Below are 69,740 nucleotides of genomic sequence, written 5' to 3' on the forward strand. Positions count from 1 at the left end.
GTTTTTGATTTTCTCTACAATTGAGTTTTTAGTTAACATTTCTTTTATTATATTTTATTTTTCATAACATTTTTTCAACACTGACCTAATTTGTTATATTGTAGAATATGATCTGTGATAGTTGGAAAACTATGGGTATTATCAACGCAATCTCCAAAATACTTAATTAAAATTCAAGGTATATATCTTATCTTGCTTTTATATTTGATTGAATTTTAAAGATGGTAATGACATGGGACGTAGACCATATTACCATATTTTAGTCAATCTGCTTTGAATAATTTATCATGTGATTTTAATTTTAAGGATAAAGAGAAGAAATACTTCAATATTCATAATCATATTCATTGTTCTAAGGTTGTTATTTTTTATAATATAATTTCAATAAAAAATGATAAGTAGGATGGAAGCTATATTTTTGTACTTCAGAAGTTAGTGTTACTTCTTATCATTATATACTCGATTTTACATAATATTTTTAACATTTAAGATTTTTAATATGTTTCGTATTTAAGATTTTTTACATGTTTAATATTTGTTTGAAAGTTTTTTTTTACTAAAACACATCATATATATTTACACTTGATAGAAATTTCATGTTTATTTTTTTTTTCTATATATGTTTTTTTTCTTTTTCTGATTTACGTTTTAAATAATTTTTTTTTAAAATAATTTTATATTTTTATCGTTTAATATATATTTTTTGTTTCTTGCAGATGAATGATTTTGTGTAAGCCTATGTTGATTTGATCCCATCTTCCAAGCATTAAAAAATATTAACACTAAATTCTCAACAATAAGAAAATCCTTCTGAATTAATTTTATATTGTATGATTTTGTGATGAACGAGATTGATATGTCATTATCCTTTTATTTGATATGTAATTTAATGATGAAATATTTTTTTAATTTTTTTAACCATAGTGTTCATAAAACATAATATATAACGTTTATTAAATTATTTATCTATATATACTAAATTTACTATATTTTTCACTATTTTTCAGTCAAGATGGAACTGGATAAGATTTACCACCCGTAACAAAATTACGTTTAACATTTTCAACAAACAAGAGATGTGTTTGATTTTTGGTACAGTTATAGTATTCTTACAAAACACTGTAAAAGAGTGGCCAACTAATTTTTATGAAAAAATACTACTATTATACAATTAAAATTTTATGACCTAAAAGGGTTTAATATTTGATTGAATATAGGTTTTACCATTGTTTTTGAAATAATTTAATTTACCAATTAAGTACATATACTTTAAGAAACAATAATTAAAATTTTAGAAAAATCCAGTTTATTTATGGTATTAAGACGAGAAATAATATATGTAAACTGAAACGGGTAAATTTGAATAATGAAAAACAATATATTGAATGATTTTTTTTAAAAAGGACATAAATTTTAGATAAAAGTACGAAATAAAAAATATAGATAGATAAATTCAAGTGTTAAAGCTTTCACTAATTTGGATAAGGATTGACTATGCGACAGGTAGTTAACGACTTTAGAACGGGCACTTTGAAAATTTTGGTATTTTTGAAAAACAATTATATATTTTTTGAAAATTATAATTTTTTGGATAATTTCAAATAACTAAATAAAAAATATTCAACGGAGAAATATGGTATTCCGTCTAAATTTCTTAGCCAATGTCATTTAGTAAATATTATTTAACGAGTAATTATTTAAAACAAAACGAACATAAGACAAAAAAATTCTGATAGATACGGGATGAGATAAGACTGGATGAGACAGGATGAGTCGGGACGAGAGGAGATGGGTTAGGAACTGAGGGGATGGGACGGGGCTGGACGTGTTTCCCGTTCCAAAGTAAATACCTTTAGGGTTAAATTTTTTAAAATTTACATGAAAAAGAATGCACTTGTGCTATAGCACCCATGTTAATATAATTCTTAGTCATTTTACGAATTTAAAATTTGTATCAAAATATTTTGTCTCGTGCTGTAGTACGGGTTACTACCTTCAGACGGGTATTTTGAGAATTTTTGGTATTTTTGATAATATTTTGAGAGTTTTGAGAATTATAATTTCTACTAACTATAGAAATTAAACATACAAATGAAGAATACATGTATTTCGTCTAAATTCTTAACCAAAATTTATTAATAACATTATTATATTGATATTCAAAATAAAATGGTTATGGGACATAAAATTTCTAATGGGATGGATCAGAACGGGACAAAATTATTTATTACAGTTTACATTTATATGTTTTTATATTATTTATTTATTTTTTTTGAAAAAACAAAAATTGTAAACTGTAATATAAATTCTCATATTATATTAGATTATACCAAATTTTAAGCTGGATTTTTAACGTATATTATTTGATTGCATGTCCTATAATTATGGTGCTAATTGGTATAAGATTCTATCATATAATTATGAGATTTATCAAATAACAAACAAACTTGGTTACCAAGTATTAAAAAACTGTGATATTTTGACATATTTAAAATATATATTACGGGAGGAATAAATTTACTATATTATTGGAGGTATAAATTACTAAATTTTGTTCCCAAAAAAAAAAATACTTACTTACCTTTACTTACTAGATTGATATTTACTAAATTTTGATATATTTAAAATATATTATTTCTTAATTACTCACCCTACTAAATTTCAAAAATCATAATCTTGCAGTTTCCATAATTCTCCAAAATTTAAATTAAATTGGATTAATTTTTTAAAATTTGGTAACAAACTTTTTATAAAATCAAGGATATTTTAAAATTAATACTAATATATTCCTTTTTATCATCAATCTCACTTTTTAATCAAATTCAAATTTTTGAATTCGATTTTTGGTTTGTACTAATCTGATAATCAAAAATCTTTGAATATAGACTAATAATTAATATAGAAAGCTGATCTTTTTCAAATCCAAATTATTAACTTTAATAATATATAATTTATTATATTCAAAGATTTCTCCACAAGTTTAGCAATACATAAAATATAAATTAAATGTATTTGATTCAATAATAAATGTTACACCATCAGCGGTTATATTAACGAAAACATTCTTTAAAATTAGTTATCAAAATCTAAAATCTCTGCATAAAAAAATGAAGGAACAAAACAATTTCATCATAAATGTTGCGTATCTACAACGGCTATCAACTACCAAAATCGCATAACTAATTTGGAAAATACATAATTGATTCATTACATGGTCTAAATATTTAAAATAAGGCAAATAATCAAAATACATTACAATACTTCATAAACTTAAGTTTTATTCTATGGCATATTGTTTACTTATACCGTACCTAAAAATTTAAAATTAAAACATAAATTTCTACCAAGGACTGAAAATCTTTAATTATAAGATTTTTTAAATATACTCTAAATATAATCGGAATTATATTAATGTTTATGGACATAATTTCATATCAGAAAATGTAAATTAAATTCTGATTAAAAGTCCAATCTATTTATGATATTACGATGAGAAGTAGTGGACATGAGACATAAATAAGTTATTTGTATAATAGAAAACATTTTACATTAACGATTTTCGAAAAAAGTTTGACTATATGACATATAAAGAACTATCTTGAAAAAGGTATTTTGAGAATGTTGGGTATTTTTAAATATTTTGAGAGTTTTTGAGAATTATAATTTCTACTAACTATATAAATTAAACATTCAAATAGAGAATACATGTATTTTGTCTAAATTTCTTAGCCAAAATTTATTAATCACTTTATTATATTGGTAATTATTTAAAAGAGAATGGTTAAAGGACATAAAATTTCTAACCAGATGGATCGGGACGAGACGAGTTGGGATGGGAATAGACAAGATTTAACACCCGTAACAAAATTACTTTAACATTTTAAACAAACACAGCTGTGTTTGATTATTATTGGCAGATTACAAAAAAAAATTGTATATTTTCCAGTTAATGAAGATGATGATCATTTTTATTTTTGGTACAAGTTGTAGTATTCTACTTATACACTAAAATATTGACAAAACACCGTAAAATAGTGGCCAACTAATTTTTACGGAAACATACTACTATTATAAAGTTTATATTTTACGACCTAAAAGAGTTTATTATTTGATTGAATATATGTTTTACCAAAATATTTTTGAAGTAATTTAATTTACTAATTAAGTATATATACTTAAAAAACAATAATTAATTTGTGAGATTTATGGTACTAAGACGAAAAATAGTATATGTAAACTAAAACGGGTAAATTCGAATAATGAAAAACAATATATTAAATATATTTTTTTAAAAGGGACACAAATTTTAGATAAAAGTAAGAAATAAAAAAATATAGGTATATAAATTCAAGTGTCAAGCTTTCACTTACATGGAAAAGAATTGATTATGCGACATGCAATTAACTACTTTGGAACGGACACTTTGAAAATTTTGGTATTTTTGAAAAATAATTATATAATTTTTGAAAATTATAATTTTTGAATAATTTTAACTAACTAAAAAAAATATTCAACGGAAAAATCTGGTATCCCGACTAAATTTCTTAGCCAATCTCTTTTAGTAAATATTGTTTAACGAGTAGTTATTTAAAAGAGAATATATATAAAATAAAAAATTCTAATGGATACAGGATGAGACGGGACGAAAGGGAATGGGGTTAGGATGTGAGGGGGTATGACAGGACTGGACATATTTTTCTTTTCAAAGTAAATACGCCCTAGTTTAAATGTTTTAAAATTTACATAAAAAATAACACAACTATGTTTATCACCCGGGTTAATATAATTTTTAGTCATTTTACGAATTTAAATTTTGAATGAAATATTTTGTCCCGTCCTGTGGCACAGATTACTACCTTTAGACGGATATTTTGAGAATTTTGGACTTTTTTGAAACTATTTTGAGAGCTTTTGAGATTATAATTTCTACTAACTGTATAAATTAAACATACAAATGGAGAATACATGTATTTCATCTAAATTTCTTAACCAAAATTTATTAATAACATTATTATATTGATAATTATTTAAAATAAAATGGTTATGGGACATAAAATTTCTAATGGGATAGATCGGGACGGGACATGATGAGATGGGACTGAACGAAATTTAATATCGTGTAACAAAATTACTTTAACATTTTCAAAAAACGAAGACTGTCGTTGATTATTATGGATGGATTGCAAAATTGTATATTTTCTAGCTGATGAAGATGATGATCATGTTTATTTTCGGTATGGGTTGCGGTATTCTACATATACACCACAATATTGACAAAACACCGTAAAAGAGTTGCCAACTAATTTTTATGAAAAATACTACTATTATACAATTAAAATTTTCCAATCGAAAAGGGTTTATTATTTGACTGAATATATGTTTTACCAATATTTTTTAAGTAATTTAATTTACTAATTAAGTATATATACTTTAAAAAAAAGTAATTAAATTTTGAGAAAATTCCAGTATATGTAAACTAGAACATGTAAATTCGAATAATGAAAAATAATATATTGAATAGTTTTTTTAAAAAAAAAGGGACATAAATTTTAGATTAAAGTACAAAATAAAAAAAATATAGGTAGATAAATTTAAGTATTAAGCTTTGAAACGACCCGACCCTTTTTTTAATAATAAATAATAAATAAATATTCTACAACTAGTGGTCCCATACCCACTAGTCACCTAACCACAATCACACTAAACAACGGAAATAACAATACCAAAAAATATTCAATAATCCAATAACCAATAAATAATAACCAGTAATAATTCCAATCATAAACTAATGATCCAATCAACATAAACCAGAGAACCATCAATCCTAAACAACATTCTAGGACTCAACTCTAGCAACATAACATAAGCCAGACAACCAAGCGAGCCACTAGAACATCCTCCTCTTCATTGCCTTGATTCTACGATCACACTTTGCCTTTACCTGCACCACAAACACAAATTGCAATGAATGAGTATTTTATAAATACTCAGTCAGGAAATCCTCATATCTACTTGGCTATACACACAAGCAATAGAGACATCTCTAACCATCAACCAACAATCAACAATCAACAATAACAAACCAGGACTCTGCATCGACCGACACGAAGCATGCATCGACCGACACGCACACTGCATCGACTGACGCATGCTCGACATAGAACAAAAACCCTAGGTTTTATGCGCCGTCCTCGCACTTGCATTGACCAATGCACATGCCGAGCATCGTTTTTCCCCGAAGCTTCTCGCCGGATCTTCGTTCCTACAACCACAAAACTCGATCCCAAGCCACAAGAAACCTTCCTAACGTCCCAAATAACATTCTAACAAGCCAAACAACAAATAAACAAGCAGATCAGAGAAATCTCCAGCTTAGATAAGCCATGATCATGCACTTACCTTTGCCAAGACGATTCTGAACCTCAAACGAGAAAGAAAACACTTCCAGGAAGCTCCTACAACGATCCCAACTACAGATCTTGTGACAACCCGTCCCGCGGATCCCACTAGCCCACCGCTAGCCGTCCAAACGGACCCCAAGCTGGCCCTGCAGGGCATCGATCCTAACCCCTCACTGTGGATAGGAACTATTCATCCAAATCCACCAGTAGGTTATTGGTGCGCCAGGCGTTCCTCGAACCCTGGTCCCCACCCTTTAACAACCTTCCCACAGGACATGCTGTCACCAATTGACCAGAGGGGTTAGGATCGATGCCCTGCAGGGCCAGCTTGGGGTCTGTTAGGGCGGCTAGAGGCTAGTGGGGTCCGCAGGATGGGTTGTCATATAAAAATTACATCGACCGACGCACAAAGTGCATCGACCGATGCACATGCCGAGCATCAATTTTCCCCAAAGCTTCTCACCGGATCTTCGTTTCTACAACAAAAAACTCGATCCCAAGCCACAAGAAAGCTTCCTAACGTCCTAAATAACAATCTAACAAGCGAAACAACACATAACAAGCAGATCATAGAAATCTCCAGCTTAGATAAGCCATGGTCCTGCACTTACCTTTGCCAAGATGATTCTGAACCTTAAACAAACAAGAACACGCTCCTAGAAAGTTCCTACAACGATCTCAGCTACAGATCTCTACAGGAAACGCCACCAATCACCAGAAATCACCAAGAACACTCAGGAACACTTAAGGAACTTTTTCTCTCTTTTCTTTTCTCTCAAAAGCAGCTAAACACGACTAATTGAGACAAAACTCGAGTTAAGGGTTTTCCTAACCCAAAACGCAACGTTTAACTTAAAATCGTCCGCAGAAAACCAACCTTGCATCGACCGATGCAACCTCTAAACCGAGATTTTCGGTTTGCGAATCTTATAGATCTCTACAGGAACAGCTTCCAATCTCCAGAAATCCTCAAGAACACTCAAGAACACTTTTCTCTCTTCCTTTACTCTCAAAAACAGCTCAACACGACTAATGAGACAAACATTCGAGTTAAGGATTTTTTTCTATCCCCAAAACGCAGCGTTTTACTTAACTCGAACCGCACAAAACCGACCATGCATCGACCGTTGCATCACCAGCATCGACCGATGCACATCCCAAACCGGGATTCCGGTTCGTGGATGTTACAAGCTTTCACTAATTTGGATAAGGATTGACTATGCGACAGGTAATTAACCACTTTAGAACGGACACTTTGAGATTTTTGGTGTTTTTGAAAACAATTATATAATTTTCAAAATTATAATTTTTAGGATAATTTCAACTAACTAAATAAAAAACATTCAACATAGAACTCTGGTAACCTGTCTAAATTTCTTACCCAATCTCTTTTAGTAAAGATTGTCTAACAATTGATTCTTTAAAAGGAGACAAATATAAGATAAAAAATTCTGATGGATATGGGACGAGACGGGACGAGACGAGACGAGACCATAATGGATAAGACGATATAAGATGAGACAGAATAAGATATGGCAAGAGGAGATGGATTAGAACGTGAGGGGATGGGATGGGACAGTGACGTGTTTCACGTTCCAAAGTAAACACGTCTAGGTTTTTTTTAAAAAAATTTACATAAAAATAACGCACATATACTGTAGCACCCAGGTTAATATAATTTTTAGTCATTTTACGAATTTAAAATTTATATGAAAATATTTTGTAACGGATACTACCTAGTGGATTATTATCTAGGTTGTCTCTAGGTTAATCGTTAACAACACTCACTAAATTGCAGTGGGTTAATAACGTCGAAGTTATTATTCGGTCTTTGCATGATGAAAATTTTGCATATTTGATATATTTAGTTGTAGCAAAGTCCATTTATGGATTTCTCTATGGAGTGTGTTTGTTTTTAGGCTTCTAAAACTGGGTTTTGTTTGGAGGCTACAATGGGGCAAGATGTTTATTAAATATCTGGGATAATGACTTTGTTGATAGTCATTTATAGTGCAGTATTACAGTTGGTAGCTTCGTTAATAGTTCAATGACATTGTTGATCCATAAGTTCATATTTTTTTACTTTAAAAATACCATATAAATTTAATAAAATATTTCTCCGCACTTCAGAGTGCAGGATACTATCTAGTATAGTACAATAGTATTTTTTTAAGGACCACTATACTCTCAATTATTGTTATGATGAACGGCCATAAGTTGCAATATGTGTGTTTATGGCTAACATAGTGACTAATCTAATATTTTTTTGTTATTATTATTACTAGGTGAATACCCACACTTAAGCACGGGTTGTTGTTTGTAAATTTGTTTTAAAAAAATTACCTTGCTTTTTATTAAAAATTGTTTCAAAAAGAATTATGTTGTCTATTGCTGTTTTTAGTTTTTGTTATTTTGTGTGCTTTTATGTAGTTAATAAACTAAAATATATTTAGTTATAACATGTATGGTAAGATTCATCTTTGACTCAAAATATCAATTATATTTTTTTCATATGTACATCTGATTATTTCGATACCTACAAAAAACAATATAGGATTTACTGATACAATTCTATGCAATTATGTTACTTATATGGTTAATGTTTCAAACTTACTTAACTTGATTCTAAAGAAACAATTCTTATTCTATATATTCTCTCATGTTCTAGTACTCGAGCTACATGCATCATGGTTGGCTCTTGATTAAAACCTGGATTGACATAATTTAAACAACATATGTATAACTATCATTTACTTATTTGCTTCATGAGTTTTCATATGAAAGAGAAAAAGAAAGCTAAAACTAAAAAGTTATTTCAGTAAACACTTTTATGAAAGTGTGTCATGTCTTGAATTTATTGGTACATCTAACGTCTCCATGTCATGTTACTAACTTACCATAATGTATTAAATTGAATAGAGAGAAGGTCATATACATATGATAATTATTATGTAGATCCCAAAAAGAAATTAGTTATGAAAATCAGTTAAGTGTGAGATTAATGAAATTTTTTATTTTCCTTCACTTATATCATCTCCAATGGTTATCTATTTTTGCCTATATAATAGATGAACTCTATAATAAAGGTGAGTTTTACTCCAACTTACCTCTACTCTCACCTCTAAGATAGAGATTGCTATTTTCCTTCTATTTATAGAGGAACCCTATTTTTTTTTACAAAGGTTCTTTTATAAATAGAGGAAAAAATAGCAATTTCTATTTTAGAGGTGAGAACAGAGGTGGATTGGTGTAAAACTCACCTCTATTATAGAGTTTCTCTATTGTAGAGAAAAAATAGGAAAAACCATTGGAGATGGTCTTATTTTAGTTAAGTTCTTATAGAAAGTTTTTATTATTATAGAAAGTTCTTATTTTGTAGTCCTCTATTATTATTATTATTATTATTATTATTATTATTATTATTATTATTATTGAAAAAATATTATAGAATTATACGATTTTAATGAATGATTGAATAAATAATTCCAAAATTTAGATTACAAACTATAACTATATAAGCAAATTTTAATTGAACTTTACTAAATGGAAAAAATGTTTCAGGTTATCACATTTACACATTGTTGTATGTTTTTATTACAAATTATGGTACTACTTTTTTAAGAGTGCTTGAAGAAAAATTATTGTGCAAGTAAGTATTAGTACATACACGTCTTTTGCCTTTATTATTTAGTACATACTACCTACTAATCATTTGTCTCTCTCTTTCTTAGTTTACTTAAAACAGCTCTTGAAAAACAAATTTTATCATTTAGTGATCTAAATAAAGAAGAGAGAGAGAGAAGACGCCTTGAAGGGTGAAAGCTGTGCAGCAAGTTGTTGGATTATTCCTTCGTCTTGACTCTCTAGGGAAGCTACGCACATCACGTTCATGTGGCTTTCTGCTTTTTCCTATCAACCAAACTTGTTTTGAAGAGACTTTTAAAGTAAATGGATCGCTTGCATTAGTAAGAAAGAGAGAGAGACAAATGATTAGTCAGAAATAGAGACAAACGAATAACAAACTCATCAGGACTAAAGAGTCTAAGACTCTAAGGTAAGCTATCAAGCGACATACAATGGCAAGTAGCTTTGTTGATAAAAAAAAGTAAAAACAAAAAAGAAATGTATTAACACGCAAAACGTCGATTCATCAGACTCAGTGGTAAGATTTGAGCACAGCGCCGCAGAAATGACAGACGATAGCCTTCCAAGCTTTGCGGTAAAATGGAACCCCACAGAATCTTGTGGAGGTTCTCATGTCCGCAACCACTGCTCCACCTCCGCATCTCGAACACAACCCGGCCGCCGGCTTTCTCCCCCGGACTTGCTTCCTCTGGTTTACAAGGAAGCAGAAGATGGCCATTTCTTTTATTTCTTCTTCTTGAATGTTGTTGTGGTATTTTTTGTTAGCACTTCAGGTCTTGGGGACAGGGCTTAGTTAGTTAGTAGTAGTGTGTGTGTTAAATACAAGTTTGGGAGATATCCAACCGTTTGGATGGGGGCCGCGTGTCACACACAGATACAGCTGGCTCGCTGACCTCCATTGACTCTTTTTTTCTTTTCTTTTAAATATTCAAAATTGACATTGAATTATATCACCACTTGTGCAACATCTTCTCATCACTCTCAACTGCTTGACTATTTAATACCACAGAAGCCCATTTCCTCATTTACTACACCCATTGACTTTACAACAAAATAATACCTAACTGTAAGGTCACCACCCCATACGTACTTTAGTCGTCGTCACGTATGTATTGGGGGTCAAATTCAAAAGTCCTAGAGAAAGGCGTCTGTGAGTGGACATTGTTCACTTTTTAGGCACAGTGAGGATTTCACAATTTTAGAGCTTCTTTGAAAGATGAGTAATATGAAAGGTTTTAAGTACAATATGAAAAGATGGATAGTTAAATGAAATTCGAGGAAAACAAAGGAGAAGTGAGTGGCGGAGTAAGTAAATCCCCCTTGGAAGAGGAGAGGATCTGAAAAGTTAACTGTTTGTATGTTAAATTGGGGGAAAATGGGAGATGGGTTAAAGGTGTGAATGTGGTCACTGGTCAGAGAGCTGCCATCATTGCTCGTCTGGTAGCCTCTTGCTTCATCTCTGCTGCTTTCCCGCTCCCCCTGAAGTACATGTACACTTGCTGTTCCCACACAAACAGAACAACTTGTTAACCACTTCTTCCCTTTTTTACGTACGTCAAATCTAAAATGAATAAGTGATGCAGGAAGTGAGGGAAACCTGAATAACCCAGATGCTCACGAGTGACTCCAGACAGAAGAACCCAAACCCAATGAAGTAGAATATCTGCCATCCCACCAAAAGTTAGCCAACTCAAAGTACGTACTACAACAGTTTTAAGTTTTTTTATAATAATTTTCAACTTACCCCGACCAAGATATTCCCACTCAATACGTCGATAGCCGGCAATATTCCTCTGCATAACACAACAATATAATATCATTCCACCTCTTCCTTTTGTGTGATTTAAGGAACTATTTTGTAACTTACGTCAGAGATTTTCCCTTGAAGATAATTGGAGGAGCCACCGCCGCAAACACACAAAACCCTATGTGAAACTGCAGTCGTATTTTAAGCTTTTACTCACTTCCACTTTTTGATGTGTCAAAACCCATTTAAAAAAACCAAACGCAAAACTCACCAAATACGTGAAGAAAAACCACCCAAACTTCAGAGCACTATCAGTCCTGCACACAACCAAATCAACCCACATCTCATTCGCATCCAAATTTTGACACTTATTAAGATGCTATCTGGAACTTCACTCTTTTTTTTTTTTTTGTTGCACCCCTCTTAATAAAGGAACACACCACGCAGCAGCAGCAGATAGTGTGCAGTATTTTAAAAGAACAATCTTAAGTGGCATGAATACGCGCATATACCTCATGGCACGATAAAGAGGGCGATACCACATAACATAAGCTCCAGGAACCCCCGATATGAAATAGATAATAGCTAGAAACCATATTGTCGGACCTACACCCGAAGTACATAAGTCAGCAGATTGGCATCATACAGGCTCAGTATACATGGCAACTTTTAACTGGTTCCAAGACTAACCTTCTCCCTTAATCCACGCGGTGGTAACTGCAACAATGTTCCATAGCAGGCACACCACAAGACCTACGACCAAACAGTAGAGATTACTAATAACTCAAGAAATCCACCTCTGTTGCAACTGGAGATGGGTTGATCTCATTTAAAAGAGAAAGCACATACCCAGCATTGATGTGAAAGCAACATATTGGATTCTCTGCAGATGGATGGGTATCTCATTTGAAATGTCATGATGGATGAGAGGAAAAAACGGCGGCCAGTTTTTCTCTTCGATCACAATTCCGGCTACCAAAAGAAAGATGGCAGAATAAGCATTTCACATGGAACGAAATGTCAGGTTTCTTACAGAAGATAAAATTGACAAAGATACCCTGTGCTATAGCATCTTCTTTCCGCTTGAGTTCCTGGAAAATACCAACAACAGATTTCAGAAAAGGTTGTAGCTACAAACTACTGAGGCCAATCTTTACAGATTAGATGACACGAATAAATATGCTTTCACCTACATAACACTTCAAAACGATATGAAATCCGATGTAAACTAATTATTCTTAGTTCGGGAAAAATTATATAAACAAATAATTGTGGGAAAAATGACATCATGGTATGTGACATTAGTTGGTTTCAACCGGAATTACAGCTTACCTGCTCCCGCCGGTTCAATTCAGCCTCTTTTTCCCGGAGTTGCTTCTCTTTAGCTTTAAGATCCTAGAAGTTGGCAATCATACAAAAATAGTCTCAAGGGAATATTCTGAGATTATAACTTGGTACTTAAGGAAAATACCTTTCCAGAGTCTAGAGGAATATCAACTGTGGCACCGCGGTCATACGGCTCAGGGGGAAGAGGGGAAAGCTTTGGCGTTGCGGCTGGAACAGTTCTAGGATTCTGAAGGTTCAAATACAACAAAAGTGGGTGAAGAACTTAAAGCATATAGGAAGAGAATTTTAAAATAGTCTCTAAAGCGTAAGAGGGATTGTTCTGAAGAGGAAACCAAAGAAAAAAGCTAAACAATGGAGATCCACGAGAGCTTTAGAACATCAGAGAAAACAATTCAGTGGACAAGAAACTGATATGAATGTGCAAGTAAACAAACCATTACACCCATATCCAAGACAAGTAAGCACCAAACTGAAAATCGAAAAAAAGATGTAAGTGGGAGATCTAAATTAAAATCCGTGGACACGAAAGATCATAAAGCTCATTCGAAATAACAAACACTCTCTCAACAGGTGATGGGAAAAAGCAAGCGTTACATTGATCTATCAGCGTCTAACAACCCTATAATGAGCAAATTACATTCTGAAACATGAATATCAATCAATCGACCAAATTGAAACCCAAAATTCGATCCCAGGAATTGGAGTAGAGGAAAATACAATTAACATTACGAATCTGAGACAATCAGATCAGAAACAATGCAATTCAACAACAAAAGGAATTAGAAAAAAAAAAAAAAAAAAAAAGAGGAATCCCTAGATGATGACTGATGAGATTGGAATCAAGCTTACCGCAAAAGGATTAACCTCGCCGTCATCAAAGGAAGGAGACTGGTAGCGAGACATTGGCACGTAAGGTAACTCTGCAGATCCAATCTCTCTAGACTTGTATCACCCGAGCGAGCGAGCAACGAAGAAGAAGAGTAAATGTGTTGGCGCGTCTGGGTTCACACCCGGTTTTCTAAACCAGAAATTAATAACCAACCATCTATGTACTGGGTTTACTCCCGGTTTTCTAAACCCGAAATAAATAACCAAACCATCTACAGTATAACAACAACAACCCTTTTTAACACAAATCCGTTTTATCCTCTATGTCTCACTGATCACACCATTAAAAGTGGCAAGTGTTTATTGGTTGGCAAAAGAAGAAGAAGTCAAAAAAGTGTTGTTATTGTAATGTTTTCTCATTCTTTGTTTGATAATCCGAATCTTCTTCATCGGTACTCTTCAAACCTTAACCATTTTGAATATTCATGGGTCTATTACTCTATATACCAAATGATAAGTATAAGTATTGCTAGAAGAATTCTGATTAATGGGGAGGTCTATTATTCGTCGTTTACATGGTTTCTAGTTGGGAGGCATAGGCATTACGTACATAGAACAGTACCTTGCCAGCTCTGCCCACATGGGTTGTTCACCTCCAGATGCAACCCAGCCCGGTAGAAGATGCGACTCCAGTGGAAGAAAGAGGCTGTTAATGGACGCAACTGAAGCAAACAATCATCTGGGGTGCGATTAGCTAGACTGACATTGCCATTACATTACAGAAAGGGAAAAAAATAAAGAAGAAGATGGAATTGGGGCGGCGTCAGGATTGGTAAGAGCAAGTGTCAAGGAAGGAAGGGAGATAAGGTAAAAGACAAGAAAACGCAAGAGGCAGATGTTGTTGTCTCTTCCAGGTCCCATCGATTTCATTCCGAATCCAGTTAAAGAAAAAATCTAATAAGAGAAATGGGAAGTGAACAGAGCTGAGTCGTTGAAATTCAAAAGCAAAACTCAACAGCCAAAAGAATTGGAAGAGGAAAGTTGTGTTTCTCTTCTTTACGTTATAATGGGCTTGATTTTACCAGCAAAAGGCCCAAATAAGAGCTTCTTGCTGAACGAGAGGGTTCAATCGTCACCTTATACCATCTCTACTCATTGCCGTCACCGGTGAGACTTCCTCCTCCTAATCGACGTTTGAGATGCATTCTCGCTCCGCCCTACTCTCCCGATTCCTCCGTCCGGCGTCGAGATGCTTCTCCTCTTCCTCTCCGGTCACCGTAACGCAATCTCCCAAGAGCCTCGAGGCTCTTCGAGCTCGGCTGGCGAATGAGTCGCCTTCCCTTACCGATTTCATCCACGGCGATACCTATTCGGTGGAGGTCGGAACCAAGAAGAAGCCTCTCCCGAAACCTAAATGGATGAAGGAATCTATTCCCGGCGGCGAGAGGTATGTCCAGATCAAGAAGAAATTGAGAGACCTCAAGCTTCACACCGTCTGCGAGGAGGCTAAATGTCCCAACCTCGGCGAGTGTTGGTCTGGTGGCGAGACTGGAACCGCCACCGCCACGATCATGATCCTCGGGGACACATGTACACGCGGCTGCAGGTACCTCCTCTTAATCCCCATCATCCCAGAGAAATCTTTCCTCTCTGAAAAAGGGGCTAATTCTCTATATATATTTTTTTTTAGGTTTTGTAATGTTAAGACATCGCGTACGCCTCCACCGCCTGATCCAAATGAACCTAACAATGTGGCCGAAGCTATTGCATCCTGGGGAGTTGATTATGTTGTGATCACCAGTGTAGATCGAGATGATTTACCTGATCAGGGGAGTGGCCATTTTTCTGAAACAGTGAAGAGATTGAAAGTCTTGAAGCCGGAGATGCTGATTGAAGCACTAGGTAATAATCATCATGGGATTAACAGTTTGATCGTCATGAGTTTTTTCTCTTTTTTGTAATTTTCTTTTTTCTTTGGTGATGTAGTTCCTGATTTCCGTGGAGATGGTGGATGTGTTGAAAAGGTTTCCAAGTCAGGGCTTGACGTCTTTGCCCATAACATTGAGACAGTTGAAGAGCTTCAGAGTTTTGTGCGGGATCGTCGTGCTAACTTTAAGCAGTCGCTGGATGTGCTTAGGATGGCTAAGGACCATGCTCCTGCAGGTACCCTAACAAAGACTTCTGTAATGCTGGGATGTGGAGAGACCCCTGATCAAGTGGTCCAGACTATGGAGAAGGTGAGAGCAGCAGGGGTTGACGTTATGACATTTGGCCAATATATGCGACCGTCTAAGCGGCACATGCCTGTAGCTGAGTACGTGACACCAGAGGCCTTTGAGAGGTATCGTCTTCTTGGCATGGAAATGGTAATTGTCCCTTCCTTACTTAAAAAGTTTTATTAGCTGAGAAATACTTTGGGAAAGAAAGCTAAATGGAATGCGTTGATGGTAAACAGGGATTCAGGTACGTAGCATCTGGGCCGATGGTGAGGTCGTCGTACAAAGCAGGAGAGTACTACATCAAGTCGATGATAGACGCTGACCGAGTTGCTTCTCCTTCTACCACATCCCTTTAGATACCCACTCAAGATTACACTATCTGCATATGTGAATTCTTTCACTTTATTGCTTTGTATTTTTTTTTTCTGCGGGTTTCACTACACTTATCCGAAGCGTTCTGAATAATGATGAGAAAATGTAATACCATCGTTGTTCAGTCTCCTCCAGTTTGTGTCTAGTTTCTTTCTCATACTTCCATTGTACTCCTGGAATACTTCTCTGATATATACGACTCTGCTCTGTCAGAGCATTTTCGTCCAGCTGTATTGAACTTGAAAGTTGAAACAGCAGTGGTGGCCTGGTGGGGACTAACCATGAACTGAATAAACCATTTTTTTACTTAAGATTGTAGAGTGATGATACACAGAGAAAAATACTTTTCACGTCTTTCTTATACTTTTTCTAGATATTGCTGCTCGTAAAAGCTGGGATCACCAATCCACCGTTAAGACCTTGGTGCAGGCTGAGCAATGAACGTGGGGACATCCTCTCTCGGCATTATGAACCTCTATCTATCACTTTTTAGATTAACAAATGTTCAAGACATCGTAGACTTGATGAAGATCATCGGCATTATGAACCTCTATCTGTCCCTTTTTAGATTAACAAATGTTCAAATGTGTTCGTTGATACTTATATTTGAAACCATGTGTATATTTTGTTTCTCATTGCATCATCAATGATACCTTTCTATGGATGTTTTCACTGCTACTACTGAGATGACTTGTGTGAGAAATACATTATTTGATACACTAAGTCTGTTTGGTAGCCTTCTCTTGGTCACAGAGTGGCTTCCATTATCCCTTTTGCATCAGCGTATCATATAGTTATGATTGGTTTACAGGTTTGGTCATTAAATAATCACTCATCAGAGTCTAGGGAATTATAAAAAAAAGTTTGTTACATTCAATCTGATAAGTATATGCATCAAAACTTTAACACGATGGTTTTACCAATGAATTTAATTTGCATCAAAATCTGAATTTATATATGTCATTATATAGTAGAATTAGTATTAAGTATATAGTATCTACAGCTAATTGGAGAGTCTTCTTTAACATGTTACTGCATGAACATTTTGTTTATTTAATATATAATGGTATCTAAAAATGAATTCATCTGACGAACATGACACAATATTCTCTCTTTTTGTAGACAGATATAGAGAGATACAAAGAGACAAAGAGATGGCACACATATGACTAAACGAAACGGCTGGTAAAACAAAAGGTTACTTATCTAACCAAGACTCAGGACATCAAAGTAGACCCGTTTGCATCTGGGATATGCTTATTTGTTGACAAATTAATAATACTCAGGGTAGTGGCACCGGTGGAACTTGGCCGTTGCTTCCTGCTCCAGCTCCAATGGTTGGGGTTGGAGCTTCATAACCGGGGTTCGGGACAAGCGTATCATCGCCACCAGGGAGTTGGGTGCGAGGTCCGGCCCCTTGTCCACCATTATATGATGGGATTCCCCCACCTGTAAGGGGAGCTCCGGTGACAGGATTGTAAGGGTAGAACGGCTTCTTACATTTAGGAGGCAGCAAGAACCTTCCAACACCGGGGATGAGAATAGTTGGTTTGGGCTCAATGGTGACAAGAAAGTCAGGGTGTTTGACATCAGTTGTCTTAGGGGACTTGGGTACGTGACGTAGTCCACTCACCTTGTCTGCAGATCCAAGCAATAGGCTTAACAGCACGACAGTAACTGCACAAGTGAGAAGGGAAGAAGCCATTATTTGATCTTGTTGTAGAGAAGAAACTCGGGAAAGTTAAGACTTAGGATGAAGTCTCGTGTGTTTGTTTGGCCTTGAGGAAGGAAGGCGTGTGTGTATGTATGTATGTAGTAAAATACTGAGCTAATTGTGGGAACATTTAACGAAGGTGAGATGATATGGTTGAAAATAAAGGGTGTGTAACAAATGGGTAGTGTGGTTATTATTAGCGAGCCTCCAAAGTTTGGTGGTAACAACGTAGACACGTACTTTTGTTGTTGCCTTTTAATTATAATTCTGTCTACAGCTTTGTTGTTGCAGTCTTAAATGCGGCCTCATGGACCAAACTACAGTGGGCCTGTGGGATAGCCCAAATGTAGGTGAGTGGCTTTCATCTAATTTCCAAATATTTTCTTTAGTGGATCTGAAAATGGGATAAAAAAAGAGAAAAAAAATAAACTAAAGACGCATTTTATACGTACACATCTCATGTACCCGGAGAAGAAAAAAGGAAAACAAAACGGTTGAATGCGTAAAATAAGTGTAGGAGAGAGGCTGATCATGGGACAGGGTAGGACTTATTGTTGCACATGCACTTATAAGCCATTGGACATGTCTCAGCCTCTTCCAGCGTTGCACACACAAAGCTAACCATCACAAGACGGCATGGGGAGCATGAGCCACAAGCGTGTGAGCAGTCTGGCAACCTAGACCCAGCCACCTGCACGGTGTCCGGCCTCCTCCTCTGACGCTTCAATGTCCCTGTCATCCCCACATGATGATGACCTGCACATGAACAAACTTAGAGACTTGAATATAGTAAAAGAGGTGTGAGGTGAGAGAAAGAGAGAAAAGCACACATACTTGGATGGGAGGGTGTTGGTAAATGCCTAGCCAAGAGAGAGCCAAAGAAGAAAGAGAGGAATACAGCAAGGAGAAGAAGAGTCTTCATGATATATTGTAAGTCGTATAGTAGAAGTAAAATTTTTGAGATAAAGTGGTGTGTGGTACGTACGGCAAGAAACAAGGTATATATGATCGTTAACATAAGGTTAGGAAATTGAAGAGACTCACGGTAGAGAAGAGGAAAGTCACATGAAAACAAGATCGAACACATATGGAATGATATAAATTTTGAGGAGATGTAGTATGTGAAGCCTAATTAAAAACTCTTGAACTCCATTCGTGTTGCTTTGGTGAGTGTCATGAGCTTCCTCTGTGAAAAACTGAAAGTCATACTTTTGTTTGCAATCACCTTTAATTTATCTTTTATAACCCTTCTTTTGTGTGACCTGCATTAATGCCCCCAATTAATGTTCTTACTAAAATTTAAAAATAAAAATAAAAAGGTTGAGCATTTGCTGAGATAGAGGATGAAGGGACATTTTCTTGGGCCTGTGTTATAACATCTATATATATAGTAGAGTTATTGTATATATACATGAATTCATATATAATTACGTACAGATTATACAGAATTGCACAATTCTTCTGTTATCCATTTGAGTCATCTCAAAATTCTGACACTAGCTACTACACTTTCTTAGCAATCAAATTAAATGTTCACTTTAAAATGACATCTTAAGTGATAAAATATTTAGGTTTTGAATGATTGCTCCTTACACTCCATACTACATATTGCGTACTAACATTTTAATATGGAATAGAATGGACTATAGTATATATAAAGTAAATATTAGTATTCACAACACCATAAAATAGTATGTATAACACAATATCATTATGAATGGCAAAAATCAGATTATAGTATGGAGTGATGTGTACAAATTTTTTTAAAAAAAATTAATAATATTTTTTTTATTAATAATAAGAAGATGATTGTAAAATTACAAATCAAAATATATTATTAAGTTCAAATAAAGATATCTGTAATGCTAAATAAATTCAATAAATTCGATTGAAGAGCTTCAATGATTGAAGAGAAGAGAGTACTCTCATGCTCTAGTTTTTGTTTTTTGGGAATATGATTTTTTTGTTATAGATTTTAAAATTTATGAATGATCATATATACACATTTTTTAAAATACAAAAGAAACACTAGTTTTTTTTTATAAATGGAATAATGTCGAAGATCAGCATTTGAAGAGTGTCGAACAAGCAATAATGACTGACTAACGCTCATCTTGAAACTCAACCTTTTAAAAAGATGGAATGTGATACACCGAATTTTTTAAAAAATTGATATAATTGTTAGAATATCAAAAATTCGTTTGCACAAAAAAAAAGAAACAAAATAAAAAATTCAAGGAAATCTAGCTACTTGGACCCAAATTAAAAAAGATTTATTTTTCTAATTATTCAAAAAGATATTATAAACCTATATATATTCTTACAATTATAACAACTATATCTTATTTATAAACTTTATTATTCATGTGACGTAATTATTTACTTTTGAGGTTGAATGTTCCATGTTTTATTCACGCCCGCCTTACAATTCTTGGCAGACATACATAATAACATATTGATCCAATTCCAAACCAATTGGCATTAGAAAGTTATGTATCGTGTATGGTGGTGATAATGACATGGGTAGGGCAAAAGGAGATAATTTTTAATCGAGTTGGTTGATACGTTAAGTTGAATGAGATATAAGCTTTTTCTTATTCGTGTGTTACAAATTTGGTCGGTTTTGTTTATGTCTTTTGTAGGTGGATATATATATATATATATATATATATGAAGACCAAAAATAAAAAAATCAAAGCTGACTTTGACGACAAATTGCAAACCCTCGAGAGATGATATGAATAAGCCTAATTAAAATATACACGTTACGTCGTAATCACATTCTCATCTCATGTCATCCTTAGCCGCGGTTAGCCGACCATAATTACTATCAACAAAGTATAAACTGTATGCACATATTTGTAATAATTAAGAAGACCAATAAAGAATGTTTCACCTTCCAAAGAATAAACAGAAGAGGGTGTGGTACGTACTTGAGAGGGGCTAAGATATTTCGCTTAGTGATATCTGTCAACATCTTAGTTTTGCTCCGATATAAAAAAGGGGAATTTTTTTCCATTATTTCATAACCACACAACAAATTGAAAGAAACGAAGGAGAAATAGAAAGTTTTGTTCTTTTTTTATTTTCTCAATCTTAGATGTCTATTACACTTGTCATTCATATTTATAGAGATATAAAGAGTTAACCTAAACTCTAGAGTTTTTAGGAGTGTTCCAACTGTACTCTCACGAGGCATCTCTATCATCACACAATTGTAGGATCTTAAAACGATTATGCGTCGTCACCTCCGTACCATTTTCAGACTGTACTTGTTGTGTTAATCTCTTTTCTCTGTCTTTTGCAGAATGTCGTTGCACAGGATTGGAGTTGGACTTTGTTGGACTTAAGCTGGGCTTCGGCTTCAGACCTGTTCTTGAAACAGTGTCGTTTTGAGCTTCAGTCTTTATACTCCCCCTCAAACGTGGTGTAGGTGGAACAACAACACCAAGTTTGCGACAAAGGGATTCAATGGGTGCCTGCGGAAGCGACTTTGTAAATATGTCAGCAAGTTGATATTCAGCTGGAATATGATTGACAATGATATTCCCAAATGCTACTTGTTCTCGAACATAGTGATAATGAGTGGCAAAGTGCTTTGTGCGAGCATGGAAACTTGGATTAGATTATCACAGAAAAGCTCTGGCTTGTGAAACTGAGGAACTCCAAGGTCTTGTAAAAGATTCACCAGCCATGTAATTTTAGATGTAGCTTCAGACATAGCCCTATATTCGGCTTCAATAGAGCTTTTAGAAACAGTTGGTTGCTTTTTGGAAGACCAGGATATGATGTTGTTGCCATGAAACGTACAGAACCCGCCAGTGGAACGATTAGAGGATTGGAAACCGTTGTAATCACTATCACTGAACACCCTCATTTTGTAGTCTGTATTTTTATTGAAGGAGATACCCATTGTGGTGGTTCCTTTGATATATCTGAGAATGCGCTTAAGCAATTGAAAATCTGAGACAGTAGGAGCATGCATTTTATGACACACATAGTTGACTGCAAACTGGATATCAGGCCTAGTTAAAGTTAGGTACTGAAGTTTTCCTACTAGGCTTCTGAAGTATTTTGGATTTTTGAAAAGCTTATCTTGCATTGGTGTTCTGTTGAGCTGTTGTGACAGAGGAGTAGCAACTGAGGAACAATTGGACATCGCTGCTTCTATAAGGAGGTCCTCTGCATATTTTTGTTGAGAGAGAAATAAACCTTGAGGATGAAACTGAGCTTGAATCCCAAGGAAGTAATGTAGTTCTCCCAAATTCTTCATTCTGAACTGTTGATTGAGCGCATCAAGCAGAGAATTAAGCAAACCAGATGAGTTTCCTGTGATCACCATATCATCAACGTACAAAAGCAAGAAGATGGCATCATTGTTTTTGGCACAAATGAATAGAGATGGATCTCTTATACTGCAAAAGAAACCAAACTTCAGTAGAAAGTTACTGAATTTGTCAAACCATGCTCTTGGAGCTTGTTTGAGTCCATAAAGAGACTTATGCAATAGACACACATGATCATGATGTTCTTTATCAACAAAACCTTCTGGTTGCTTCATGTAGACGGTTTTGGTAAGGTCTCCATGGAGAAAGGAATTTCGAACATCCATTTGTTTGAGTTCCTAATTCAAAAGTGTAGCAATATGGAGAACTGCTCGAACTGTAGGTGTGCGAATGACAGGACTATAAGTCTCGAGGTAATCAATTCCTTCTTCCTGTTTGAAACCTTGAGCTACTAATCTGGCTTATCCAGAGATCCATCAGCATTGAGTTTAACTCTAAAGATCCATTTGGAGCCCAACACATGTATATCTGGTGAAGGAGGAACAAGAGACCATGTTCTTGTAACCTTGCAATTGTCCATTTCTTCATTCATTGCACCATTCCATTTTTCATCTTTTAATGCTTCAGTAACAGTAGTAGGCATAGGATGAGATACTTTATGTGATAGCAAAGCATATCTTGGATTGGGCTTGTGAATACCGGTTTTCGATCTTATAACCATTGGATGAATTGATTCAGAGACTGTTGAGCCTGATACAATCGGCTGAGGCAAAGATGGAGGAATGTTGTTGCCTATAGGAACAAGGTCTGAGCTTGCCGTACACTGAGTACATTCCTCATCAGAACTAGCCGAAAGCTCAGGTGAAACATTGTCATCTTGTGCTTCATGAGTGATCAAAAGTGATGATCTTGTAGGAGTAACAGAATCTTCTTGAACCAATGGTGTAGGAGTGACAAGGTCTTCTTGAACCAATGGTGGAGAGCATTCTTGAGTCGTAGTAGACTGAACTGAACAAGCATAAGGCGTCTTGAGCCAAGCAGTGTACAATGGAGTGGGCACAAACGATTGTGAAGATGCATAAGTATCCATAAAAGGGAATGATCCTTCATTGAAAATAACATGTCTGCTCAAGTAAACACGGCCAGTAGGAGGGTAATAACAACAATAACCTTTATACTTCTCTGTATAGTCGAGGAAGACACACTTAAGTGAACGAGAATCAAATTTTTTTTGAGCATATGGCCGAAGAGTAGGATGACAGGCACAACCAAATGTTCGCAAAGCGGTGTAGACTAGTGCTTGACCATTCAGAGCTTCAAAAGGACTGATTTTGTCAGCAAGAACAGTGGTTGGTAAGAGATTCAGAGATAGTTTGCAGTAAAAAACGCCTCTACCCAATAATTCTGAGGAGTTTTACTTTGAAACATAAGTGTGGGAGCCATTTCTGTGAGCTGTCTATGCTTTCTCTCTGCTAATCCATTCTGTTCTGGAGTGTGAGGACAAGAGATGTAATGCTGAATACCAGAATCATGTAAGTGAGCTAGAAATTTCTGACTTATAAACTCACCTCCTCCATCATACTGAAAAATTCCAATTTTATGTTGCAGAAGATTTTCTACTAAAAATTGATACTTGATGAAAATAGCACAAAAATCAGACTTTTTCTTGAGTGGATAAAACCAACAATATCTTGAAAAATTGTCAATGAAAACTACATAGAACCTGAATCCTTGAACAGAGGAAACAGGAGAGGGAACCCAGAGATCACAATGAACTCTCTCTAGTGGTCTAGAAGCATGAGAAACAGAAGAAATAAATGGCAATTTCGAACTCTTCCCAAGCCGACATGATTCATACACCTTGCTGGTACTTTTATTGATTTGAATCGCCTTATTGGTAGATAAAAGTTGGAGGACTTGAGCATTAGGGTGTCCCAATCTTTGATGCCAGATTTCATCGGAGGTTTTGATTTGTCTGGTAGAGTAGAACGTCTGAAGCTTTTTATCCTACAACTTATAGAGACCATCACTTTCCTTTCCCTTTGTCAGGAGTTTGTATGTTTCCTTGTCCTTCACAAAAACATCATCAGAATCAAAAGTAACAGCACATGGATAGTCTTTTGTTAGCTTTGAGACTGACAAAAGTGATTTTGCTATTCCAGGACAAACCAGAACATCATTTAAAGGATTACCTGAAGTTGATGGAAGATTTGCAGAGCCAGTGTGAGTGATGGGAAGGTAGTTACCATCACTTGCCATCACAACATCATTGCCAAAATACGGTTGAACCTTCTGCAGACGCTGTGTTGTATTGGTGATGTGAGCCGTTGCACCCGAATCTGGATACCAACCATTATCATCAGTTACATCACTGATATGCAGAGCAGAAAAAGCAGACGCCACATTGTTTGGCTTTGAGTACTCTTCATCAAACCGATACCAACAATCAATCGCATTGTGACCTCTCTTGCTATAGATCTGACAAACGGGCTTGTCACTTGAAACAGTGGAAGGATTTGCAGAGGAGAACTGTTGATGAAAACCTCTTCCTCGAGTTGAGTAGTTACCACGTCCTCTGCCTCTGTTTCCTCTTCCTCGATATTGAGAGCTTGTGTTTCTCATGGTATTAAAGGCCAAATGTGGAGAAACATCTGAGGAGACAATGTAACTTTGCAAGCAGTCATCAAAGCCAGTCAAGCGAGAGATCACACTTTCATAAGTGGGTTCAGGTTTTCTATTCATAGAGTCTTCAATAACCGTGATTCTCGGTTCATACTCACGACCTAAACCTCTTAAAGCAGCAAAAATCTTCATCTTTTCACTAACAGGGTCTCTAATAGAGGCAAGTTGATCACATATATCTTGAATTCCCCTAAGATAATCAGACATGTTCTTTTCTAGTTTTTCAGCATTTTGGAGACGCCTCTGTAACTCAAACAAACTAGAAGATGAGGTGCGATTGAAATGAGAAACCAGAGTGTTACATACCTCTTGTGCAGTAGAGCAGCCAACCACCAGCCTTAAAACGTTCTCACTCATAGATCCAAGTAACCATACTTTGACAACTTGGTCAGATCTGGACCAGAGTTCAAAGTCAGGGTTAGAGATCTCCTCAACTTTACCCTTGGTGTCGTTACGGATGGGAATCGTTTCTCGCGGTGGCTTGACAACTCCATTTACAAACCCTAGCAAGGCTTGTGTCCTCAGGAACGATTTAAACCGTGATTTCCAAATCATATAGTTCTGCTCAGTGAGCTTGATGGTAACACAGTTTGAGATATGTAACGAAGGAGAAGAATAGAGTTCCATGGTTCCATCCATGGCTCTGATACCATGAAAGAAATGAAGGAGAAATAGAAAGTTTTGTTCTTTTCTTATTTTCTCAATCTTGCCATTCATATTTATAGATATACAAAGAGTTAACCTAAAATCTAGAGTCTTCAGGAGTGTTCCAGCTGCACTCTCACGTGGCATCTCTATCATCACACAATTTCAGGAGCTCAAAACGATTCCGCGTCGTCACCTCCGTACCATTTTCAGACTGTACTTGTTGTGTTAATCTCTTTCCTCTGTCTTTTGCAGATAGCCGTTGCACAAGATTGGAGTTGGACTTTGTTGGGCTTGAGCTGGGCTTCGGCTTCAGGCTTGTTCTTGAAACAGTGTCGTTTTGAGCTTCAGTCTTTATACAAATCTCCCTGTTTCTCCTGTTCTTGCTTGTTTTTGTAAAAGACAAAAAAAAGACGTTGCTACACTGATTCCTCTTTTCTTTCTCGTTAACTGAAAAAGGGATAGTGAGAATAATATATGGCTACTGCTAAGAACAAGGGAAAATCCATCAGGAGCCTTGGTACCAAAGAAACGGAGAAAATGGATGAGATAGTGTTGGAGGAGGAGGAGCTCCAATTTAGTAGCGACAAGAATAAAGATTCGAGTTCTGGCTTGGTCATGTGGTTTGGTGATGCTTCCTCTTTGTCTCAAAGAAGTTTTAGGAAGACCAGAACCTTCGACCGACATAATACTTATGCTACTCTTCAACCGCCACCAACAACTACTACATGCTTTGTCCTCGTCTCTTCTTCGAGGGTAGCTTTTCCATTTTCCCTCGCTCCAACGATTCAGAATCAACAACCGTTTTTATACCGGAGTGACCTTTCAAGACAACACAACAACAAATGATCTCATTCGGTCATCAACTACAGGTGCATCCATGTTTAGCACAACAACAACAACAACAACTACTCTTGTAGTAATGTAGAGACATTATGAAGCTGAGCCTCAGCGGAAGAATGATGATGATGAACATGTTAAGACAAGAAGGTGATCTGCCACCGCCGATTCAACCCTTCAGTGCCACCAAGCTATATAGAGGGGTCAGACAACGCCACTGGGGGAAATGGGTCGCCGAGATCCGTATGCCGTGAAATAGGACACATCTATGGCTAGGCACATTCGATCAGGCAGAGGAAGCCGCTATGGTCTACGACCGCGAGACCTTCAAGTTGAGGGGTGAGACCGCCAGGCTCAATTTTCCTGAGTTGTTTCTCAATAAACAAGAGTCAACTCCGGTGCATCAGCAAAAATGCGAGATGGCGGCGAATACTAGTGAAGAAGCAGGCAAGAAAGGAGAGGATGATTCGGGCGCGTCATTGGCAGTGGTAGGGGTGAGTGAGGAGACGGCGGGGTGGACCGAGGCATGGTTCAATGCAATTCTAGAAGAATGGAGACCTGGAAGCCCTCTATGGGATGATTACCACTTGCCAATTTCTAATCACAAGGCCGATCATGACGCCCTACAAAACTCTTCGTCTTATACAGATTAGAAACTTTTTCACCTTCACTTGTTAGAATATGTTGAAAAAGCTTTTTCAGTTTTTTCAGATTAGAAGTTTTTTTCATTAATTCCCACACGTTATGATTCTATTGCCGACATTTTTCTTGATCGGTAATAATATATGAATCTTAAAAATGGGGGTAAACCATTAGCTTTACATTTGTTCGACATCATTGTAATATAACTGCCCATTTGTTAGCTAAATTTGATTGTCAAAATACTATGGTATAATCGGATTGTTTTGATCTACCAAACTGGTTAACAGAACAATTGTACTATAATTTTCATCATTCATAAATAAAATCACTTTTGGTCGTAAAATAGAAAAAAAAAAAAAATCTATGGTGTTTTTTTTTCTTTTTTTCTATTTCATCTTTGACTCTTACCATAGAAAAAGAGTGAGAAGATCAGTGTACTAATAAGAAAAGAATTAAGTTGAATTCGGATGAATAAACGACTTTGTTGTACAATTGATGAAAGAGAGAGGGTGAGATTCCAAAAATAAAAAAAAAGGTCGGAATTTTTTACATCCTGTGGGCTTTGACCAGGCTTTAGCAAAAATGTAAAGTAAATGGGCCTAGGCCTAACGTGGACACGTGTCATATTACCGACAGACAACTAGTGGAGTTGGATAAGCCAAGCCACTCCAGAAATCCCAAAATCAGGAAGATTCAACCAGGAGAGGAGAGGAGAGGAAAGGAGAGCCATCATCATCCTTCCAATGGCTACTATCACTTGAGAGAGAGAGAGAGAGAGAGATTTTTGATTGATTTAAGGCCAAAAGCAACAAACTCTTCCCTCCCAACAAACAAACTCTTCTTCTTTCTCTCTTTCAATTCCCCCCCCCCCCCAAATGGCTGCAACTGCAATCTCTTCTCTTTCCTTCCCAGCGTTGGGACAATCGGACAAGATCCCCAACTTCCCGCCTTCTCGTCCTCTGGCCTCCGCAATTCGCATCTGTACCAAGTTTTCTCGCCACTCTTTGACTTACCGTTCCACTTCCAGATCTCATCCTATCCACTGCATGTCCAGTGTTACCGCCGCAGGTGAATTCTCTCTCTCTCTCTCTCTCTCTCTCTCTTGCTATCCAGGTTTCACATTTTTTGCTCATACATTACACTAGCTTTAGTCTCAAAGAATGTTTGTGGATTGTTTTTTTTCTTCTTGTCAGATGATGTGCCTCCTGTATCAGAGACAAAGTCGAATTTCCTAAAAGCTTACAAGCGACCCATCCCGAGTATCTACAACACGGTTTTGCAGGAGCTCATTGTACAGCAGCATTTGATGAGGTATAAGAGGACTTATCGTTATGATCCTGTTTTTGCACTTGGCTTTGTCACTGTATATGATCAGCTCATGGATGGATATCCGAGCGATCAGGATCGAGATGCCATTTTTAAAGCTTACATCCAAGCCTTGAATGAGGATCCTAAGCAATACCGGTTAGCTTGCTCTCTGCCTTCCCCTTCCATCTTCTCCTTAGTCCAATTCTCTCTTTCTTCTTTCTTGTTCAAGTTTTCTTTCGTCCCTCTTCTTTCAGAATTGATGCGCAGAAGATGGAGGAATGGGCACGAAGTCAGACTTCTGCTTCCCTTGTTGACTTTTCCTCTAAGGAAGGAGAAGTTGAATCACTTCTGAAGGACATTGCAGGAAGAGCTGGGAGTAAGGAGGGTTTCAGTTACAGCAGGTTCTTCGCTGTTGGGCTCTTTCGTTTGCTTGAGCTTGCCAGTGCCACTGATCCTACTGTGTTGGACAAGGTGATTCTATTCGTCTTCCTTCGGGTTTGCCATCTTAAAACTAACGGCTTAATCATGTTATATCTAGAAACTTATTGGGGATCTAGAGGAAGAAATAATGTCGCTAGTTTTTTTTTCTTCTTTTCTTCTTCATCTACATAGATAGATATCCATTTTGTTCCCCAGCAATGTGCAACTCTCACATCTCACATTTTTCCTAGAGGTAATTTTGATCCTTGTCAGTGTCTCATGGAACAGCTTTGTACATCCCTAAATATCAACAAGAAAAGCGTGGATCGGGACCTGGATGTGTATCGTAACCTGCTGTCAAAGCTTGTCCAAGCCAAGGAATTGCTTAAGGAGTACGTCCAAAGGTACTGGATACTGTTGCTGAATCCTATCTATCTACACTAATTTTAGAATATACGGTGCTTATTGCACGATGGCAAAGAGCCTAACTCGGATATTTCTACTTTTGGTTACACAGGGAGAAGAAGAAGCAAGGGGAAAGAGCCGAATCCCAGAAGACTAATGAAACAATCTCCAAGTGTCTCGGAGATACTCTGTATAACCCATCTTTCTTAGCTGAATGGAAAGCGTAAAATAATCAAATTGTTCCGTTTTTTTGTTTTGTTTTTAGCAACAACTCTGCCGAATATATATATATATATATAAATCTGCTCATTTCTAATAACACATTTCAGACGTGTACATGTTTGCCTTTCCTTTCGGTTACATGAGTTTCATGATGTTATTCCATGTGGTATATATACATTGATGAGGTTAGTCTTGTGCTGTTAGCCTGTTACTTTGTATATGACAAGCTTGTTTAAGATTTAGGTGCTGCCTTCAGAGAAAATGTGACCAACCATGAACATTTGAATTCCTCCTCCTTGATGCCCTGCCTTTTTCATTACTGTGTTCTCCCTATAAAAAAAGTCAGATTCTGTGTTAAGGAGTTGCAACAGATACTCCTCAGTTGGAACATCTAAAACAGTTTCGCCTTTGGCGGCTTTGCGTGTAATACAGAAGGGAAAAACGGCGTTGCTATAAATCAAGATACATTATATTAAGCATGAACGACCAAAAAAAAAAAAAATGAAAAGAAAAAAGATGGGTACCAATCTAATATACCAGTTGCTGCTAGCTGGCTCCTTTATGAAAGAGCGACAATAAGAGACCAAGAAAATAATGCGTAGAATCAACAGTGAAATACTGCAAATGGTTAACTGTCTAACTAAGTTGAGAAATATCAACCTCATCAGGAATCTTGAAGGTATCCGCAGCACCAAATTTTCTAAATTCCTCGCCTTCAGCCACTGATTCGTCTTCATAATCATCATACTCTTCCGCACCATCCTGATGGCGGGGTGTTAAAGGGTCAAACACGCTTCTGGACCGGCAGTCATGAGTTGCAAGCATGTTCACTTGGCCAAGATGTGAAATCTCTACCATCACAGTTTCATCATCCAGTGGCAGTGGCTGTTTCCAGGGCTCCCCATCCATCCTCATGAATGTATGGTCGGTTGCACCTTTGTGAAATTCGAAGCGAATGCGATTTGCCTAGCCACAGAAGTTATCATTTGTATGAACTCAATCATCATTCTCTATGTGTGGTGTGTGTGTGTCCTTGTTACTTTTAACTTGTAAAACTCTTACCTGGGCAAGTCGTGTCCCATGTCCATTTGGAGCAAGAAGAACAAGACCATGCCAAGCATTTCTAAACCCAACAACCTCAATGAGGCCATCATCTACAAATGGTGGAGTCAAGCCTCTCTGTTGTGTCAGAACAAATAAACATGCATATTATTTTTACCATGGAGAAGATAGATACAGAAACTTATGTGTAGCACTCACGCAATATCAAGAGTTTTTAAGACCTACATCGCGTTGTTTCCTGGGATTAGGTGTGCCCCAAGGATTAAATCCTCCAGAAAAGCTGGGCAGATTCAGACATACAATTGACCTGATGCTACAAGAGCAGAAACAAATATCGGGATTGGACTAGTTTATATTCGAGCATGAACAGCGTATTGCAAGAGAGAAGGGCATTGCTTTGGTATATTTGAGATGTAACTAAATATAGTTAAAGGTCCCACACAGAAAAATCCCCGACTATCCAACATGTAATCCTGGACTGAAACTAGTGATCCCTCAGGACCATAGACACTGGATGAATAAAAATTACCTATGTGGTATGTGAAGGTCGTGCCACTGGCCATTTCTAGTTGCAATCTTAACCTTCGCAAGTTGAGCTATATTCCTGCAGGGGAAGCCATATAGTTTTCCTTAATGATGCGCAAGAGAGCAAAATCATATATAAACAGAAACTAAATTACAACCAAAAGACTGGAAATGTAAGAAATGTGGACAACTTAACCGAAAATATAAAACCAGCACAAAATTATATTGGTTAGCACACAATGAGACCCAAAACAAAAAATGAACATATATGCTGAAAAGAATCATGGACACCAGAAGTCCCATTACAGACACTATAACAGTATACTAAAGACAAAAGATAAGGCAGTAGTGTTGGAGAGCATTATAATCATTCATGTCCAAGAATCCTTTACTTTATAAACAAATAAAAATGTGAAAAATGAAACTCAGAAACAGAAAAACAGTGAAACAAAAAGTATGTCTACATATTACTAACCGTGAAGCAGGGTGGAAAAGAGAGGCACAAAACCATCCTTGCGTGCAACCAAGCTTTACATACGTACTCTGGCATTGTGAGAAGGGAGTGTGAAGCCAATGCAACATATTTATTCTTTGTTTAGTATATAGCTCCGAGTGAAGGAAGGGGTATGAAAAGAGAAGGTGTAATCCAAAAGGTCAAAATTCAAAAGAACAAGGTACCTGATTAACCAGCTGATTCTTAAACTTTTCAGGGTGCAGCTTCCTCTCAGAATGAAACGCATAAGATATCTGAGCATCCATTCCTGCATAACACAATAGTTAGCACTGCCACGTGGGTCATCAATTGGTTTTGTTGATTAAATTTCCATAAAAACAACCGAATAACTTCATGGCGGTTTGTAATCCAAATAATAAGATAGATATGATTGTTAGGTCATCAACCATCTGACACTGCAAGATCAAAACTCCGTAGGGAAACTAGATAGAGTGCTAATTTGCTTATGGCTTGTTGGAAATCCAAAGTTAGAAGGAAGCAGAGAGGAGCAACCGGGGGGGGGGGGGGGGGAGATATCTCACCGAGGCTAAAGTAATTCCAGAATCCCCCACGAAATGTGTGGCAGCCTTCCTGAGAAATCGAAGGGTGTCTTCTATATAAGAAAAAAAGAAAAGAAAAAACAAGGACAGCTATTTAATGGCAGGAAGGTTACCTTATTAAGTTCATCTGTTGGAGAAACACGGTGAAATGCATGTAGAGAATGTGGTAACTCAAGAGGTGCAACAGGATCACAAGAACCACCTTCCTTAGGAGTTTTCATCCTCATAAGTATGTGCCAACTTGAAGCAGAAATGTATCCAGCAGTTATAGTTAGTCACCAAAAGTAAAGACTAGCTAAAACTGTGGACACAGACAGAGAGACTGATAGATGTTGTTACATTACTTGTCAATCTTCATCTCTTTTGCCTTCAACACTTGATCCAAAAACGACTCCACTGCATTCCTATCTGTTCCTGGATTTTTCTTTCCCTGTAGAAAAGCAAAGCAAAGCGCAGGTATTAAAAAAACATAGCCAGCCCAAAGTAACTGAGGAGGAAGGTGAGGAGTGCGTAAGTTGTAACCCACCCATCCAAAAGCAAAGGGAAGGTTATTTCCTGTACCCAAAGGTACAGTGGCAATTGGAGGAGGGTGCGATAGTTTAAGGTCACATACAACCCCAAGGAGCCAGCCAGCAGTGCCATCACCTCCTGCAACCTTAAATTACATAAATAAAGATGGGATGAATGACAAGATATGTTTCTGGTTTTATTAAAAAATAATAATAATAAATATTATTACAATGATTTTTAATTTCTCCCGAATTTGACGAGCGAAGTCATCATCCTTGAGCCTCTCCAGGTTAAGATAGATTCTGCGGAGCACTTTATCGGGAGTCTCTTGGCCAAGATCAAAGACCTGATTGTGATTGAGAAGAGATCGGTAGGTGAGAATGAGTTCGCCACCCAACTGACCACCGCTTTTGGAGTTGATGAAGACAAGGACGGGGCTCGCAGGTGGTTGAAAGGTGGGGAGAGCCTCCTCCTCCTCCTCCGCTTCCTGCAACAGGACGTACGTAGGGATGTAGAACTCCTTGAGAAAATCTGATAAAGTATTGTATCTATCCATCTGGATTTTGGAGAGAGCGTGAAAGAAGAACGAAGAAGATGATGATTGTTCAAATTCAAGTTCCAAGGGAAAGGAATCGGGATCTGAGAAAGTGAACTTTTAAACTAATTATAATATACTTTTCTTCCTTTAAAATAATATATATGAGAAAACAAAACGAAGAAGCAGAAGCGGAAGAAAGATTCATTTCAAGGAAATGCTCCACACGTGCGAGATTCTTAGCAGCCACGGCTGCCACGGACCAGTTGGCCCTTTTTCTGATGCGGACTCAGTCAATCATCCCCTATATTAATAGAGAAAGAGACTTCTGAAAAAAGCTCATATACGTTGTTAGAAAGCTATATGTATTTTTTTAGTAAAATATTTTTAAATTTTCTACTTAATTACATTAACATGCCATTATAATAAAAAAAATAGTTGACTGAATAATAAATGAATAATTTTAAATTGGTTATTCTAAAAAAGATATTTTAACAAATTCTCATAATAATTAAATATATAATCATTTCTCACATAAGTTTAAATATCACATATTAAAACTAAGTAAATAATTACGTACTATTTTAAGGCAAAATTTTACTAAAATTTACTTATAAACATACAAATTAAAGTTTATATTGATTTCTTAAAATCAATATACGTAAAATATTCTAAAAAGCCTATAAAAACATATCAATTAATATAAAGTTAATAAAAATAAAGAACATATAACTTATTAACATAATCATATAAAAATAAAATATATTTTTTTATATTAGTATTATTACCATAAGAATTTAAATAACAAGCTTTCTATAGTTATTATAATTGATTATAGAAATAAGTATATTACCCCTGAATTATCTCCAACTTATTAAAAAAAACTTAATTCCCAATAAATATAGATTTATATATATTTATAAATAAATATAAAGGGTCGGTGTTATATATCAACCTCTACTTACCCCATTCTCAGCATTTCAACCTGTACTTTTTAACTCTTCATAAACCAACACAAACTTATAATTTCTGTACATAGCAACATAAACTTTTTTAAAACTAATAATCATACACATCCAATCAAGACTTAGATTTACGATTACTAAACCCGATTAAACCACAAAATCACGATTATTGTTTCACGTTTACCTTCACCATACAACGTTAATTAAATATTCCGTGACGGTAACAATGTACGCTTATTAAAAAAAAATTGATTTGGAGATTCTGGATTCTCCAAAAATCGATATCTCAAAAAAAACCATGAGCTACTCTTCGGTGTCTCCGTTTAGCTAATCGAGAAGCTCCTCATGGTGTTCCGAAGAGTTGTTGGTGTGGAGAACCCTTAGCCGAGATTCTGGAGATGCTTAAATGCAATGAAGAAGAATGGATTGATCTTTTCATTTAAATTCTTGATTGAACTGATATATTGAATGGATTGTATGTGTATTAGAAGAAGAAAGAGGAACATTTGTTCGTTTTGGTGGATGATGCTTTGTTAGACGAAATAAAGGTGGTTGATGAGAAGTGTAAGAAAGTTGCAGATGATGTCAGTGAGTGGAAGACAAATTTGGAGCTTCAGAAAGAAATCCTTGAGAAGAATTTTGACAAAAAGTCATGATTGCAAATGAGCAATTGGGTGATAGTTATGATAGCTTTGAAGACAATAGGTGTTGCCATTGTAATTGTGAGCTCTATTGTATGGCTATGGGGAAGATTGTAGGTGTTACTAGTATGGCTCTCTTGTATGGCTATGTGTAAGAGTCTGTATGTGTTGATCAATTTGGATTATATGTGGTTTAAGAGACAACTGGTTTAAAGATAATAGCATAACAAAAGGCAAAACAAAAACCTGCAACACATTCTGAAGAAAAATATAGCCTGCAACATATTCTGAAACAAAAAAACCTGCGACACATTCTGAAAAAAAGAACCTGCAACTTATTCTAAAACAAAAAAAAACCTGCAACACATTCTGAAAAAAAAAAACAGGGTTTGCAACATATTCTAAAACAAAAATAAAACCTGCAACACATTCTGAAAAATACAGAGCCTGCAACATATTCTAAAAAAAAAAAAATCTGCAACACATTCTGAAAAAAAAAAGTCTACAACATATTCTGAAACAAAGAAAACCTGCAACACTTTCTGAGAAACAAAAAACCTGCAACAGGTCTGAAAATTAAAAAAACCTGCAACACATTCTGAAAACAAAACAAAAACTTGCAACTACTTCCAATAAAACTCCTTTACTCCTTTTCTTCCTTCCTAGATCTGACTTGAGTACCTAGATATTGCTTCCTTGTGTGAGTGTTTCTGGTCCTTGTGAGAGTGTGACTACCTCTGCGGCTTGCATTGTAGAAAACCAACCTCATCAAGTTCTTTCTTCTTACACTTCTTACTTGTCACACTCTTCTTACATGTTTCAGTTTTTTCAGTCTTCTTACTTGTCACACTCTTCTTACATGTTTCAGTCTTCTTACTCTTTTTTTCTTTTGGAAAGTTAGGACATCCAGCTGAATTGTGTCCAGCTTCACTACACTTACGACAATGCATGATTCTTCCTTGTCTTCCGAGTTTAACTGTCCCATGTTCATCTTCATCGTCCTTTCCTTGATGCTTCTTTGGTGCCTTTTTCTTCTTCTTCTTCTTAGGTGACTCATTCTTCCCTTTGATCCAATCAAAACTATTCTTCTGCCCTTTCTTTCTCCCTGGAAGATTTGGTTCTGGAGGTTTGGTTATCAAAATGTAGTTATTGGTCATCCAATATCTTGGACCTCTAACAGGACTAGGACTTGTGTCATACACTTCTTTCCATATCTCAGTACTAAAGAATGGAGACACAAAATCATTAACATCCTTATCAATATCTAAGATTGCCCCATAAGCATGTTCACATGGAATCCCTGTAATTTGCCACTTGCAGCAAGAACACTCCCTTTTACCGGTTGTCAAGTTCACAAAGTGTGAGTTCCCATCCAAAAAAACGTCAAATCGCCCATGTGTTCCTTTTGTGATTTCACAGAGCATAGTATGTTCTTTCTCTTCCTCCAGAATCTCTGTTGCATATTCAGACAACCTCTTTTTCCATTTGGTTATTTTCAGATTTCTCTTAGTAATCCTTCTCATTGCCTGCCTTCTTATAGTTTCCAACATTGGAACTAATGCCTTTGCCCTTGCTTTGACAATTGTGGAGTTAAAAAGACTCTGTTGCATTGTTGTCCACATCCTCACAACTGCTTCCTACCCTATAGTAGGCTCTTGACCAGCTCTTTGTATCCTCCTTCATCACATCATCATACAAAGATAAATCATATGCTCTAAGCTTGTTCAAAATTTTCTTGAAATTGTGCATGGCTGTAACTCCAAGCTAATTGCCAGACACGTTCTTTAAGCAAGTATTTCTTACCATGCTTAGTCTTCAGGTTATCCACCATGTGCTTCACACACATTCTGTGTTCAGCATTTGGTAACTCACTCTTCACAGAACTTATGATTCCCTACATAATTGCAGAAAATAAGCATTAGCAAAGAACAATGATACAAGACAAATTAAAGAATCAGGGGAACTAACATGAAAACTTACTTTAGAACGATCTGATATAATGACATAATCCTTCCCATCCTTTAGATTCAAATCATCTTTTAGTAGTTTCAGAAACCACATCCAGTTGTCAGCATTTTCAGTTTGTACAGCTGCCCACGCAATTGGGTATATCTGATTGTTAGCATCATGAGCAATAGCAGTCAATAGACAACCTTTGACGGCTTGTTTAAGAAAAGTTCCATCAATCCCAATGATATTCCGACAATAGTAGAAACCTTTTTTCATTGCTCCAAGACACACATAAAACCGGTTAAAAACATCTTTAACCACTTCACCATCAACAACTGGAATTGTATCTACTATCGCTGTGGATGCTGGATTTGAATCAATGATTTCAGCCGCATAACCTCTAAGGTGAGCAAAATGCTGAGCATATTCATCTTGCAGCCACTTCAAAGCTAGAAGTCTTCCTCTCTGCACTTTTCCTATAGAACTCAGTATGTTCCATTTCTCTTTAATGTGTCTTTGAATATCAAGAGGCATGTATTTAGGTTGCATCTTCAATAACTTGCATTTCCCATTACGGGTGCATCTATGATAGCCACATTTAGTTCTCAAAACCCACAATTGTCGATTCTTGTCGAATGTGCAGTAGACTTTCCAATCACATGCCTTATCCTGAGCACATCTAAAACCGATTTTGTCCTTCCCCATCTATCTTGTCTAATGTTTTCTCTCGACCTGAAAGCATGATGTAACACAACCTCTTTGAACTCAAACTCTGTGAAGAATGTTCTTCCAATGGCTAACTTATCATTAGTTCCCATCCTAATTTTCCTATCTCTAATCACAACAAGATCTTCCTCTTCATCTGAACTCTCTGGGATGGTATTCCGATTAATCCTAAACTCATCAAACCAGTTTGCTACAGAATCCTCTATTTCAAACTCAAACCTGTCCACTATGTCGTATTTATCTTCAACCTTCTCTTTCTTCTGCTTCACCTTCCTCTGCCTTTTGTCCTCATTGTCTTTTTCATTTTTAGACTCATCTATCTTTCGTTTTGTCTTGCTTCGCCTTGTCTCAGTCCTGGCTTCACGATCTTCGTCGTCATCACCAGCCTCATTCATGGCTTCAACATCTCTGTCGTCATCACTAGCCTCATTCATGGCTTTAACATCTCCATCTTCATCACCAGCCTCATCGCTACCATTATCTCTTTCGTCTCCACTGTCACCACGTCACCACTTCTATCTCCATCATCTCCATCTTCCCCGCTACTATCCTCATCGACTTCTTCGAGACCATCGGGATCTCCATTGTAATCATGATCATCTGGATCACTCTGATATAAACCCAACGTTGTGACCGTCATCTTTTCTCTCTGAATTCCTGCGAAGAAACCTAATTTTTACTCAAATTTGTGATCACTCTGAACAAATGTTGTGACCGTCACAAAGTATTTAATCAACGTCGTATGGTAAAGGCAAACGTGAAACAGTAATCACGATTTTCTGGTTTAATATGGTTTAGTAATCGTAAATCTCAGTCTTGATTGAATGTGTATGATTATTAATTTTTTAAAAGTTTATGTTGTTTCGTATAGAAATTATAAGTTTGTGTTGGTTTATGAAGAGTTAAAAAATACAGGTTGTAATGCTGAGAATGGGGTAAGTAGAGGTTGATATATAATGCTTACCCTAAATATAAAATGACAACAAAGTAGGAGATACCATGATGTGTGATTTATATATATCTAATTATGGCCTTGATTGGAAGAGCATATGAAGAAGCTTTTTTAATTTTATCATCCAATCAACATTTATTAGGAGAGCATATAAGGGAAGCTACAGATGCTCTCATATGCTCTCTTCCTATATGCTCTCATTTGAAGCATTCCCAAGCATTTAGAAATAAAATTTAAATATATATTAAATTAATTTTAAATAATTAATTTATTTTGTAAAAATAGAAAATTATGATATTATAAAAGATAAATATATTTGTCATAAGATAATATATATGAGAAACTACTTAATGTTATTATTAAAAATAATATAATAATTTATTTAATACATTAAAATATTAATGTGGATATAACGTTTATAATATATATTTTTGTTTTATTTTAGTTTAATGTGGTATATTATATATATTTTAAAAAGTTATTGAAACTAAAAATGTAAATATAGATATAAACTTTTATAAAAATTTATAATATATATATTAATTATTTGTAATTAATGTGTAACATTATAAATATATATAATTAAAAATTATTAAATTACACATTTATATATATATAACAATTTATAAAATTGATTAAATCTAAAATATATTTTTAAAAAATCATATAGCAATGAGTGATAATTTTTTTTTTAATGAAACACATTTAAATTATATATTTTTAATTAATATCATATATTTAATATAAATATAATATTTAATACTCCACTGCTATACCAATCAAGTAAATGTGTTATATTAATCAGAGCATACAGCTTATGCAGCTTAATGCTTATGCTGCATAATGCTAATGCTATAGTATATGTGGTTCCAATCAAGCCCTATGTAAACTAATTAATCTCAACATTTAGTGTCATTATTCATTAAAAAAATAGAAATATTGATAATCGAATAGGAATATACGTTCTAATTGTATATTCATTTATGTGCTATTAAAAAGGAATGAGACAATAACCCTTAACATTATAAATAAACTTAGTACCCAAAAAAAATCATAATATATTTAAAATGAGTGACTATTAGATTATGCAAAATTGTTATAGTTACTCGATAAACCATAAATGTAAATTTGATTTTTAAAACACACAAAACTATATATTGCCATAAATTGTAACATTTTATAAATATTTTTTTACGATGTTTACATATTTCACGAGTGAAATGTATTCTTACACGAATACGTTTATTTTGGAATTTCAATAATTTTTCCGTAATGGTATTTTATAATAATGGGTCATTTATAGAAAATATTAACAAACCGACTAACTTAAAAAATTTCAATAGCCTAATCAAAAATTTAAATCAATAAATTAGATTATCTTCAGAAAATTTAGTTTGGAATTCGATTGTTACTAACATATATTAAAACTAAATAATTAAACTACCGAGTAATTTAATATATGTTATGGTTACATAAGAAATATGCAAAATTGTTATGATTTCAAAATAAAACATAAGAAGATATGAATTTGATTTTTAAACCACACAAAAGACATGTTGCAATAAATGGTAACATTTTATCAATATTTGGGGTGAAACGTGTTTTTTACAACAAAAAATGCAGTTTTGAATAAATAAATAAAAAACTTTAATTACATGTTATATATTTATGTTTTACACACACATATATATATATATATATTGGTTATAGATAATAATTTTACTTATAATGTTTTTTTTAAAATCGATTTATTCCGCATATAGTGCGGGTTGTTACCTAGTCTGTAATAAATTCAAATTTCAGATCAATAAAAGTATTACTTTCTTACTCTGTTTTTTCTTATTGTAAACACAAACACAAAACATCAACATGGTATCAGAGCTTTGCGATTGAGAGGACCAGAGAGAAAACACCAAAAGAAAGAACAAGAGAGATCATATCGTCATCAGCAAAAAGTAGAGACGATGCAAGGCTCCTCACATCAAGTGATCCCTATATTCAATGGGGAGAAGTACGACTTCTGGAGCATCAAGATGGCAACCATATTTCGAACCAGAAAACTATGGTCGGTGGTTGAAGAAGGCGTGCCGGCTGGACCGGTGCAAGAGGGAGAAACCCCTGAAACTGCAAGAGCAAAGATGCTCAGAGAAGAAGCAGAGGCGAATGATACGATGGCTTTGCAAATTTTGCAAACTGCCGTAACTGATCAAATCTTCTCCTTCAATCATTGCATAGGGAGTATGAAAACCTAAAGATGTATGACAACGACGACATCAAGACATTCATCGATAGGTTAATTGTTTTGGAAAATCAATTAACTTATCATGGTGAAAAGAAATCAAACTCTCAACTCATACAGAAGATACTCATCTCTCTCCCAGCCAAGTTTGATAGCATTGTTAGTGTCCTAGAGCAAAAACGCGATTTGGATTCACTAACAATGTCATAACTTTTGATATCTTAAAAGCACAAGAAGCGAGAGTTACTGCAAGAGAAGAAAGCATAAGAGAGGGAACATTCTATGTTCGTTCCAAAGGAAGAGAATCCAGTTTCAAACGAGAAAACACCAACATCCATGTCAATCAAGGCAAGAAGTGATGTGGTTTTCACAAGAGCAACAACCACACAGAAGAAGAGTGTCGAAACAAACCGAAGAAAGACGATCATGGCAAGAAACAGAAGAGTAACATCAAGTGTTACAAGTGTGGTAGTATCGGCCACTACTCCAATGAATGTCGCTCAAAGAAAAAAAAGAGAGCACATGTAAGTCTTGAAGAAGAAGAAGGCTTAACTGAAGATCATATGCTGTTTAGTGCAAGTGAGGAATCAACAAAAACATTAGGAGCAGATGTTTGGTTGGTGGACAGTGGCTGCAAAAACCATATGACGAAAGAAGAGAGATACTTCTCAAATATCAACAGAAGTATCAAAGTGCCGATTAGAGTCGGAAATGGAGACATAGTCATGACAGCCGATAAAGGAGATATTACCGTCATGACTAGCCATGGCAAAAGAATCATCAAAAATGTTTTCTTAGTGCCTGGTTTGGAGAAGAACGTACTGAGTGTTCCTCAAATCATCTCAAGTGGCTATCAAGTACGTTTTCAAGATAAGAGATGCATCATCCAAGATGAAAATGGCAAGGAGATCATGGATATTAAAATGATGAACAAAAGCTTCAAGATCAAGGTTGAGTTCAGTAGAAGAAGAAGCCATGACAGCAAATGCACAAATGGAGGAAACATGGCACAAGAGACTTGGCCATGTAAGTAGCAAGCGTTTGCAACAAATGCAAGACAAGGATTTGGTAAAGGGGTTACCAAGTTTTAAAGTCAAGAAGGAAGTGTGTGAGGCATGTAACCTTGGGAAGCAGTCACACAAAATCTTTCCAAAAGAATCTCAAACGAAGACAAAGAGAAGCTTGAGATTGTGCATACAGATGTATGTGGGCCGATGCAGAACCAATCACTTGATGGAAGCCGTTATTTTCTATTGTTTCTGGATGACTATACTCATATGTGTTGGGTATACTTCCTAAAACAAAAATCGGAGACCTTCTTATTATTCAAGAAGCTCAAAGCGATGGTGGAGAAGCAATCAGATTGTACCATCAAGACGTTGAGATATGATGGAGGTGGTGAATTCACTTCACAAGAATTCAACCAATTTTGTGAAGAAGAAGGAATCAATCGGCAAGTGACTTTGCCTTACTCACCACAACAAAACAGTGCAGCAGAACAGAAGAACAGATCCTTGATGGAGATGGCAAGAGCAATGCTTGTGGAACAAGGTTTACCGTTTAAGTTATGGGTAGAAGCGGTATATACTTCGGCTTATCTACAAAACCGTCTACCATCAAAAGCAATCGAAGAAGACATGACGCCAATGGAGAAGTGGTGTGGACACAAGCCAAACGTGTCACACTTGAAGATGTTTGGAAGCATATGTTATGTGCATATTCCAGATCCGAAAAGGAGAAAACTAGACGCTAAGGCAAAGCGTGGGATTCTTGTTGGCTATAGCAATAAATCTAAAGGCTATAGAATCCTCATCTTAGAGAATGAAAAAATTGAAGTGTCGAGAGATGTGGAGTTTGAAGAGAATAAGAAGTGGAGTTGGGATAGACAAGAGGAAGTCAATAAGATCGTTGTCTTACCCATCAATGACACACAAGAGTCAAGAGATCAACAAGGAGAAACCTCCAGTCCTGTTCTGTCTCAAATCAATGATCATGCGAATAATGAAGAAAGAGAAACCTCCAGCCCAGTTTTGTCTCTAACCGATGATCATGTGAGCGATAAAGAAGGAGACAGCTCAGAATCTCCAAAGAGATACAGATCTGTGAAGGAACTCATGAAAAATACACAAAATGTGGTTCTCAAAGAAGCAGCTCACGTCATAGAAGTTTGTCTTCTTGCTCATGAAGAACCACAAACTTATGATGAAGCTTGTGATGATGAATAGTGGAGAAGGGCCATGAGCGAGGAGATAGAAATGATCGAGAAAAACAGAACATGGAAACTAGTAGACAAGCCAGAGAAGAAGAATGTGATACGGCTTTGTACACTAAGAAGAAAGAAGAAGACGTGTTGATCGTTAGATTATACGTCGATGATCTCATCATCACCGGAAACAATGTTCAACTCATCAACACATTCAAGGAGAACATGAAGAGCGTTGAGATGACTGATCTTGGTTTGCTGAACTACTTCCTTGGGATGGAAGTGATCCAAGATGATCGTGGCATATTTCTTTCACAAGGAAAATATGCAAACAAACTTATTGATAAGTTTGGGATGAAGGAGAGCAAGAGTGTAAGCACTCCACTTACACCACAAGGAAAAAAGGAGTAGAAGATGAAGACAAAGAATTTGGAGATCCATCAAAGTATCAAAACATTGTTGGAGGACTTTTGTACTTGTGTGCATCAAGACCTGATGTGATGTATGCAAGCTCCTATCTATGAAGATACATGTCATCACCACGCATGAAGCACTATCAAGAAGCCAAAAAGGTGTTAAGATACGTCAAGGGAACCTCAAGCTTTGGCATGTTCTTTACAAGAAAAGAGACACCAAGGTTAATAGCTTACTCGGACAGTGATTGGGGTGGTTGTCCTGAAGACAAGAAAAGCACCACATGCTATGTTTTTAGTCTTGGATCAGCTATGTTTTGTTGGCAGTCATGTAAGAAGCAAACAGTGGCTCAATCAATGGCGGAAGCAGAGTACATAGCAGTATGTGCAGCAACAAATCAAGCCATATGGTTACAAAGACTATTGGAAGACTTCGATTTAAAGCTTGAAGAAGGAACTCCCATCTTCTGTGACAACAAGTCTGCAATAGCAATTGGAAGGAATCCGGTGCAGCATCGAAGAACAAAAGACATAGAGATCAAGTACCATTTCGTGAGAGAAGCTGAGCACAAAGGACTCATTCAACTTGAGTATTGCAAAGGAGAATATCAACTCGCGGATATACTCACCAAGGCCTTAAGTGTTACAAGGTTTGAAGATCTTAGAAGAAAGCTTGGAGTGAAACCGAGATATGATGAAGGGGGAGTGTTGAAGCATAATCAAATCTTGCATCACAACACATTTACATAACATAACACATTTACATAACATAACACATTTACATAACACAACATATTTATATAAGTTAGTTATTTGATTAAGGGACACAAGTTGTTCTGTTTTACAGTTGTGTCTTTTGATCAAAGAGTTGTTTCTGGTCTGTTATCACACAATAAAATGGTTTGGTTCATATAAGTATAGATCAAGTCTTTGTAACACAACACAATCGAGTCTGTAATACATTCAAATTTCAGATCAATAAAAGTATTACTTTCTTACTCTATTTTTTCATCATCGTAAACACACAAACACAAAACATCAACAAATATGACTGATACCTACCGTCCCTTGTGACACTCCTTGCAATAGCATTCGCCACCTTATTCACTGGAGTAGCTACTTGACGACAATCCCACGAACTGAAGCCAGCAAGCTGAGCATGAATCGCCTGCAACACAAAACAGAACCGAGGCCAGTCCTGAGGCTTGTTGATTGCTTCCACCACTGCTTCGTTATCTATAGCTATCTCTACTCTTGAAAAATGGAGAACAAATAGAGCTTGAATCGAGCAAAGCACCGTGCTAAGCATTGAACCCATCTGCGAGTCAGATTGTGAAAAGGCATGTCTAACATGAAAGAGTACCTCCCCTTGATAATCCCGAGCAATCCACACCCCACCAGCCGTTGATTCCTTATTCACCCATGAGTTTGCAATGTTACACTTAACCACTCCCTCAGCTGGTGGACGCCATTTGTTCTCTAAGTTCGACTTCTGCGTCTGCGAGCTCGATTTGTCCAAAGAGACCATTACATGTACTTCTTGCCATTGTGCTGCTTCAAGTTGAGATTTCTTCACCAAGTCCCATAAGTCCCCCCATTTCCCTTGAAAGAAAAAGTTATTCCTGTGTTTCCATATACCCCACAACAACCAAGGAATAGACATACGGATTTCTTCACGAATCACCATATCCTGGATTAAACTCATAAGATATTCCTAGTTCATCTGCACACTATTCTCAGAGAAACCATTTAAAGGCAGCGGTACACTTGCCAAAGCAAAAACTTGCCTTCCTACAGGACATCCAAAGAGAGTATGGCATATAGATTCCTCATTGTGACCACAAATTGTACAAATAACATCCACCTGCAGTCCTCTTGATGCTAAACGACTCGAAATTGCTAGAGCTCCAGATAGCATACGCCATAGAAATGATTTTACCATTGGCACTGTTTTCAAATTCCATACCTTTGCCTTGAGCTCATTAGTCTTCTGGTCTTCAGTTGATCGTGGCTCATAAAGGGTCGGGAAAGAACGAGCCAACCAGTACCCACTTCTCACAGTGTAAGAACCCGACTTGGTATACGGCCAAATGAAACGATCCAAAGAAGCCACCGAAGGCTTCATCAGGAGGATTTGACGAGCATCATCTGGTGGAATCAAGTCCTTCACCTTACCACTATCCCACTGTCCATTGGCTTGATTTATGAGATCCGCCACCCGTAAGTTGACTTCAAAGAAGGTTTGGAGTCTATATGTTGCTCGAGGGTGTTTATCAAATAGCCATTTCTCCTTCCAGACAAAGGTGTCACAGCCATTCCCAATGAGTTTCATCAAACCATTCCTCAGTAAATCCCTACCATGTAGGATGCTTCTCCAAGCATACGAAGGTCTGGTACCAGTACCACATTGCAGAACTGAGCTTTTCCTGAAATACCTGCTTTTATAAAACTTTGCTATCAACGATTCCGGTTTGTTGAGAATACGCCATGCCTGTTTGACAAGCAATGCTTGATTGAAATCAGCAAGGTCTAATAAACACTTTTTATTTATGATATGTGGTTGAGTGAAGTTTTCATATATTTATTTAGGGTTTAATCGCCCCCGACAAAAGAGCTTATGCTTTTTGCCTAGTTTACATTATCATAAAATGAGTTGAAAAATAAATCAAAAATTGTTAAATGAAGAAAAACCAACTCTTATTTCGAAGGTTTAATAACACTTTTTATTCATGACATGTGGTTGAGTGAAGTTTTAATATATTAAAAAGAAAAATTTGGCTTCTTTTCTTCACCTTCTCTCTCTTTAGTTAATAATTCTGATTTACGAAAACAGAGAATGAATCGGAAAGCCAATCAGACGACTCGTTACATGAGGTTATCATACTTTTAAATCATCATCTCCACCCTCGCCGAGTCTCAACGTTGACTGTGGTTCAGCTAATCAGCGAGTTGGTTCATTGAAAGCGTTGAGTCTCCTTAACCAAATCGAAGCATTTCTTTCACTAAAACCGGAGATTTTGGTTCACCAATCTTTTTCTCATTACGACTTCAATGAGATATCCACAACCATCTAATCATCATCCGTCACCATTCTATCACTTAAGTATTTTTTTTCATATTTTTATTTATGATTATTATTGATGGTTTTAGGTTTTTGTTTCACAGAGAATGCATTCAGAGATATCAACCAAAATTCGAATGAACTTAGCCTAGTTCAACTTTGATGTCAAGCAACCAAAGTAAGTTACAAACGGTTAATCACCACATCTTCATTCGACAGCCGACCTCTAGAAATTTTTTTGGCAACCATTAAAATGTCTTAGAGTCGACAAGCATCATTCCATCAAGGTGACATTGTTCTTAAAATCAAACTTTTCTTTATGATTTTCCATCCTCAACTTTTTCTTTTTGTCCACCGAGGATGATATGATTTAAGTTTGGGGGGGAAGGATGTTCCACCCTATACTAATGTGTGAGAATCAAAGTTTACTCTTCTACCTCCAGAGAGTTACTGGGCGGAGGTGCTTACCACCGTTCTAGTTCCGACCTAAATAACAAAGTAAAAACTACTATTGCGAAGTGAAAGTAATATGTTATTGCCAAGTAAGAGTTTTTCGACCCCCATTACAATCATCTCTCTATTCGTACTTATACTCCCAAACTATCATTAATTTTCTCTCATTAAATCCCGCACATTTTGCGTTATTTAATACAATTGATTAGGGGAATCTTTGACCGTCTTCCGAGCTCCGGAGTGACTCGTACCGCTCTTCACCTCGTTCCATTCTTCCCGTTTAACGTTTAATGGGCCAGTCTTGTTTATAACTCTGGCCCATGTTCCTGAGGAATTGGGCCATGGTCCAACTCCCGAAGTGAATGGTCGCGGTACCAATAGTTGCCCCCCCCCCAAGTCTCCCGAGCTGCTTAGTTCCAGGGACTTTTGATCTTCAATTGGTCATTTCCGGAAACTAAATATCCCCCGTATCCCATGATATGATTGAGGTAATGAAGGGTTTCACTTCCCAAGCGAGCCTTAGGGCCCACTTTTCTACCTCGACACGCTATAAGAGAGTGGGAAACGAGCCGTGTACTTTCGTATTCTCGGCTAATCATTGCTTTTTGGTGTATAAAGGTAGTCTTCTCCCCTCTCTTTTTCATTAATTCCTGAACTTTGTTTAATATCTCTCTCTTTTTGCTCTCGTTTTTTTGCTTTCACTATTTCTGTTTACCGGAAAAACAACTCCCTCTTCCACCGATTTCCTTTGAAAGCCATGTCTCCTCCGAAATCTACTCCGAGCAAGACCGCTAAACCTCATATTTCTGGAGTTTTCGGCCCCCACCCGCCGTCTATTCTCACCCGAAAACAACGCAGCAAAAATCAGAGGGTCTTACAGAATCTCTTCGGGGATCGAGATTCGATTCCCGAAGGCTCACAATTCCTTGGAAAATCCTCCTCAGGGTTACTGCTGCGCGTTCGAGAGCTTCTTTTCCCCTTGCGGGCTATCCTTTCCGCTTCCCGAACTCATCGTTCGGATGATGTTCGAGCTTGGGTTTGCCCTACCTCATATGTGCTCGAATTTTGTTTGGACTGTTCTATGTCTCCAAACCTTGGCAGAGGAGTATAGATACAAGCTGTCTCTTGCTGACTTCCTCCATATCTATACTGTGAAGACTGGGCGTACCAAGGGTACCCTTTATGTGAGCCCGCTCTCTGGTCTCAAGGTATTTGACGACCTCCCCGAGAAGGACAAGAAATGGCGGAAGTCGTTTTTCTTCTTCCCGGTCAACAAGCTGACCTTTGGTCACCTCACGGGTTTGCACGTGTCGAAGTGGGCCTCGAAAATTGGTAGTGTAGAACACCTTACATGGCATTACACACCCTTTCCCTTGGTTTCCTTTTTCTTAAATTTTGCCTTTTTTCTTTTCTAGCTCACTTCGAGCGTGGTCAGCTTGCTCCAGTCTTTGCGGAGTACTTCACTAAGTTAAGCGGAGGTCAGATCGCTTGGGACTCTTTTTCGTGCGTGCGAATCAGGGAGTCCGGAGTGAGGCTCAGGAAATTCTCCCACATCATCTCTTCCTCACCCCGCATCGACACCTCTTCAATGGGTTACCGAGAAGAATGGGCTCTTAAGAAGGAGCTTGAGATCGCTGAAAAGGAGGCAAAGAGGCTGATGTCCAATGCCCTCGCTGAAGGCAAGACTCGTATCTAAGGTAAGAACACTGATTCCTCGACCTCTAAAGTGGCAGAAGTTCATGCTTCGACCTTGGCCCCAACTCCTGCTCCTACTTCGGAGCCTACTGCTGCTCCTGTTTCAGAACCCTCAGGGCCCCCAGTGATTGTCATATCGGACTGTGCCGATGACCCTAAGGGGGAGGAGGTTCCTGCGCTGGCCGCTGGTAACGACCCTCAGCAAACCAACAGTGACCCACAGCGAACCGAGCCGTCTAGGAAAAGGAAGGAGTTGGAATCCTCTTCTTCTCTTCGCGAGAAAGTCTGAGCTCGAACCTCTTCTTTGGGAGATGGGCAGAGCCGATCCGAGTCTCGGGACCGAGCCTCCCTCTCCAAAAAGAAGTCCAGGGAGTCCCAGCATGCCAAAGAGTCCGGAGGTTCTTCCGGTCGAATTCCCCGAAGGAACATCGCCACTCCCCCCGTGGTAAGCAGAAATCTTTATGCCATTCCTTAATTTCTGTTTTATTGGGAGTAACCCATTTTACTTTGCTTAGCTCCCCCCGCATCTCCAGCTGACTTGATGAGGAGCTATGTGCGTCCTAGAGTCCGCATCCAGGCGTTCTCTGACATGTCCGAGATCAACCGCGGAAATTTCTTCCGATTTGCGGACTAAGTCGGCGAGGTTGGTAAAAAGGGGCTGCCTTGATTATTATACACATCTTTGTGCCTCTTTACTAACTTTCAATCTTTGCAAATGATGATCGAGTTCAACACCGCTGTGGCGTCCTACGAGGAGCAGCTGTTCACCTCCCCCTCGGTATCCGAAGTGGCCAAGCTTCAGCGCAAGGTGGCCGATCTTGAAGGTCAATTGGCAGAATACGTTCGGCTAGAAGCCGAGAACGCAAAGACTGTAGAGAAGGCCAAGCAGATTCGAGCTCGGATGAAGAAAGCCGAGGTACAGGTTCTGGATCTCGGGGTTGCCAACGAGGACCTCAGGGGAAAGTTGAAGAAGGCAGGCGAACTGTACTACAAGGCTGCTGAAAACGAGAAAGCGGCCAAGAATAGGTTACATGAGGTTGAGATTCGCAACCAGCTTCTAGAGGCTGGGAACAGCCGCGAGATAGAGAGGGTGCAGAGAGAAAGCCGACAAGGAGAAAGCCGACAATGAGGTCATGAAGGTAACCGTTCGTGACTTTGCCCCCCCCCCTTATGTTATTTTTCTTTTTATTTTCGCTGAACTTGGTTTGGGGTTTTTGGTCGCGGTGACCGCCCCTTTTGTTTTTGGCTTTTGACTTTTGATCAGTTACTTCCTTTTCGTTCCCTCAATTTCTGTTGAAAACCAGAATTTTATAAAGTAATTATAATTCGTACTTTGGAAATGAAACTGAGTTCCCAAAGTTGGACTTAGATAGTGCAAAGTAAGACTTCGGCTTGAACTTATTTTTAGTGACACACTTTTATCATTGAAGTTTGGAAAGAGATCAAACTTATAGAGTAGATCTGATACGGACTTCGGAAATTAAGCTGAATCCCCAAAGTGAGATTTAGATAGTGCGAAGTTACTTCGAGTTTTAGCGAGTTCGGGACTCTGAAGTTTAAAAATCTTAAAGTATGATTCTTAGTGTTTCGAAGTGCACGAAGTAATACCTCGGTTTCTGAAAAGTATTACGAAGTGATTCTTCGAAGTTAATGAATTTACGTTAGGTTTATTTATTTATTTATTTTAAGAGAAACTTCGCTTTTTACGAGCTATACGAGGTAAGACCTTGGTTTTTTACGAAGAAGGGCCCCATTTTTCGGAATTATACGAGGTAAGACCTCGGTTTTTTAGCTATACGAGGTAAGACCTCGGTTTTTGAGTTTTACAAGGTAAGACCCCGGTTTTTGAGGTTTACGAGGTAAGACCCCGATTTTCAGAATTATGCAAGATAAGAGAACATATTGACAAACTTAATAATTTTATTAAATGCGGATAGCTGGACCTGAAGTGGGCTGCCTACGTACCTTTGTCGGGATCAAGCCAATCATAGTTCGGTACAAAGTTATTCGAACTAACAATAAAAACATTTGAGATGCATGGAGTTCCAGGACCTCGGGACTGCTTTCCCGTCCAGATCCTCTAACTGGTAGACCCCATTTCGCACTTTGCGGGTGACTCTATATGGCCCTTCCCTGTTGATCCCTAGCTTTCCTGCGTTACCCTCTTCGGCATTCTCGTGGACTTTCCAGAGTACTAGGTCGCCAACTGCTAGAGGCGTAACTTTAACCTTTGAGTTATAATAACGGGCTACCGCATTCTGATAATTCTGCATCCGAACAGAAGCTCGGTCTCGACGCTCATTTATGACGTCCAAGGTATCCTTTACTAATCAATCAATCATTAACTTATTGCAAAGGCAATTAAATGATCAATAAGCATTACAATCAAGTCTACCTAGCCACTAAGCACCATAGTCAACAATTTACAAAGGTAAGGAATGCAAAACACTTAAAAGTTTTGGTTCAGGAATTCCATCAAACACCTTCTGGGCATGAAATTCCTAAAGTATAGAATCAACATGATCAAGGCTGATCTAGTTTTATTAGCAACCAATAAGCAATGATCTAAAGCAATATAACCATAAACTCCATAACCCAACTCCTTAATCATCTTAATCTACCAAAACCCAAAGACTCTATAAGATTACTCACTCATAATCATGATCACACAAAGGAAAAGTCTTGATCTTTGTGAAATCATAATAACAGATTGTAGATTAGGAGAAATGAAGAAGAAATTACAATTAAAAACTTAGAAGTACACCAAGGGTTCAACAATCCTATAATAGCAAGTTTAAGAACCCTCAAAGCTGCTAAACAAAAGATAAGTCCTCTCCTTAATAGGTTTAATCTATTTATAGGAAAATAGAAGGGAACTAGGTCAACCCTGGACAAACCAGTTCAAACCCGAATCAAAGCTGAACCAAGTGTGGACTAGGCGGCTACGGGGTGGTCTTGGTCGAAGGGAGAACGTTGTATGGATTCTTCAACTATGGTTTGGACGTAGGGTTAGATCGTTTACTCTTTCTGATCTTCCATCCGAGAAAGTGAGTCGGGCAAGACTTGGCCAAAGGACAAGGATGAAGGTGTGATCCGATTGTCGTCTGGCCAAAGGAGATGGTCTAAGGTGTGAACTGGTTGTCGTCTGGCCGAAGGAGATGGCCGTTTATCAATTCTGATCTTGACGTTGAGAAATGGTTTCGATTGCTTGTTGGCCGAAGGGAGATGCCGAAGATGAGCTACAAACATGGTCTGACAGGAGGGTCTGGACGCCTATCCGTTCTGGAACTTTGCCAAATCAAGTCCAAATGCTCCAAATGTGATGAAGTCACTCCAAATCCTGAGAAACAACCAAATATATGCAAATACCCCTAAAAAAACCTTGAAATGACAAGATTATGCAACAAAACTATGCAAAACAAGTCTTAAAACCTAACAAAAACACAATATATCAACTCTCCCAAACTTATCTCTTGCTAGTCCTCAAGCAAGAACCAAACAAGTAAGTGAGAGAGAGAGAGAGAGAGAGAGAGAGAGAGAGAGAGAGAGAGAGAGAGAGAGAGAGGTTTGAAAGAGGGATTTGAAACCAAACAATATCAACAAAGGATTCAAACTACAGTCCTTAAATGCAATTCAATGGTGCTCAAATCAATCAAAGTGTTTACAAATATTTTTTTAGGCTTATCATATTGCACCACTCTAGTTCACCTTCTATCTATTGGTAAAGACTTGCAATCATATTGGACATCTCTTTCACATTCATTAAAGTGTTTGGTGTGACATTGCAAATAGAAAATGAATTAAGCTGAATCTGATCAAAGGGAAGGCTTTTTACTAAAGTGGTTAACAATGAAGTTTTTAGGTGGCTAACTCTCAAACAAGAAGGAATACTGATGAGACCATGGACAGCTCAACCAAACAACATGAACATGAGGAGCAGCTTGAACCAGAGGAAGCATTGGAAAAGCAGCTTGAACCAGAGGAAGCATTGGAGGAGCAGCTTGTACCAGCAGAAACATCAGAGGAAGCATTGATCGTTCCGGCGGGTCCTCTAACAAGGTCAAAATCAAGGAGGTTCAACCAAGCCATCAATGGTCTACTTAGAGAGCTGGACAAGAAGCAAGAAGACATGGCTCAAGCCATCCTAACAATGATCACAGCTCAGGGTGTTCAATGAAGGGTTAAGTGTTGCTTATGCACTCTTTTTCCCTTGTCAAGTTTTGTCCCATTGGGTTTTCTTGAAAAGGTTTTTAACGAGGCTTAAGTGACACTTACAAGGCCCCTTTTTCACCCATTTCGTGGTCCAAGGCCCATCTCTTTGTCTTGGCCCATTTTTTATTTCTCTCTTGTTCAAACTTTGCATTTATTGCTTTTGTATTTTTCTAGGCATTGTGCATGAGCTTGACCTTGTTAATGCTCTTGCATGATTTCCGAGACATTTATTTCTCCCTTCTCTCCTCTTCTCCTTCGTCCCCCCTTCTCCTATAAAAAGACAATGTAGTTCTCATTTGTTTCTCATCAAACATTTCAATCAAAAACCTTCTTTCTACTTGTTTGATCAGAGAAGTATGTAGTATCTTCTCAACTTGTTTACTTCTCAGTGTGTCATATCTAAGTTGTAATCAAGCCTGTAGTCTAAGAGATCTCCATCTCTCTTATAAGTACACTTCGTTCTCCCCTTCAATTCGTTGCAATTACACCTCTTCACCTGCTCCGCCGATCATCTCTCCATTCCGTTGCATCTTCCACCCATTCATCATCATCATTTCGTCCATTCCTCTTCAAAACCTTGCAAAGTGTGTTCTTGGGAGTAGATCCTCATCCAGGAGTCTATCAAATACTAAACACTTGTGAAACTAATCTAAGACTGATAACAATTTAGGCATACAAAACTTAGCTCTTGATGTTCTACCCACCTAGAAGCTTTTTTACCCTTTTCTCATTCCCTTTTTCTTTCTTATCAACCCAAAAACTCAGATTTTGATCTCTTAAACCCCCTTTGTAACTTCTGGTCTTATTATTTTTGTATATCTCTAAGGCTAATGTTTATTTTAAACACTAGCTCCTTTTCTTTCTTTGTTATACTCCCAATCTTATTTGACTTTTCTTTACTCTTTTCTTTTTGATTCTAGGAGAGTATAACAAGACTTTCTATACCTTTTCTCCGAGACTTAAAGCTTATAACCAAACTTAACCTTAGAGACCTTTCATTTGTTTTCTTTTGACTAAGTAAACGTTTCTTTCCCTTATTATTCTCTCTTGTTCCCAAACCTGAACCCAAATCAACATTCTGACCACCTATTCTTTCAAAACCAGTCGTATTAACTAGTTCTAATGATTCCAATCCTAGCTAAAACAAGAGCCAATTGTTTGTCGTTCTCAATACTCTCAAGATTCCACAACCTATAGCATTATCAACAAAGATGCCTCCCTTAACAAATCAATACAAGGCTTGAAAGAAAAGGCTGGGGTTTAAAGTTATGGCTAAATGAGTGGAGTGGTAAAAAGAGATTCTTAACCCAAAATTAAGTTCCATGAGCTAGCATTCATAGTCCATAAGCAAGATATTTTAAAGTTCAAATTAAAGCCCAAATAATATAGAGATGCAGAAATGATCATAAAAGCTTTGCATTAGAAGAAAGTGCTTTCAAGTGGCACAATGCTTTAAGCTAAAATTCTTCACTTTTTACCAAAGTTAATCAAGCACCAATGAACTATAAATGAGGGCTGTGGGTTCAATCCTAAGACTCTACTTCTACCAAGGCAACTTCATCATCATCCCAAATGCAAAATGCATACTACATGCTTCTAGACTCAATCCTAAACACAAGAATGAAAACGCAAAACTACATGCATTTGTTTTTGGTTTTTGAAATTTTTTAAAATTTTTGATTTTTTTTAAAACATAACTATTAATAATGCATCACACAAAAGATGAAAAATAAAATGAAACACAGTGTTAGATGGTTAGTCTCTCCCCCAAACTTAATTCACACCGTCTCAGGTGTGAGAAAAGTCCAAGAGAAAGACTAATGAAAATAAATAAAACAAAATAAAGTTGTTGACCCAAATCCTCTTTCTAGAATCTCCTTTGAGGTAATCAAATAAAGAGTCTAAACACTCACCATCCAAAATTTCCTCATCAACCTTTAGAGTCTCTTTAATCCCCACATTAGCAACTTGGAGCTCTTCATGTTGATCATTCAAGTCTCTATGCTCTTCCTTAGTTGCCACTTCTTCGCTAGTGATTGTTCACAAAACATTGTAGAGGAAGGTTTGATAGGATAGGATGTGTTGGGATTCACTTGAAGAAGAGTTACTTTCTTATTTGGGAAATCAATGCTTGCCCCCACAGTGTTGAGAAAGGGAGTTCCTAGTATGAGAGGGAGCTTATTGGTTTCTTTCATCTCAACTACCATAAAGTCTGTTGGAACTGTGCAATCACCAACTTTGAGTGGATAGTTCTCAAACAAACCAAGTGGAGATTTTGAAGAAGCATCTCCAAACATGATGGAAGAAGAGGGCTTCTTCATGTCTTATCCCAAGACTCTTTACCATCTCAAGTGACATCACATTAAAAATTACTCCTAAATCACATAAGGCATCATCAAGTTGTAAAGCACCAAATGAGCAAGGTATAGTGAATCTGCCCGAGTCTTCAAGCTTGGAAAGCGATTTTGGTCCGGGTTGTTGTTCACTTGGTGAATCAAAGATTCCCATGATTTCTTTCACATTTTCTTGGTTTGCTAGAATTGCTTTGATGAAATCTATATCGAGAGGAACTTGAGACAAGCTATCCACATAAGGGAAAGGTGCTCCAACTCTACTCATATTGGCTTTCAAACTTGAGAGCACTTTCTTTTTAGATTTTGTAAGAACTCTTTTTGAAAATGGAAGTAGAGGATTATAAAGAGGAAGATCAACACTTGACACATCTTTCTTTTCAACACCCTTGACAAATATATCATTTCCTTTAGAGCCTTACTCGGTCTTCTCCTCTTTATCAACCACTAAGCTCTCAATACTAAAACCATATAGAAGAGTAGAGATCTCTTTAATAGACCGTTCATTCTCATCCCGTAGCTGCCTAGTCTGCACTTGGTTCAGCTTTGACCAGGGTTTGATCCGGTTTGTCCCAGTTCCCTTCTATTTACCTATAAATACATTAAACCTATTATGGGGAGGACTTATCTTTTGATTAGCAGCTTTTAGGGTTATTAAACTTGCTTATTCTAGGTTTATTGAATCCTTGGTGTACTTTTAAGTTTTTAATAGTAATTTCTTGTTCATTTTTCTTAATCTACAATCTCTTATTATGATTTCATAAAGATCAAACTATTTACTTTGTGTGATCATGATTATGAGTGAGTAGTCTTACAGAGTCTTTGGGTTTTGGTAGATTAGGATGATTTAGGAATTGGGTTATGGAGTTAATGGTTAAATTGCTTTAGATCCTTGCTTATTGGTGGCTAATAAAGCTAGATCAGCCTTGATCATGTTTATTCTAGACTTTAGGAATTTCATGCCCAGAAGGTGTTTGATGAAATTCCTGAACCAAAATTTTTAAGGGCTTTGCATTCCTAACCTTTGGAAAATCTTGACTATGGTGCTTAGTGGCTAGATAGACTTGATTGTAATGCTAATTGATCATTAATTGCCTTTGGAAGAAGTTGATGATTGATTGATTGATTAGTAAAGGGATTAATGTCATGGAAATGTGTTAGTCTTGCTATTGTTCTATTGCCTAGGGATCTTGCTTAGTTTAAGTTGTTTGATACTCCATAATCCATCTCTTATTTCACTCATAATCAATTACCTTAACCCTGAGATATTCTCCTTTAGCTATTGTTGAGTTGATTTTCTATTTCTTTCTTGGTTTATTTGTTGAGCTTTTTACAATCAATTTGCTTGCTTAAGTTAGGATTGTTACAAAAACCATCTATTGTTTAAGGTTATATTAAACAGCTTTGTGCATTCCTAGTGTGTTGATCATTGCAAATTGAGGATTGATAATTTAATTGATTGAAAAGTACTACATCAATTTGGCGCCATTGCTCGTATGCATTATATTTTACCATTAGGATTTCAACTTTGCTTGAGCCTAATCATTTACTTTACATTGTTACTTACTTGGTTTGCTTTGGTGTTTTGAATTCTCTTTTGCAAGGTGTATGAACTTGATAAGTCAAGGCCAAGATGACTAGATCAAGCGTGTTTACGACATTTACTGTAATGAGCGTGAGAATCACCGGTTAGCACGACAAGCTATGGAGAACAACCCTCCTCCCGCTGCTGGTCATAATGGAAATGACCAGCCCAATGATGACTGAGCTCCTCACCATGTGCCAAGACAAGCCCCACTGATTGGAGCTTATGATGCGCCAAACGTCAATGGTCATCGCACCAATATTAGAGCTCAACCAGTTGAGAACAATCACTTTGAGATCAAGGCCAGTCTTATGAAAATGGTTTAAGGGTAAAAGTTTCATGTTTTGGCGATGGAAGACCCACTTGATCACATGGATCAGTTTGATCGTTTTTTATGTCACTGTTAAGATAAACGACATTTTGGAAGATGCCTTCAAACTCCGCCTCTTCCCATTCTCTCTTGGTGACAAGGCTCACATATGGGAATAAAATCTGCCTCATAACACCATTACATCTTAGGATATCTGCAAGAAGGCTTTATTATCAAAGTTCTTCTCTACTACAAGAATAGCTCACCTTCGCAATGAGATATCCAATTTTTCTCAGCGGTATAATGAGAGTTTTTCTGAATCTTGGGAGAGATTTAAAGGGTACATGTATTAATGTCCACATCATGGTTTCTCCAAAGAGTCACAATTGAGTACACACTACCGAGGAGTCTTGCCTAAATACAAAATGCTTCTTGACATAGCAAGCAATGGAAACTTCTTGGGTCAGAATCCAGAACAAGGGATGTCGTTTGTTGAGAATCTTGCTCAAAGTGATGGAAATTATGGAGAGGATTATGATAGAACTCCAAGGGACCATACTGATATGAATGAGCAGCACCGCAAGGAGATCAAGGCGTTGAATGATAAAATGGATAAGTTACTTGTTGCGAATCAAAAGCCCGTTCACTTTGTCAGTGAGTGTGAACTTTTACTAGAAGGTATAAAAGCTTGTGTTGAAAGACAAGAATAGGTCAATTATGTTGGTGTCCAGGGTTATAACAAGCTCAATCCCAATTACCGCAACCATCCAAACCTCTCTTACCGCATTACTAATGTGGAGAACCTGCAAGATCAGACTTATCCGCCACAAAAGCTTCCCGGTTTTCCCTCCCAACCCAATTATCATCCTCAACCTCAAGGGAACTACGCCAAATTGATGTAGTATATTTCAATCAATTAAATTATCAATCCTTAATTTGCAATGATAAACACACTATGCAAAAAGCTACTTAATCTATCCTTAAACAAGAGATGGTTTTTTTAAGAATCTTAACCTAAGCAAAGCAAATAAATTGTAAAAAAGCTCAACAATAAACCAAGAAAGAAATAGAAAATCAACTCAACAATAACTAAAGGATAATCTCAGGGGATACGGTAATTGATTAGGAGTGAAATAAGAGATGGATTATGGAGTATCAAACAACTTAAACTAAGCAAGATCCCTAGGCAATAGAACAATAACAAGACTAACACATTTTCATGCAATTAATCCCTTTACTAATCAATCAATCAATCATCAACTTCTTCCAAAGGCAATTAATGATCAATTAGAATTAGAATCAAGTCTATCTAGCCACTAAGCACCATAGTCAAGATTTTCCAAAGGTTAGGAATGCAAAACCCTTAAAAGTTTTGATTCAGGAAATTCATCAAACACCTTCTGGGCATGAAATTCCTAAATTCTAGAATCAACATGATCAAGGCTGATCTAGCTTTATTAGCAACCAATAAGCAAGGATCTAAAGAATTATAAACATAAACTCCATAACCCAACTTCTAAATCGTCCTAATCTACAAAAACCCAAAGACTCTATTAGACTACTCACTCATAATCATGATCACACAAAGCAAAAAAGTTTGATCTTTGTGAAATCATAATAAGAGACTGTAGGTTAGGAGAAATAAAGAAGAAATTACTATTAAAAACTTAGAAGTAAACAAAGATTCAACAAATCTAGAACAAGTTTAAGAACCCTAAAAGCTACTGAACAAAAAATAAGTCCTTTCCTTAATAAGTGTAATGTATTTATAAGAAAATAGAAGGGAACCGAGTCAACCCGGGCCAAACCGGATCAAACCCGGGTCAAAGCTGAACCAAGTACGGACTAGGCGGCTACGGGGTGGTCTTGGTCGAACAGAGAATGTTGTGTGGATGCTTCGACCATGGTTTGGCCGTAGGGGTAGACCGTTTACTCTTTCTGATCTTCCATCAGAGAAAGTGACCCGGGCAAGGCTTGGCCGCAGGACAAGGCCAAAGGTGTGATCCGGTCGTCGTCTGGCCGAAGGAGATGGCCGAAGGTGTGAACCAGTCGTCGTCTGACCAAAGGAGATTGTCGTTTATCAGTTTTGATCTTGATGTTGAGAAATGGCTTCAGGTTCTTGTTGGCGAAGGGAGACACTGAAGATGAGCTACGGACATGGTCTGACCAAAGGGTCTGGACGCCTATCCGTCACTTCACTCTTCTTTGCTTCTTTGCACCAAATAAAGTCCAAATGCTCCAAATGTGATGAAGCCACTCCAAAATCCTGAGAAACAACAAATTAAATGCAAATGCCCCTAAAACAACCTAGAATGACAAGATTATGCAACAAAACTATGCAAAAACAAGTATTAAAACCCAACAAAAACACAAAATATCATCAAATAACTCTCAAGCTTCAAGGATTCACATACAAGAAGAAGAAGGAGAGGGTGGTTGCTTCTATCTCAGAAGAAAACCAAAGAAAACACTCTTTTTATTTCATTCAACGTTGAAAGGATACATAGCTGAGAAGGGACTTTATATACTAGTCCAACAGCCGGGAACCTTCTAGGGTCGAAGATATTACATAATAAAAGGGCTAAACTTGTAAAAACAACAAAATTGAAAGGGAATTAAAAGAAGAGACTCTTAAAAACTATAACGGTCATAATCCTGCAAAACAAGAAAAGAACCGTTATTTATTCAAATTGAAAATCATACCTTAGATAAATAATTGTGTCCACGTTGATACTGGCCGGGTGGTGAGCAGTCTGTCATACTGGCCGGTTTTGCCTAATGTCATCCTGGTGGGAATAGCGCCCGGTCTGAAGCTTTGTTGTGGTGGGTTTCCTAAACTGGTGGGTTCTCCTGCACTTGAAATGGTGAATACAGTAGCTTCCTTGATTCCTTGGAAAACTGGTAGAAACACAGTTGTTGGAGTCTTGAGTTTCTCTTGAGTGATTTCTAGCATTTCCTTGTCGATCTTGTCTTCTTGGAGTTCTTCAAGCTCAATGATAAAAATGAGTGTCTTTACAGAATTGTTAAACTCCTCTCTTAATTTCCTTGTGCTTGATCTAGTTCTTGGTGGTTGATTCACACTAGGGATATTGATGGTCTCTTCGTCAGATTCAGTTGAGTTGGTTTCGATATCCTCATCACAAATTTCCCCCCTTTAGGATAGCGGGAAGAGGGCATTACAAGTCAACCCCCCCCCCCATAAAATGGATTAGTCCTCAAATTCGGTAGGCGCAGATTTTCCCAAGCTTTGTCCACTCGAGACTTGATCTATTACTGGGACTTGGTCATTTTTCCTTCATCTACGTCTTTCCCGACACAATATTTTTCCCTTGATCTTGGTCAGTTTCCGAATAGATCAAATATATTCCCATACTAGTTCCATCCTAACTAGAACAATTTCCTGACCAAGGTCTTTCCCGGATGCAATCGTCATTCTCGATCGTTGGTCGTATTTTCCCTGACATTTGGTCGATGCTTTTCCGACCTTTGGTCAACATTTTCTTCGAACCTTGGTCGATATTCTCCTCGACGCTTGGTAGATGTTTTGTTAACCTTCTAGTTTATATTCTTCTCTCGACCTTGGTCGGTGTTTTTCTGACCTTCGGTCAATCCTTTACAGACATTTGGTTCTTTTGGATCTTATCATAGACTTCCATTTCGTTTGAACATATAGCACAACCGCATACATCCTCACAGGATCTTGCATGCTCTGCTACCAACCCGAAAGACCCCGACCCGAACGTTTAGGCGTCCAATATCACGACTTCTATTTGTCCCGTTTCTCGGCCGAACATCCATTGACTTAACCTATTTACTTAGCTTTGGCTCGCGACCTTGCCTATTAAACCCTTATAGACAGCGATTATAATATTACACTTGACCTCCATCCCTTTGTGCCTTAGCCATACAGCCAACCAACCCGATAGGATTTGCACTCATTAGAGATGGGGACATATAGTCCCTTCGGTTCACAACGATCAGTTGCACTATCGGCTTCTCGAACCACTCGTGTTCCCAAAGCATGGCACCAGACATGCGATAATCGACTCGTCGGTCTTGGTATTAAAGCCAGGTCAATATATCGATCCGACCTCATCATCTAATCGTCGATCATCCACCGAGTAGATTGATACTTTTGTCTGAATCACTGACAATCTGATCGATCATTCCAACATACGGCTTGAATCGTTGATCATTCGATCACCCGATCCGACTAGTGATTGAATTACCGATCAACCCTCGAACGATTCGACCATTTCAATGGATCTTCGATGACCTTTTGATCGGGTCAAACTGATCGAAGGAGAAGCAATGATTCGACAAGTCATTTGGAAGTATCAGTCGAGTCTGTAGTTGATCCTCGATTTGATTGTGGGGTCGGACACATCGATCAGACCTAGCTCTGATACCAAGTTTGACGAGTCGATGGAGGTTCGAAGATATGACTGATAGGTCAATGGATGATACTAAAACGACCCGATCTATTTTTTCGTTTTTAATATAATATTAAACTACTGATCCTATACTCACCAACATCCTAACCCCAATCAACATACAATGGAAATAATCAATAATGTAAAACCAGAAACTCCAATAGAATTAATATCCAATAACCAATGAATTCAATAACCAATAAGCATCAAAGTCATAAAGCAATGAAACAACAACCTAAACATACATTCTAGACAAGTACATTCAATACTCGAAACCTAACAACAACATAGAACAAACAACCGAGCCTCTAGAACATCCTCATCCTCATTGCCTTGACTTCACGATAACACATTGCCTTTATGATAACAGGATTTTCAACCAGGGTATCAATTTCCTATGCAGTTGTAGTACAAAGGGTTATCAATCCAAATGGTTATTATGTTAGTAGATAAGATATGATCAGAAACTAGCAAGTCAAGCCAAACAATAAATGGGGTTTTATCTATTAATCCTAAAATAAGCAAAAGTAAATAAAAAGGCAAGAACTACACGACCTAAGCACTCGATGCAAGCATTCGAGTACAAGATCGGGTGGGGTGATCGGATCAAATAGTCAAGGATGAACAGCTCGAAGGTATACACGAAGCTGGTGATCGAGTACCAGTTCGGGTAAGGGGTCGAGTTATAGAATAAAGCTAAACAATCAAGATAAGAAAGCTCCTAAGGATGGGGTAATTGACTCATAAGTGTTCCTAATCAATTTGGAATGTCCTACATGCCTCAAGCAAAATATTCCCTAGAAAATGAATCTCTTAAATCTTTGTTAAAACACTCTCGTGATAGGAACAATCAACCTTGGTTACTCACCTACCCAACTCTCGTTGGAGAAACATGACCAAGCATGCATTACAAACCGATTCATTATTGTCAATAAACTCCTTACACATCTAATCTCTTAGGCTAAGTAAGTAAATCTCTAGCATTGATTGATTCAAGCATTTCAACAACATATCTCGATGGCAAAACACCCTAGATCTAGTTTCAACCCCTCAATCTGAAAATAACATTAAGAACACCAATCTAGAAGGGAATTTATATAAAATAAACAATCAAGCTAAGACATCCTAACCGGTCAAGAACACATATTTGTCTATCCCATCCCTAGAAACTTTATTTCACTACTCAGATCTCATTTTAGAAAGCATAAAAACGCAAATGAAAGTAAACTGCATTGTATTAAAAATAAAATAAAAGTAGTAGGGTGCATAATCGAAAACTAGAAAAGAAAAGCAAAAGAAAGCAAAATTGAATCCTAACAAAGTGGAAAAAGTGTTTGAATCGCTCAGTCTCTCTCTCAGAAACTCTCGCTCTCTGTTCTGAGTGTCTGCGGCGTTATAAGGCAAGAGGAAGAAGAGGCGGTTTATACATGGAAACCCTTTTAACCTAGCTGCTCAGTCATGCCCGAGGGTCTGCTTGATGCGGTGCACGAGGATAAGGTCGGGGTGTTCCTTGGGTAGGTCTTCGGGTTGTTCTTCCTGCTCTTAGATCCTCTTTGATCGGGTTTAGGTTCAGACTAATCTTCTTGCACAATACCTCCTTAGGGTACATGCTCGGGTTTCACCTTGTTTTCCCCCATTTCAGGCTCTAAAGCACCTGTTTTCATCCAAAATGCACAAATGCAAGAATGCAGCACCCTAAATGGCCTAAATGCAAATTCCTACAGTTAATGAGCTAAAAATGCTAAGGTTAGGGAATATATAATGCATAATATGGACAAAAAAGGGTGTCTAAATCATGTAAATTAGAGAGTTATCACACCCCCAAACTTAAATCTTGCTAGTTCTCTAGGAAGGAAGTAGGAGAATGAGGTTTAAAAATGGGGACTCATAACCTTTTTGTGCTAAGCGAAGGATTCAAGCTATAGTCTTTAAAGATAGTCTAACGGTGCTAAGATCAATCAACATACTTAAAAATATTTTTCCTTGCTTATTGCCATGCATCGATCCAGTTCATCCTCCAACTATCAGTAAAGACTTGCAATTCCAAACAACATATCTTTCACATTCAATAAAGTGTTTGGCGAATTCTTGCAAATGGGAAGTGAATCAAGCTCAATCGGTTTCAAGGGTAAGGCTTTTTTTGGTAGGTAGGTTTTAAACAATATCTTTGGGTGGCTTACTCTCAAAAGAAGAAATGCTAGACAGTTGTGAAAACTATCTAAGATTGAGAACAATTAGGGCATACAAAGCTTAACTCTTGATAATCTACCCTTTTGTCATTCACCTTCTTTTTTTTACCAAATACCCTAGAGTAAAACTGCCCACAACCTTGATTTAAACTCTTTTTTTTTTTTTTATAATCCCTAAGGTTTTAACTTTAAACATCTAGCTCTCTAATTTTTTTTCCTTTCTTTTTCTTACTTTAATAAATTCCCATTTTTTTTGTTTTCTCTTTTCTTTTTAGGAGATCTTTCTCTTTTTTTTTTTTTACTTAGAGACTTAGAGCTAATTAAACTCAACCTTAGAGACTCTCCTCTTTAGTTTCTATTTTATTCCTCAACCCAACCCCAAATAAACATGCTAACCACCTATCTTTCATAACCGATTCTATTAGCTAGTCCAAATAATTCTAAACTTAGCTAAAACAAGAGCCAGTTCTCTGTCGTTCTCAATACTCTCAAGGTTTCACAACCTATAGCACCAGGAAAAGGCCTCACTCAACAAATCACAACAAGGCTTGAAAGAAAGGTTTGGGTTCAAGGGTGGGGGAAAGCAATTCGGGTTAAACGAAAAGATTGATAGAATTGGAGTGTTAACCCGAGTTTAGAGTTACCATGAGCAAGCATTCAAATTCCATAAGCAAGATAATTTAAGTTTAGGTTAAGTCCAATAATATAGAGATGATGCAATGTTCAAGAAAGTTTCACACAAGTGGAGGAAGCTTTCAAAAGACACAAGGGTTTACACAAAGATTTTTCATTTTTTTCCAAAGATTGATCTAGCAACAATGAACTGTGATTAAGGGCTATAACTTCAATCATAAGGTTGGACTTTAAACTAGGTGGTTTTAATCATTGTCCCCTAAAATCTATATGAAACAATCCTATATGAAGCAATCTAGACTCAATCCTAATATGTAAATGCAACTACATGAACACTCTTTTTTTTTTTTTTTTTTTTTTTTTTTTTTTTAAAATTTTTTTTTAAATGTTTTTGGGTTTTTAATGCAAATAGATGCAGACTCAAATGAATAAAACTAACATGTAAAAATTTGAAATAAAAAAATAATAAAATAAAATACAATGTTAGATACATTCTCAGACCCTCTACCAAACTTAAATTACACAGTCTCTTGTGTAAATAAATGTCTGAAAAAGAAGTCTGAGAATCACACAAATTGAAACAAAATAAAATGCAATGGTATAAACAATGGTGTGGATGAAAATGGTACCTCATGGGTTGGTGAAGAAGGAGGTTGTGGCAGCCTTCATGCTTGCCAACGTGTACCCAGGATCGTCATCGGCTTCAGTAGGCGCCGGGATTTGCTCATCAGAGAGCTCGGTTATGTGCACGGACGACTTGCTCAGACCAGCATCCGAGGGGTTGATCGGGTAAGGCATCGCGTAGCTCATCGGGTAGGGCATCGGGTAGGGCATCGGGTAGTACAACGGGTATGGTGGGAGAGGTCCGGAATGGTCACCGTGTAGCTGCTCGCAGGGTGCATTGAGTAGGGCATCATATATGACATTTGATAGGTCTGCGGGAAAGGACCCGAGTGGTCACCCGAGTGTGTGCTCGGTGCAGGCATCGGGTATGACATTGTGTACCCCGTCAGGTGAGGCGTCTGATAGGCATCCAAGTGTCTTCTCTGTGATCTATGGGGTCTGGTGATACCTTCCTCTGCTTGGGGCTCGTAGGATGACGCCCTAGGAGGCTCTGGAGGTGCTAATCCTTGGATTCCTCCTAGTGGTCCGCTCCTCCCCATCCATGTGGGTGCATATGCTGAAGTGGGAGCTGAGGCACAACTTGCCTTGTCTTGTAACTCCCTGGTCTGTCCTCCCATCACCTTCACTGTGCCGGTAAGGTCTTTCACTTTCCTAGCTAGGAACTTGTTCATCCTCTTCAACCATCTGATTCTCTTGTGAGCTTCTCTCACCCCAAATGGTTGCTTTTGGGAGCAAACATACTCCTCAAAATCATAGTTTTCCGAATTGTCTCACTGTCCTTGCCCTGTTGGCTCTCTCTCTTCAGCTTCAGATTTCCTCTCAGGGTTGTACAACTCCTCCAATGGTGGCATGAAGTCTATGTTCTCCCCTAGTCGGATCTTTGTGCACACGACGTTGGGCAGAATCATTTGAGTAGCTCCGACTGATGGATGAACGAACTTGAAGAGTAACCTATCATTTGGCTTCTCATAAGCCAAGAATCTTGTCAATGTGAGGTAATCGATGTCTAGCCATCTCGGCTCATGTACCACTCCCTTCAGGGGCACATTGTAACACCCGTACCATCGCAAAAGACGGAACAACATGTAATCCATCCGGTCTGGCCAAAAACGTTTATTTCTTTAAAATTCACCAACGAACAAACTTCAAACTGCAACTCTTGAACTTACTAACCTGGGAAAAAGGGAAATAAGGGGGTGAGTAAACAAGTTTACTCAGTGAGGAGATCAAACTCTGCCCACTGGACAAACAGTAATCATGTTCCATATATAATCACAACCATTACTTAGCATAGATTCAGAATGTCAACAATAACTTCGATATTATTTTATGTACTTTCATGGCAACTACCACACTAAAACATTTCTGCTTTCTTTATATTATTAGAGAAGTTTTACGTTCTTTATAGGTTTGGCCATTAACACTTTTTCTGGCTCCCAAACCCCCTTTCTTAGAAGACCACGGCCAATAGCTCGATTCTTCCCTGCTCGTCAGCGGTTTATGACCTGCAATGAACCCGTCGGTCCATTACAGTCCAACATCCTCAAGTATCTTTTCCTTTCTCATTCTCATCTCATTCTCATGTATGTTCGTAATTATATTTATGATATAATATATAAGTTAATTCATAACATCATATTATGTAGCTAATGTGCTTCACATATATCATGTTACTAACAACCGACTTTACCATTCACACAAATCCACACAAACACATTCAACTAACAAACAATTCTTGAGTCTATACTCAGTAACTCTCGAAGAGTACATAAGGAAAGAGGTTACTGTTATCCGCAAATACCACCATCACCTTAGCCATTGAATTTAATACTTGGTTTAGAAAAAGCAACAACAGAAACCCGCTTCAGCAACAATCCTTGATCTGCAGCGGTTTAGATGACTATAATCAATTAACCCACCCCAAAATCTCTATTTAAATTGTATGGGTGACATTCCAGTTAATTAATTAGATCTAGCTTAGTAATTAAACCAAACCAAAATCCAATAATTAATAATTCCACGAGACCATGATTCAGTTCAATAATCACAATTCATCACCACAATCATACAACTGAGTTTAATAAATAACCAATTACAGCACACTATCCATTACACCGCCGTTCAACTTATACACGTGACCACACCAACACAAATCAACTCACGTATTGAAACTTCGGTTCAAGACGTCAATTACGCAACTTAGAATTCTTGATTTACTCTATTTGAGATCCGGTTTAATAACAACACAACAACGACAAGAGTAAGCTTCACCGTTGTTTGCTCCACGATTCAAGCAACGGAGTCTACTCGGCAACAGGGATCCAAGGTGGCTCAAGCTCACGTTGGTGTTCAGTTCTCATGATTCACAATCAAACAACAACAACAGATCATTAGAAAATATTATTTACTTAATGCGCAAGTTACAAAAGAACACTAGGGTTTCCTTACCCTTAACGGCCTCGACAATGGCTATGGCTGTTACGGAGACAACGACTGACATTTCTGCTCATAGTGGTTAACACATGGTTTCAAACTCTGGTGATTCACGATGGGTTGCTGACTAACGATGGTGATCGAGGATGACGAACAACAAATCCCCGTGACCTCTTGCTCTCCTTCTCAACGATGGCAATGACAACAACATGAGAAAGACGGTGACGATGGTGAACTACGACGTTGAGAGAGACTTAGGATTAGGGTTCACAAATTCTCTTCTTTCGACAAAACAAGTACGACGATATGAGTGCATCCACACTTACACCATAAACCCTTTGTCGTTTTAACTTTGGTTAACTTGGGCTATTAATGGGCTAAAACTTCAAATAGCCCACTAATTAAAAATGGGGATGTTACACATCGCAAGCTACCAAAATCGGTGTGACTAAACCTCCTATAGAGATCTCTCCAGCTCCTTCCCGCCTCTCTGTTTTCATTGCCCAGGATTTCAGATACAAGAACTGATCAAGCAGCACAAAAACCAAACTAGTGTCCGCAACATCCCCTACTAGTGGTCTACCATCTCTAGTATTATCCAAAATCCCACAAAAGGCTATATCTAGCAGTTGGAGCTCATGATCATTCACATTCCTAGTTTCCTTCCTAGCAAATAAATTGCAGGCTAGGGACTTGTGGAAATACCTCAAAACAAGGCTCCTAATTTGAGCAGATTTGGAGCTTGTAGATTTGTAGGGAAGCTTATCTCCTATTGTCAGCCATAGGGATCTCATCTCCTCCTTGCTTACCTCCATGTTTTCTCCACTACCAGCCTTGAAACCATACAGCTCCACCATCTCCCTGAAAGTGAGTCGGTATTCCTTGTTGTGCACGGAGAAGGTGATGAACCCAATCCCCCCATCGGGTAGCAGGGTCGGGTGGTCTTCAAAATAATGTAACTGCAGCGTGGAAAGGAAGTGAACCGTCTCCTCCTCGTATGCTTCGAGGTTGGCTCGCATCATCTAGCCCAGGTAGCACATGTCAAAGAGAAACTCGACGTCTCTAGCGATTCCCAACTGTTTCATCGTTTTGCGGTGGGTGTAGCGGGTCCCAACAAAGCTCATCTTGTGGAGGACCTTGAAGAGCTTGGCCGGACTCTCAACCTCTCTTTGCTTCAGCCTCCTCAATGCCAACCGGGTGCGTTCTCTCTGCTCCTCTTCATTGTCATGACTCTCACCCTCCGTGTCTCGATCTTCTTATTCCGCCGCCCTCTCAGCTACCTCCTTAGCTTTTTCAGAAGCTGGTCTCTTCTCTCTTGCAACCGCGGCTCTTCTCCTCAACCGTGAGGTTTGGTTCTCCTCCATCGGTGTCTGAGTCAACCTTCATAGGGTCTATGACAGTTTGCTCGGACGTAGAAAGGTCCCTATGTCGGGGATATCTCCGGACAGCACTCGCCACTGGGCTTGGTGAGCGAACTCGGGGGTCTACACGATCAGGTGCTCGAGCACCGGCTTGGGTGAAGGATCGGGTTGGGGAATGGAAACGTCCACTCAGCAGTTGAGAATGTGAAGCGTCTCCTCCTCCTTGGGAATCGCGAGCATCCATGCCGTCACCTCCGGTTCTAGCAGCGGCAGAGGTATACTTAGATCCCTTCTTTTGATATGTCCTTATCTTTGGAGCCATTGGTGAATCTTTGCAATGAAGAAAAAGATACTAAACCGAGATCAATAGGGTTAGTCCACCAAGATTGAAAAACTCGATTTCTAGGGAGAGAGAAGAAGTTTGGAATACAAAGAGTTTTAGAGTTTAGAGAAAACTTATGGATTTATGAAGTTGGGGAGTTGAGGCTCCTTAAATAGAGAGGGTTGGCTTGGGCTTCACCGAGAGTGGGCTAGGGTTTGTGGAATTCGGACTCCACTCGCCATCCGAGTGGGTACACGATCAGGCGCGTCGGGTACGGATTCAGGTATAGCCTCGAGTTCCCCAAATTTTTCTTTTTCCTTTTTTTTTTTTTGAAACTCATGGAAACATAAAAATATTGTAAAATCCGAATTAAACAAAACAAAAAAAAATAAAATAAAATAAAAGTAAAAGAAAGTAAAATATACCTTTGGGACTTCCTCCCAAGTGAGCTTGTTTTAAGTCACTAAGATTGACTCTTCACGCTCTTCAAGCATGATTTTTGGGAGGGAGAAGTTTTGGAATCCTCTCCACTGTAGCAGACTGATTAAATGGATTTTTCGGTTATTGTCCTGGTTCCACAA

The 69,740-nt window shown here is 37.5% G+C and overlaps 9 protein-coding genes, 1 non-coding gene and 2 pseudogenes across 15 annotated transcripts; 3 read left to right on the forward strand and 9 right to left on the reverse strand.

Moving 5' to 3' along the window:
* Positions 1–10,338: 10,338 nt before the first annotated feature.
* LOC109130748 (uncharacterized) lies at positions 10,339–10,850 on the reverse strand. The gene has a single exon (XM_019240719.2). It carries the CDS (start codon positions 10,762–10,764, stop codon positions 10,558–10,560), a length of 207 nt encoding a protein of 68 aa, XP_019096264.1. The 5' UTR covers positions 10,765–10,850; the 3' UTR covers positions 10,339–10,557.
* A 384-nt stretch (positions 10,851–11,234) lies between these two features.
* On the reverse strand, positions 11,235–14,932 carry LOC147950409 (secretory carrier-associated membrane protein 1). The gene is made up of 12 exons (XM_087463082.1): positions 13,990–14,932; positions 13,265–13,366; positions 13,126–13,188; positions 12,851–12,884; positions 12,643–12,765; positions 12,484–12,546; positions 12,306–12,399; positions 12,065–12,110; positions 11,914–11,981; positions 11,791–11,839; positions 11,644–11,709; positions 11,235–11,545 (listed from the first exon to the last, which is right to left on the reverse strand). Exons 1-12 carry the CDS (start codon positions 14,041–14,043, stop codon positions 11,459–11,461), a joined length of 849 nt encoding a protein of 282 aa, XP_087319208.1. The 5' UTR covers positions 14,044–14,932; the 3' UTR covers positions 11,235–11,458.
* A 74-nt stretch (positions 14,933–15,006) lies between these two features.
* Positions 15,007–16,786, forward strand: LOC147950410 (lipoyl synthase, mitochondrial-like). The gene is made up of 4 exons (XM_087463079.1): positions 15,007–15,574; positions 15,659–15,870; positions 15,955–16,334; positions 16,424–16,786. The coding sequence occupies exons 1-4, from the start codon at positions 15,168–15,170 to the stop codon at positions 16,541–16,543; spliced, it is 1,119 nt and encodes a 372-aa protein (XP_087319205.1). The 5' UTR covers positions 15,007–15,167; the 3' UTR covers positions 16,544–16,786.
* Positions 16,787–17,579: 793 nt separating this feature from the next.
* Positions 17,580–19,479, reverse strand: LOC104766737 (protein EPIDERMAL PATTERNING FACTOR 1). The gene is made up of 2 exons (XM_010490677.3): positions 19,108–19,479; positions 17,580–19,029 (listed from the first exon to the last, which is right to left on the reverse strand). The coding sequence occupies exons 1-2, from the start codon at positions 19,358–19,360 to the stop codon at positions 18,803–18,805; spliced, it is 480 nt and encodes a 159-aa protein (XP_010488979.1). The 5' UTR covers positions 19,361–19,479; the 3' UTR covers positions 17,580–18,802.
* On the reverse strand, positions 17,593–18,352 carry LOC104775054 (putative cell wall protein). The gene has a single exon (XM_087463088.1). It carries the CDS (start codon positions 18,262–18,264, stop codon positions 17,842–17,844), a length of 423 nt encoding a protein of 140 aa, XP_087319214.1. The 5' UTR covers positions 18,265–18,352; the 3' UTR covers positions 17,593–17,841.
* A 6,884-nt stretch (positions 19,480–26,363) lies between the features above and the next one.
* On the forward strand, positions 26,364–27,379 carry LOC147950411 (ethylene-responsive transcription factor ERF053-like; annotated as a pseudogene).
* Positions 27,380–28,012: 633 nt separating this feature from the next.
* LOC147950412 (protein THYLAKOID FORMATION 1, chloroplastic-like) lies at positions 28,013–29,837 on the forward strand. The gene is made up of 5 exons (XM_087463103.1): positions 28,013–28,436; positions 28,562–28,832; positions 28,931–29,147; positions 29,385–29,500; positions 29,614–29,837. Exons 1-5 carry the CDS (start codon positions 28,244–28,246, stop codon positions 29,726–29,728), a joined length of 912 nt encoding a protein of 303 aa, XP_087319229.1. The 5' UTR covers positions 28,013–28,243; the 3' UTR covers positions 29,729–29,837.
* LOC104766736 (diacylglycerol kinase 5) lies at positions 29,776–33,747 on the reverse strand. 6 transcript variants are annotated; one of them, XR_015564504.1, is made up of 12 exons: positions 33,103–33,747; positions 32,890–33,018; positions 32,708–32,793; positions 32,477–32,603; positions 32,346–32,394; positions 31,989–32,071; positions 31,786–31,853; positions 31,315–31,389; positions 31,011–31,098; positions 30,786–30,902; positions 30,248–30,689; positions 29,776–30,053 (listed from the first exon to the last, which is right to left on the reverse strand). XR_015564504.1 is itself a non-coding variant. In XM_010490675.2 (12 exons), exons 1-12 carry the CDS (start codon positions 33,427–33,429, stop codon positions 29,976–29,978), a joined length of 1,533 nt encoding a protein of 510 aa, XP_010488977.2. In that variant the 5' UTR covers positions 33,430–33,747; the 3' UTR covers positions 29,776–29,975. The 6 variants fall into 6 exon arrangements, 3 of the variants coding, with proteins under 3 accessions (XP_010488977.2, XP_087319226.1, XP_087319227.1); XR_015564506.1 differs by having other exon boundaries at positions 30,984–31,098; positions 33,103–33,691; XM_010490675.2 differs by having other exon boundaries at positions 30,384–30,689.
* Positions 33,748–35,632: 1,885 nt separating this feature from the next.
* Positions 35,633–38,251, reverse strand: LOC147950413 (uncharacterized; annotated as a pseudogene).
* Positions 38,252–44,357: 6,106 nt separating this feature from the next.
* On the reverse strand, positions 44,358–45,184 carry LOC147950414 (uncharacterized). The gene is made up of 2 exons (XM_087513263.1): positions 44,560–45,184; positions 44,358–44,449 (listed from the first exon to the last, which is right to left on the reverse strand). The coding sequence occupies exons 1-2, from the start codon at positions 45,182–45,184 to the stop codon at positions 44,358–44,360; spliced, it is 717 nt and encodes a 238-aa protein (XP_087369389.1).
* Positions 45,185–45,211: 27 nt separating this feature from the next.
* LOC147950415 (uncharacterized) lies at positions 45,212–47,813 on the reverse strand. The gene is made up of 2 exons (XM_087513265.1): positions 47,727–47,813; positions 45,212–45,988 (listed from the first exon to the last, which is right to left on the reverse strand). The coding sequence occupies exons 1-2, from the start codon at positions 47,811–47,813 to the stop codon at positions 45,212–45,214; spliced, it is 864 nt and encodes a 287-aa protein (XP_087369391.1).
* A 9,615-nt stretch (positions 47,814–57,428) lies between these two features.
* Positions 57,429–57,534, reverse strand: LOC147950416 (small nucleolar RNA R71). The gene has a single exon (XR_015565506.1). It is a non-coding gene; the product is annotated as a small nucleolar RNA R71 (small nucleolar RNA).
* Between the last annotated feature and the right edge of the window lie 12,206 nt (positions 57,535–69,740).

Source organism: Camelina sativa, chromosome 1 (assembly GCF_030686135.1).
Source record: "Camelina sativa cultivar CO46 ecotype springtype chromosome 1, ASM3068613v1".
NCBI lineage: Eukaryota > Viridiplantae > Streptophyta > Magnoliopsida > Brassicales > Brassicaceae > Camelina > Camelina sativa.

What these genes read in the sequence shown, in the direction of transcription:
- LOC104766737 (XM_010490677.3), bottom strand. Translation starts at nt 19,360, where the DNA reads ATGTGTTCGATCTTGTTTTCATGTGACTTTCCTCTTCTCTACCGTGAG. An exon ending in ACCAACACCCTCCCATCCAA is followed by an intron (nt 19,030 to 19,107) that starts GTATGTGTGCTT and finishes GTTCATGTGCAG; the next exon opens with GTCATCATCATGTGGGGATG.
- LOC147950412 (XM_087463103.1), top strand. Translation starts at nt 28,244, where the DNA reads ATGGCTGCAACTGCAATCTCTTCTCTTTCCTTCCCAGCGTTGGGACAA. An exon ending in GAGGATCCTAAGCAATACCG is followed by an intron (nt 28,833 to 28,930) that starts GTTAGCTTGCTC and finishes CTCTTCTTTCAG; the next exon opens with AATTGATGCGCAGAAGATGG. An exon ending in ATCCTACTGTGTTGGACAAG is followed by an intron (nt 29,148 to 29,384) that starts GTGATTCTATTC and finishes CTCATGGAACAG; the next exon opens with CTTTGTACATCCCTAAATAT.
- LOC147950415 (XM_087513265.1), bottom strand. Translation starts at nt 47,813, where the DNA reads ATGAGGTTTAGCGGTCTTGCTCGGAGTAGATTTCGGAGGAGACATGGC. An exon ending in AAGAGGGAGTTGTTTTTCCG is followed by an intron (nt 45,989 to 47,726) that starts GTAAACAGAAAT and finishes CTTGTCAAACAG; the next exon opens with GCATGGCGTATTCTCAACAA.
- LOC109130748 (XM_019240719.2), bottom strand. Translation starts at nt 10,764, where the DNA reads ATGGCCATCTTCTGCTTCCTTGTAAACCAGAGGAAGCAAGTCCGGGGG.
- LOC147950414 (XM_087513263.1), bottom strand. Translation starts at nt 45,184, where the DNA reads ATGGTGATTCGTGAAGAAATCCGTATGTCTATTCCTTGGTTGTTGTGG. An exon ending in AAGGAGTGTCACAAGGGACG is followed by an intron (nt 44,450 to 44,559) that starts GTAGGTATCAGT and finishes AATGTATTACAG; the next exon opens with ACTCGATTGTGTTGTGTTAC.
- LOC104766736 (XM_010490675.2), bottom strand. Translation starts at nt 33,429, where the DNA reads ATGGATAGATACAATACTTTATCAGATTTTCTCAAGGAGTTCTACATC. An exon ending in CTTTTCCACCCTGCTTCACG is followed by an intron (nt 31,390 to 31,785) that starts GTTAGTAATATG and finishes CTTCCCCTGCAG; the next exon opens with GAATATAGCTCAACTTGCGA. An exon ending in ATCCCAGGAAACAACGCGAT is followed by an intron (nt 30,903 to 31,010) that starts GTAGGTCTTAAA and finishes CTGACACAACAG; the next exon opens with AGAGGCTTGACTCCACCATT.
- LOC147950410 (XM_087463079.1), top strand. Translation starts at nt 15,168, where the DNA reads ATGCATTCTCGCTCCGCCCTACTCTCCCGATTCCTCCGTCCGGCGTCG. An exon ending in GATGCTGATTGAAGCACTAG is followed by an intron (nt 15,871 to 15,954) that starts GTAATAATCATC and finishes TTGGTGATGTAG; the next exon opens with TTCCTGATTTCCGTGGAGAT. An exon ending in GTCTTCTTGGCATGGAAATG is followed by an intron (nt 16,335 to 16,423) that starts GTAATTGTCCCT and finishes GATGGTAAACAG; the next exon opens with GGATTCAGGTACGTAGCATC.
- LOC147950409 (XM_087463082.1), bottom strand. Translation starts at nt 14,043, where the DNA reads ATGTCTCGCTACCAGTCTCCTTCCTTTGATGACGGCGAGGTTAATCCT. An exon ending in GCGAGGTTAATCCTTTTGCG is followed by an intron (nt 13,367 to 13,989) that starts GTAAGCTTGATT and finishes TTGAACCTTCAG; the next exon opens with AATCCTAGAACTGTTCCAGC. An exon ending in TGCTTTCACATCAATGCTGG is followed by an intron (nt 12,547 to 12,642) that starts GTATGTGCTTTC and finishes GTTTGGTCGTAG; the next exon opens with GTCTTGTGGTGTGCCTGCTA.
- LOC104775054 (XM_087463088.1), bottom strand. Translation starts at nt 18,264, where the DNA reads ATGGCTTCTTCCCTTCTCACTTGTGCAGTTACTGTCGTGCTGTTAAGC.